Source organism: Molothrus aeneus, chromosome 30, assembly GCF_037042795.1.
Source record: "Molothrus aeneus isolate 106 chromosome 30, BPBGC_Maene_1.0, whole genome shotgun sequence".
Lineage (NCBI taxonomy): Eukaryota > Metazoa > Chordata > Aves > Passeriformes > Icteridae > Molothrus > Molothrus aeneus.
In genome coordinates, this window is record NC_089675.1 from 1,931,985 (window position 1) to 1,999,756 (window position 67,772).

At 61.2% G+C, this 67,772-nt stretch overlaps 3 protein-coding genes across 5 annotated transcripts; 2 read left to right on the top strand and 1 right to left on the bottom strand.

Moving 5' to 3' along the window:
- The first annotated feature begins 1,952 nt into the window (after positions 1 to 1,952).
- Positions 1,953 to 24,262, top strand: NXPH4 (neurexophilin 4). Of its 2 annotated transcripts, XM_066567650.1 has the most exons (3): positions 1,953 to 2,060; positions 21,631 to 22,350; positions 22,503 to 24,262. In XM_066567650.1, exons 1-3 carry the CDS (start codon positions 2,010 to 2,012, stop codon positions 22,776 to 22,778), a joined length of 1,047 nt encoding a protein of 348 aa, XP_066423747.1. In that variant the 5' UTR covers positions 1,953 to 2,009; the 3' UTR covers positions 22,779 to 24,262. The 2 variants fall into 2 exon arrangements, with proteins under 2 accessions (XP_066423747.1, XP_066423748.1); XM_066567651.1 differs by having other exon boundaries at positions 21,631 to 22,620.
- A 1,855-nt stretch (positions 24,263 to 26,117) lies between these two features.
- Positions 26,118 to 40,386, top strand: SHMT2 (serine hydroxymethyltransferase 2). Of its 2 annotated transcripts, XM_066567600.1 has the most exons (12): positions 26,118 to 26,216; positions 29,287 to 29,484; positions 30,069 to 30,148; positions 32,115 to 32,315; positions 33,724 to 33,805; positions 34,590 to 34,712; positions 35,408 to 35,547; positions 36,447 to 36,612; positions 36,803 to 36,902; positions 37,464 to 37,619; positions 38,792 to 38,899; positions 39,681 to 40,386. In XM_066567600.1, the coding sequence occupies exons 1-12, from the start codon at positions 26,193 to 26,195 to the stop codon at positions 39,806 to 39,808; spliced, it is 1,506 nt and encodes a 501-aa protein (XP_066423697.1). In that variant the 5' UTR covers positions 26,118 to 26,192; the 3' UTR covers positions 39,809 to 40,386. The 2 variants fall into 2 exon arrangements, with proteins under 2 accessions (XP_066423697.1, XP_066423696.1); XM_066567599.1 differs by lacking the exons at positions 26,118 to 26,216; positions 29,287 to 29,484; positions 30,069 to 30,148; positions 32,115 to 32,315 and adding an exon at positions 32,675 to 32,749.
- Positions 40,387 to 43,211: 2,825 nt separating this feature from the next.
- NDUFA4L2 (NDUFA4 mitochondrial complex associated like 2) lies at positions 43,212 to 49,961 on the bottom strand. Its single transcript, XM_066567750.1, has 4 exons — positions 49,841 to 49,961; positions 46,646 to 46,734; positions 45,295 to 45,355; positions 43,212 to 43,339 (listed from the first exon to the last, which is right to left on the bottom strand). The coding sequence occupies exons 1-4, from the start codon at positions 49,895 to 49,897 to the stop codon at positions 43,283 to 43,285; spliced, it is 264 nt and encodes an 87-aa protein (XP_066423847.1). The 5' UTR covers positions 49,898 to 49,961; the 3' UTR covers positions 43,212 to 43,282.
- Between the last annotated feature and the right edge of the window lie 17,811 nt (positions 49,962 to 67,772).

A 67,772-nucleotide genomic window follows, 5' to 3' on the forward strand; every position in this document is an offset into this window, starting at 1 on the left:
GGCTCTGGGGGGATCGGGGGGCTCAGGAAGGATCGGGCGGCTCAGGAAGGATCGGGGGGCTCTGGGGGGATCGGGGGGCTCAGGAAGGATCGGGGGGCTCAGGGAGGTTCGGGGGGTTCAGGGAGGATCGGGGGGCTCTGGGGGGATCGGGGGGCTCAGGAAGGATCGGGGGGTTCAGGGAGAATCGGGGGCTCTGGGGTCTCACACCCAGCGGGGCAGCAGCAGCCGCAGGGATGGGATCGGGGGGTCCCCCTCAAGCGGGGGTCGCTCCTCTGACCCCCCCACATACCCAGGACCCCCATGAGGGCGGTCCGGGGCTGGTTGGGACCCCCGTGATGGCAGCAGCAGCTCCGGACCCCCCGCTCCTCGTGGCTCTGCGCTCTCCTCTCTCTCTCCCTCACTCCTCACCCTCTCCTTTCCCTTTTCCCCGTTTCTCCTGTTCTAATTCCGTCTCCGCGCGTCCACGCGGTTCCGCAGCGCCCCCCCCGCCCCTGCGTGCCCCCCACCACCCCCGAGTGCCCCCAAATCCCCCCCCTAAACCCCCCCCGAGTGTCCCCAAACCCCCCCCGAACGTCCCCAGCGCCGCCGATCCCCTCAGCTCCCCGCGCTAATCACAGCGATAACAGCAATTAACGATCAATTAACGGCCTGGGGGGGGCACAACCCCTCGAGGACCCCTGGGAGAGGGGCTGGGGGCCGGGGCATGAGCACACGCGTGTCCATTTGCACACACGTGTCCATGTGCACACACGTGTCCGTTTGCACACACGTGTCCATTTGCACACACGTGTCCGTGCAGGTGACGCGGGTGGGGGGGGCAGGATAAGGGGGGGGGGGTCCCCAGGGTGCCCCCACCCCTTCCTGAGGGAGTTTTGGGGGGGTTCAAGCAGGAGGGGCAGCGCCGCCCGTGCCTCCGGTGGGGTCTCCGGAAATGGGGCGGGGGTCGCAGCAACGGGGGGGTCCCGGATGGGGAGGGGGGGCACCTCGGGGTGTCCTGGATCGGGGGCAGGAGCGGGGTGTCCTGGGGTGGCTCCGAGAAAGGGGGGCCCTGGATCGGGGGTACCTCGAGGTGATGGAGGAGAGTTGGGGGGAGGAACCAGGGGCACCTCACGGTGATGGAGAAGAGGGGGGAGCATCAGGGGCACCCGGGATGCTGAAGGAGGCGAGGGGGGGACCGGGGGCACCCCGAGGTGGTGGAGAAAAGGGGGGGCACCAGGAGCACCCCCCGAGGTGATGAAGGAAGCGGGGGGGGCACCAGGGGCACCCCGAGGTGATGGAGAAGAGGGGGGAGAGCACCCCAAGGTGATGAAGAAGAGGGGCAGCACCAGGAGCACCCCGAGGTGATGAAGAAAAGGGGGGGCACCCGGGGCACCCCGAGGTGGTGAAGAAGAGGATGGGGGCAGCACCAGGGGCACCCCGGGATGCTGAAGGAGGCGGGGGGCAGCACCAGGGGCACCCCGAGGTGGTGGAGAAAAGGGGGAGCACCAGGAACACCCCGAGGTGGTGGAGAAGAGGGGGGGCACAGCTGGGGGCACCCCGAGGTGATGAAGAAGAGGATGGGGACAGGACCGGCGACACCCCGGGATGATGAAGAGGTGATGAAGAAGAGGGGGGGGAGCACCAGGAGCACCCCTCGAGGTGGTGGAGAAAAGGGGGCAGCACCAGGGGTACCCCGAGGTGATGGAAAAGAAGGGGGGGGGTCCCCCAAGCTGCCGGCCGGGGGGGGGGGGGTCGCGGGCACCTCGGCCTCGCCCCTCGCCCTTCGCCCCTCGCCCCCGTCCCCGCTCCGTGGCGGAGCCTCCGCTGCTCGCGGGGCCGGTGCGGGGTCCCGGAGCCGCCTCCCCCCGGTTCCCCCCACCCCCGGTCCCCGCCGCCGGTCGGGATTGGCGGCGCCGCCGAGGCACCGCCCGGCCCCGCAAGTCTCCAACTTTCTTCCCGCCGCCCCTCATCATCATCATCATCATCATCCTCATCATCACCGGGGCCGCCGGTTCTCCCGGAGCCCCGCGATGCTCCGCCGCCGCCTGCCCCTGCTCGGGCCCGGGCTGCTGCTGCTGCAGGTACCGGGGGGGGCTCCGGGACCACCGGGACCACCGGGACCATTGGGGGTGCGCGGTTACCGGGCAGGGGCGGAAATTGAGGGGGGGTCGTGCATTATTGGGGGGTGCAGGAGAAATCCGGGGGGTCCTGGCGAGGAGGGGTCGTGGAGATTTTTTGGGGGGGGTCATGCATTGGGGGGGTCGTGCAGTTATTGGGGGGTGTAGGAGAAATCCAGAGGGTCCTGGCGAGGGGGGGGGGCGTGGAGATTTTTGGGGGGGTCGTGCAGATTTAGGGGTCCGGTTTTGGGGGGGTCGTGGCAGTCACGGAAAGAACGGAGGTTTGGGGGGGGGGGGGTCAAGCGTGACTTGGGGGGTGCAGGAGAAATCCGGGGGTCCTGGCGAGGAGGGGGAGGTTCGTGCAGGTTTTTGGGGGGGCGTCGTGCATTGAGGGGGGGCTGTGGCAGTCACGGAATGAGCGGAGATTTGGGGGGGGGGTCCAGCAGACACTGGGGGGGGGTGAATGTGAGAGTTTTATGGGGGGGTCCTGCACCCCCCTCCCCTCACCCCAAGCTGGAGGGGGACGCGGGGCTGTCCCGGAGTTGTGGTGTCGGGGGGGGGTCCCATGGGGGTGAAGCCCCCCAGTTTTGTTTTCCTGCCCCCCCCCCATTGCAGAGCGCGGGAGGCGCCGTCTGGCAGGTGCGGGGGGGGGGGGCAGCGAGACGGAGTCTGGGGCGGCCACGGATTTGGGGGGGGCCGGGGGGGGTCGGAGCCGCTGCCCCCCCTGCCCGAGGGGGGCTCTGGGGACCCCTTGTCCCGCACCCCGCACCTGCAGCAGACCTGGGAATGGGGGGGGGGGAGCAGCAGGGGGACCCCCCCACCGTGCTGGGGACCCCATGCAGGATTTGGGGCGGGGGGGTCCCCAGCTGTTCTGTGTGCGAACCCCAAAATCACCTGCGGAGGTGACGCCTCATCCCCGTCCCGACTCCTGCACGGATTTGGGGGGGGTTGGGGGGGGCTTCTCCCACCTCACCCAGAGCCCCCCAACCATGGGGAGAACTCACGGGGGTCTGTGGGGTGGGGGGGGGGGTTTGGGGGACCCCCCCCCCTTTTGCTGCTCGGTGGGAGCTGAGGAGCGGCTGCAGCCGCAGAGACCCCGACTCCCCCCCCCCCAGCGATGTCCCCCCGTCCCCAATCGTGTCCCCCCCACATCCTGGAATGGGGGGGGGGGGCTGTGATGGTCAGGAGTGGAGGGGAGGGGGTGTCGGGTGGGAGGGGGTCGCGCTCATCCCCCGGCAGAGCAGATCAGATTTCCCGACGCTCCATTTTTTTTTTTTTTACTTTCTGTGTTTCATGAATAAAATCAAACGAGTCAATTCCCTCTCGGGAATTGGATGCACATCAGGGACCGACCCCCCCCCGCCCTCCTCTCTCCCCTCCCTCACCCTCCTCCTCCTCTCTGCACCACGCGACCCCCCCAAGGCAAAGCCTCCTGTAACTTGTCCGTCTGTCTGTCTGTCCGTCCGTCTGTCCCTGGAGGGGGGGGGGGCGGGACGTGTGCCCGAGTGCGGGGGCGGCTCGGCGTGACCCCCCCCCCCTCACCCTCCTCCTTTCCCCGTGTCCATCCATTGCGGAGCATCTGTCGGTGCTGGAGCTGCTTCAAGATAAATGGGTTTGTTTTGATCAAATCCGGAGCGGGGCGCTGCCCTGGCCCCCCCCCCCCCGGCCCCTGCCCCACCCACACGAGCAGCGGTGCTGAGGGGGGGGGGGGGGGCTCCAATTTGGGGAGGGGGGCACGGATGTGGCTCGGGGCATGGGGTGGGCGTGAGGGGCGCAGGAAGCTCCAGGAAGATGCTTTGATTCGTTTGGGGTGAGGGTCCAGGACCCCCTGACCCGTTTGGGGTGAGGGTCCAGGACCCCCTGACCCGTTTGGGGTGCGGGGGCCGGGGTCTGCCCAGCCCGGTGCCCACCGAGTGCCAGGGAGGGGCACCGGAGCCATTCGTGCCCCGGGCTCTTCGGGACTCTTGGGGAGAAACTTTGCCGGGGTCTTTTGGGGGTCAGGAGGGAACTGGGTGGGTGGGGGGACCCCAGGGTGTGGGGAACCCCGAGGTGTGGGACCCTCGAGATGTGGGACCCCCAGGGTGTGGAGACCCCCGAGGTGTGGGACCCCAAAGGTGTGGGACCCCAGGATGTGGGAATCCCCAGCATGTGGAGACCCTCAGGGTGTGGGGGAGACCCCCAGGGTGTGTGAGACCCTCAGAGTGTGGGACCCCCAGGGTATGAGACCCCCAAGGTGTGGGACCCCAAAAGTGTGGGACCCCCGAGGTGTGGAACCCCAGGATGTGGGGACCCCCGTGCAGAGACCCCCGGTGTGGGGACCCCCGAGTTGTGGGACCCCCAGCATGTGGAGACCCTCAGGGTGTGGGGGAGACCCCCCAGGTGTGTGAGACCCCCAAGGTGTGAGACCCCCGAGGTGAGACCCCTGAAGTGTGGGGACCCCCGAGGTGTGAGACCCCCGAGGTTTGGGACTCCCAGCCTGTGGAGACCCCAGGGTGTGGGGACCCCCGAGTGTGGGACCCCCGTGGTGTGGGGACCCCCGGGATGTCACCCCCGTGCCCTGGCTCTGCTGGCGGTGCCACCTGGGTGCCATTGGCATTTTGGGCTCGACCCAAAACCGGACGGACGAACCCCCCCAGCCCACTGCTCCCACTCTGGAGGTCCCCCCCAGGCCCCCCACCCTTGCTGGCAGAGGCACGACCCCCCCTCTGATCGCCCCCTCCCTCCCCAGCCTTATTTCCATCCATTCCATTCTTTTCTATTCATACAAAATTAAATTTTGGGCTCCCTCGGGGTGCAGCCGAGGGGTTCATCCCCCCCAGGACCCCCCCAGGCCCCCCAGGCCCCCGGGCTGTGCCTCGGGCTCGTTCTCTGAGCAGCCCCCGGTGCCACCCTGGGTGCCCCTGGCATGGGGTGACCCCACCCGGGCCTGGGCAGGACTCGGCGGAGGAGGAATTGGGCAAGATCGGGCAGGATCGGGCAAAACGGGCGGGATTGAGGCGCGGCGGGATGGCTGAGCGCCTCGGCAGGACGGACACGGCGATGTCCGTCTGTCCTTCCTCACCCCGCTCCATGCCGGGATGGGCCTGGCCACACCCCGTGCCTCAGTTTCCCTCTGTGACACCTGAGCGTTGCTGGCAGCTTTTTCCTTCCCAAATTAACCCTTTGCAGGCAGATCCGGCTGGCTGAGAAGCACCTGAGCGTTGCTGGCAGCTTTTCCCTTCCCGGATTAACCCTTTGCAGGCCAATCCTGCCTCGCTCTGCCGTGTGGGTGGCCTGCGACGCCAAACTCATCCACTTTGTCCCTTGCTGTCACCCCGGAGGTGCCTCCTGGGCTGCCGACAGATGGTTTCTCTCTCGGCAGCTGCTGCCAGCCCGTTCCGCACAAGGACACCCCAATTCCGCCTCCCCAGCTCCCGGTTTTGGGGAGAATTCACCCGAAATTCGGGCTCGGAGGTGTGCAGCACGTTTGGGGCCAGGGGAGGGAGGATGTGGGGTTTGTGTGGGGTCGGGGGTGCCTGGGGGTGCTGAGCTCTGGGTGCTGGCTGAACCCCCGGTGCCCCCGGTACCGGGATGGGCTCCGGGCGTGTCCCGGTACCGGGATGGGCTCTGTGAATGCCCCGGGGCCGGGATGGGCTCCGGGCATGTCCCGGTACCGGGATGGGCTCTGTGAATGCCCCGGGGCCGGGATGGGCTCCGGGCATGTCCCGGTACCGGGATGGGCCCCGGGCAACCCCTGGGGCTGGGATGGGCCCCGTGCATGCCCATAAGGCCGGGATGGGCTCTGTGAATCCCCCCGGTGCCCACAAGGCTGGGATGGGCCCCGTGCACCCCTTGGTACCGGGATGGGCCCCGTGCATCCCCATAAGGCCGGGATGGGCCCCAGGCAACCCCTGGGGCCAGGATGGGTTCCGTGCATCCCCCGGGGCCGTTCCTGTGCCCACCAGGCCGGGATGGGCTCGGTGCCTCCCCCAGTACCGGGATGGGCTCCGCGCACCCCCGGGACCAGGATGGGCTCTGTGAATCCCCCGGTGCCCCCGGTGCCGGGATGGGCCCCGTGCATCCCCCGGTGCCATGATGGGCCCCATGCACCCCCCAGTACCGGGATGGGCTCTGTGCAACCCCCAGGGTCGGGATGGGCCCCATGCACCCCCTGGTACCGGGATGGGCCCCGTGCACCCCCCGGTACCGGGATGGGCCCCGTGCACCCCCCGGTGCCGTTCCTGCAGCTCCCCGAGCCGGGGCCGCCGTTGCGGCGGGTGCCGTGTGTGCTCAGCATGGCTGAGCTAATCTATCGCCAAACAAACACACAGTGTTATTCCGAAAGAAGGTTTCCAAGCGACTCATTTCCCTTTTTTTAATAACTCTTCCCTCTGGTGCCCTTTGCACCCCAAGCTGGGAGATTCAATAAGGCTGGAGCCTGGAGCGTGGCTGGCGCAGCCTCGGCGAGGGGGGGGAGCAGCGGCTGGGGAAGGGGGGGCACCCCTGGGTGCCCCCCAGCCAGACCCACCCACCCCTGCTCTCCCCGGTGCCGATCTGGTCCGCTTTTATTGCTTTTCCCTATTTTTAATTGCCATTTTTCCTCTGGGGATTGGCAGAGGTGGCCAGGATGGGGAGGAGGTGGGGGGGGGGGGACAGCACAGCTGAGCCCCCACCGCCAATCATCACACCCTTGCCAATTAACACTCCCTCATTAATGACTTTGCCCGCCCTTTCTGCATCCTCTCAAGGAGCCCCCGCAGCCGGTGACCCAAATGTGGGGGTGACACCGAGCTGAGCCCCCCCCAGCCCCCAGCCTGGCCCAGCTCCAGCCTCGCCGCGGTGCCTGGCTCAGCTTTGGAGGTAAATGGCCCAGGAAAGATGAAGCTTCCTCTGCCGCCGCTTGGATTGCTGCTGAAGGAATAATCACATCCCTGGGCCCCCCTCCCTCCCCTCCCCGCTTTTTTTTTTTTTCCCTGTTGCAAAAGGAAAGTCATTGTGGAGGAACAGAGCAGGGAATCCATCCCAAATCAATCCTAAACCAATCCCAAATTAGTCCCAAATCAATCCCGAATCAATCCCGAATAAATCCCAAATCAATCACAAATCAATTCCAAATCAAACCCAAATCAATCCCAAATCAGTCCTGAAAGAATCCTGAATGAATCCATAATCAAACCCAAATAAATCCCAAATCAATTCCAAATCAAACCCAAATAATCCCAAATCAATTCCAAATCAATTCCAAATCAATTCCAAATCAACCCCAAATCAGTGCCAAATCAGTCCTGAATCAATCCTGAATGAATCCCGAATTAGTCCCAAATCAATCCCAAATCAATTCCAAATCAAACCCAAATCAACCCCAAACCAACCCCAAATCAATCCCAAATCAATTCTAAATCATCCCAAATCAATCCCAAAAAAATCCCAGATCAATCCCAAATCAACCCCAAATCAATCCCAAATCAATCCCAAATCAATTCTAAATCATCCCAAATCAATCCCAAAAAAATCCCAGATCAATCCCAAATCAACCCCAAATCAGTCCCAAATCAATCCCAAATCAATTCTAAATCATCCCAAATCAATCCCAAATCAGTCCCAAATCAGTCCCAAATCAGTCCCAAATCAATCCCAAATAATCCCAAATCAATCCCCAGATCCCCTGTGCCACCCAGAGTTGGTGTCACACCGGGGGTGCCCCTCTCGTTGTCCCCATTGTCCCCTCGGGGCAGAGGAGCTGCAGCCAAACCTCACCTGGCACCTGTGCGAGGAAAACGGGGCTGAGTCCAACCCTGGGGGTGCCAGGGGGTGCCAGGGGGTGCCAGGGGGTGCAGGGACACTCTGTGCCCTGCTCCTGGTGGCCGCCGGCCCCTGATTGGGGTCAGGGTCCTTGTGACCCCAGAGGGTCCCCAGTGCTCCTGGTGGGGTTTCTTGGAGGGTTTTAATCAAAGTTTGATGTGGGGTGAAAATGGGGGTGAATTCAGCTCTGGGGGGCACCAGGAGGGTGCCAGGGGGGTGCCAGGGGGGATCAGGGACACTCTGTGCCCTGCTCCACGTGGCTGGGGTGGGTCACGCTCCTTGTGATCCCAGAGGGTCCCCAGTGCTCCTGGTGGGGTTTCTTGGAGGGTTTTAATCCAAATCCACTGTGGGGTGAAAAAGGGGCTGAAAATCCAACCCTGGGGGGCACCAGGAGGGTGCCAGGGGGATGCCAGGAGGGTGCCAGGGGGGATCAGGGACACTCTGTGCCCTGCTCCACGTGGCTGGGGTGGGTCACGCTCCTTGTGACCCCAGAGGGTCCCCAGTGCTCCTGGTGGGGTCTCTTGGAGGGTTTTAATCCAAATCCACTGTGGGGTGAAAATGGGGCTGAATCCAAACCTGGGGGGCACCAGGGGGGTGCCAGGGGGGTCCCAGGTGGGTCCTGGTGGCACCCAGCACCTGGCTGAGGTGGGTCATGGTCCTTGTGACCCCAGAGCGTCCCCAGTGCTCCTGAGGGGTCTCTTGGAGGGTTTTAATCAAAGTTTGCTGTGGGGTGAAAATGGGGCTGAATTCAGCTCTGGGGGGCACCAGGAGGGTGCCAGGGGGGTGCCAGGGGGGTCTTGGGGGGGGTCCTGGTGGCAGCCAGCACCTGGCTGAGGTGGGTCACGCTCCTTGTGACCCCAAAGGGTCCCCAGTGCTCCTGGTGGGGTTTCTTGAAGGGTCTCTTGGAGGGTTTTAGTCAAAGTTTGATGTGGGGTGAAAACGGGGCTGAATCCAAACCTGGGGGGCACCAGGAGGGTCCCAGGGGGTGCCAGGGAGGTCTCAGGGGGGGTCTCAGTTGGTCCTGGTGCCTCCAGCACCTGGCTGGGGTGGGTCATGGTCCTTGTGACCCCAGAGGGTCCCCAGCACTCCTGAGGGATCTCTTGGAGGGTTTTAATCCAAATCCACCATGGGGTGAAAACGGGGCTGAGTCCAACCCTGGGGGGCACCAGAGGGGTGCCAGGGGGTGCAGGGACACTCTGTGCCCTGCTCCTGGTGGCCGCCAGCCCCTGGTCACTCCTTGTGACCCCTCAATGCTCCTGAGGGCTTCTCTTGGAGGGTTTTAACCAAAATCCACCGTGGGGTGAAAACGGGGCTGAAAATCCAAACCTGGGGGGCACCAGGAGGGCACCAGGGGGGTCCTGGTGGCACCCAGCCCCTGGCCGAGGTGGGTCATGGTCCTTATGACCCCCCCAGCACTCCTGAGGGGTCTCTTGGAGGGTTTTAATCAAAATTTACTTTGGGGACTTTGCTGGTGCCCCCCGATTCCTGTGGGGGCACAGATCCCAGCTGGCACTGGGGATGTCAGGAGGGTCTGCAGGTGACACCCAGGGGACAACCTGGCATTTTCCCCCCCCTCTGGTGACCTTCTCAGTGGCCCTGCCTCATCCAGGGAGGTTGTGGGGGGGCTGGGATTGGGATTTATGATCCCTCCTGATACGATCTTATAAAATTTCCCGGGCACACTGGAAATTACATTTCCATAGCTCGGGAGCAGCGATCTCTGCGAGCGCCAATACCTGCCACTTTTATGGCTACATTTATTGCAATAATAAAGTGAAACGCTGAGGGAAGGGCTGAGGGGTGCCTGGGGGGGGGGGCAGGAGGTGGGGGATGAGTTACTGAGGGTTTGGGGTGCCCCGATTTTGGGGGGGATTCGGGTGAAGCTGCTGCGTTTCTGCTGAAGAGCTGGGAGAGGGGTAGAGGGATCTGGTTCTGCTGGGGGGGAACTGAGGCAGGAGCATCCTGAGGCCCATCCCTGGTGCTGGGGATGTGGGAATGACGTGGAACCCATCCCTGCTGGCTGTTTGTCCCCACACCATGAGCTCCCTGTGTCCCCCATATTTTGGGGGATTCGGGTGAAGCTGCTCCCTCTCTGCTGTCACCATGGAAGAGGGGTAGAGAAATCTTGTTCTGTTTGGGGGAAACTGAGGCAGGAGCATCCTGTGGGGCCATCCCTGATGCTGGAGATGTGGGAGGGATGTGGGACCTGGCTGTACTCCCTTGTCCCCACACGCCATCCCCATGAGCTCCCCCTGTCCCCCCAATTTTGGGGGATTCAGGTGAAGCTGCTCCCTCTCTGCTGTCACCATGGAAGAGACGTAGAGGGATCTTGTTCTGCTGGGGGGAAACTGAGGCAGGAGCATCCTGGGGGCCATCCCTGGTGCTGGGGATGTGGGAATGACGTGGAACCCATCCCTGCTGGCTGTTTGTCCCCACACCATGAGCTCCCTGTGTCCCCCATATTTTGGGGGGATTCAGGTGAAGCTGCTGCCTCTCTGTTGTCATCATGGGAGAGACGTAGAGGGATCTTGTTCTGCTTGGGGGAAACTGAGGCAGGAGCATCCTGGGGCCCATCCCTGGTGCTGGGGATGTGGGAATGACGTGGGACCCATCCCTGCTGGCTGCATTTCCTCCTCCCCACGCCATCCCCTTGAGCTGCCCCTGTCCCCACGTCCTCCTCAGGGGGGTGACCATGAGGACCCCCCCCCCCCCCCCCCCACCAGGGACCCCCACAAGGAGCTGGGCGCCCCCCAGATTCAACCAGGGCTGTTCCAGGCCTGTTGTTCAGCTCAGGGAGCTGCTGGGTGACAGCCACCAATGTCCCCGTCCCCTGCCACCCCCGTGTCCCCTCTCTGCCGGCTGCTGCCCCCCTCCCACACCCCCTCTCCCCCTCCCTCTCCGTTTATCTCCTGTTTTCCCATTCATTCCCTTTTCTCCTCCAGCCCAATGAGTCACACAAGCCCCGAATCCTTTGCCTGCCGCCGTCTCCTCCCTTCTATTATATTTTTTTCCTTTGCTCTTAACAGCACTTTTCCCTTTTTCACCCGTGGGGGGAGAAACTCGGCTTGTACATTTATTTATTTTATTTTTTTTTTCCCCAGCTCCTACCTCACCACGAAGCCCTTAAAAGTAATAAATAAATAAAACAAACGGCTGAGGAAAAGAAAAGGCAGGAAACGAGTGACAGGGAAAAGGAACCGAAACAAAAAAAAAGAAGGAGGAGGGAGAGAAAAAAAAAGTCCTACTCGGGCTATGAAATATTTATTAGCCAGCGCGTGCCGAGCCCGTTAATAAAGCTCCAACATTTGCATATTTATTTTTTTTTCCTGTCAGCGAGGAGCAAGGTGAATGTTTGGGGAGTGAGGGCACAGCTGATCCAAAGCTGATCCCCCCTGGCCCCCTGAGGGCCCTGGTCCTGCTCCAGGTGACACCGGGGCTTGGGCACGACGCTGTCACCGGGAGTGGGACCCCAGCACGGGGCTGGAAGGACCCCGGGGTGGGTTTGGTTGGAGTTTGGTTGGATTTGGTAGATTTGGTTGGAGTTGGTGGGTTTGGTGGGTTTGGTTGATTTGGTTGGATTTGGTGGGTTTGGTTGGATTTGGTGGGTTTGGTGGGTTTGGTGGGTTTGGTTGGATTTGGTGGATTTGGGTGGATTTGGGTGGATTTGGTTGATTTGGTTGGATTTGGTTGATTTGGTTGATTTGGTTGGATTTGGTGGGTTTGGTTGATGTGGTGGGTTTGGTTGGAGTTGGTTGGATTTGGGTGGCTTTGGTGAATTTGATTGTATTTGGTTGGATTTGGTGGATTTGGTTGTATTTGGGTGGATTTGGTTGTATTTGGGTGGATTTGGTTGGATTTGGGTGGATTTGGTGAATTTGGTTGTATTTGGGTGAATTTGGTGGGTTTGGTTGGATTTGGTGAATTTGGTGGGTTTGTTTGGGTTTGGTTGGATTTGGTTGGATTTGGTTGGATTTGGTTGATTTGGTTGATTTGGTTGATTTGGTGGATTTGTTTGGGTTTGGTTGGATTTGGTGAATTTGGTGGGTTTGGTGAATTTGGTGAATTTGGTGGATTTGGCTTTGGTGAGCTCATCCAGACTCCTCTGGCTGAGGAGGTGCTGGAGTCAGATTCACCTGTTCTGGTGCTGGGGGTGCCCATCCCAATATTGGGGTGCCCATCCTGGTGTTCAGGGTGCCCATCCCAATATTGGGGTGCCCATCCTGGTGTTCAGGGTGCCCATCCCAATAGTGGGGCACCCCTTCTCTGTGCTGGAGTTGCCTATTCTGGATTTGGGGTGCCCATTCTGGTTCTGGGGTGCCCATCCTGGTGCAGGGGTGCCCATCTTGGTGTTTGGGGTGCCCATGCCAATATTGGGGTGTCCCTTCTCTGCGCTGGGGTTGCCTATTCTGGTATTTGGGGTGCCCATCCTGGTGTTTGGGATGCCTGGCCAATGTTAGGGGTTCCCATCCCAATATTGGGGTGTCCCTTCTCTGTGTGTGTCACCATGTGTGCGTGTCACTGTGTGTGTGTCACCGTGCATGTCACCATGTGCGTGTCACCGTGTGCGTGTCACTACATGTGTGTCACCATTGTGTGTGTCACTGTGTGTGTGTCACCGTGCATGTCACCATGTGTGTGTCACCATGTGCGTGTCACTACATGTGTGTCACTGCGTGTGTACACACGAGAGATCTCTGAAGCCAGGGTGTGCAATTTGGGGTTCATTGCAAAGGGCCGAGTGCAGGGACCCTGCTGGGAGCTGCCAGGCACAGCTGGAGCAGGAATGAGAGGAGAGAGGGGTAGAGAGGGTGAGAGGGTCAGAGAGTAATGGAGTAAAAAGGTAAGAGAGTAAAAGGGTAAGAGAGGTAAGAGCGTGAGGTTCCCGTTACAACACAATAAATCTTCTTCTGTGCTGAATATTCTAATTCTCAGTCACCAATCTAGTCCAAGATACAAATCCTACAGCATTTGCACACAGCCTGTAAGAATCATTACATCACCACACTGGGTTACATTTTAAACCCTAAAAACTCCTCTTTGGGCCCCTTCTGCCAAGCCAGCAGGGTCTGCTCTGCCCCTTGGAGCTGCCTGCAAGCAGAGGGTGTTGTTCCATCAAAAGGGGATCACCTTCAGCCAGCCACACCATTGCTTTCCAGTTGTTCAGTAACTGAGGGATCTCAAAGCTTGCTTTCATTTCAATCTCTCTTATAGTTTCCATATTCTCAGAATCAATCATATTTATAAGGCTTTCCTGTTTCATCTCCCCCAACACTCCACCTGTCTGTCTGTGTGTCTGTCCGTCCTGGCTCACCTAAACTTGCTTTCACTTCAATCTCGCTTAAAATTTCCATAATCTCACAATCTTTTGCCAATCATATTTACAAGGCTTTCCTGTTTCATCTCCCCCAACACTTCACCTGTCTGTCTGTCTGTCTGTGACCCCCCGGCTCACCTAAACTTGCTTTCCTTTCAATCTCAATATAGTTTCCATTATAAGTCTATAGTCCATTATCTCCCCCATCATCCTCACCCGTCTGTCTGTGTGTCTGTCTGTCTGTGATCCCCCTCCGGTTGCTTTCATTTCAATCTCACTTATAATTTCCATAATCGCAAAAATCTTTTGCCAGACAATCGTATTTACAAGGCTTTCCTGTTTCATCTCCCCTGTCTGTCTGTGTGTCTGTCTGTGTGTCCGTCCATCCGTGATCCATCCTGGCTCACCTAAACTTGCTTTCACTTCAATCTCATTTATCATTTCCATATTCTCAAAATGTTTTGCCAGACAATTATATTTATGAGGCTTTCCTGTTTCATCTCCCCCAACATCTTCACCTCTCTGTCTGTGTGTCTGTGTGTCTGTCTGTGTGTCCGTCCATCCATGATCCATCCTGGCTCACCTAAACTTGCTTTCACTTCAATCTCGTTTATCATTTCCATATCCTCAAAATGTTTTGCCAGACAATTATATTTATGAGGCTTTCCTGTTTCATCTCCCCCAACATCCTCACCTGTCTGTCTGTCTGTGTGTCTGTCCATCCTGGCTCACCTAAACTTTCATTTCAATCTCGTTTATAATTTCCATATTCTCCAAATCTTTTGCCAGGCTTTCCTATTTATAAATTTTTCCTGTTTCATCTCCCCCAACACTCCACCTGTCCATCTGCGTGTCCGTCCGTCCGTGACCACCCTGCCTCACCTAAACTCGCTTTCCTTTCAATCTCTCTTATCATTTCCATAATCTCACAAACCTTTTGCCTGACAATCCTACATTTAAGTCCTTCCTGTTTCATCTCCCCCATCATCCTCACCCTCCCGGCCACGCCTGGGCTCGCCGGGCGGCTCCCGCAGCCCCGCGGAGCCGCAGCAGCAGCGGGAGATGAATGGGAGCTGTCAGAGGCACCTTGTTTGCTGCTAACCTTTGGAAATGCCACGGCGCCCCGGGCCGAGGCTGCCGGGGGGAGCGGCCCCGCGGGAATTGTCGCTCTGCACCTCCAATTAATCTCCTGGTGCTAACGAAGGCGGCGGGGTGACAGGGGAGAGGATGGGATGAGCCCGCGGCCGTGGGGAGAGAGGGAGAACCACGAGAAGGGGAGAGGGGGAGGATGACAGGGAATGGGGACAGGGAATGGGGAAAGGGGATGGGGACAGGGTGGGGACAGGGTGGGGACAGGATGAGAAAGAGGATGGGGACAGAGTGGGAAAGGGGATGGGGACAGGGAATGGGGAAAGGGGATGGGGACAGGGTGGGGACAGGGTGGGGACAGGGATGGGGACAGGGAATGGGGACAGGGAATGGGGAAAGGGGATGGGGACAGGGTGGGGACAGGGTGGGGACAGGATGGGGACAGGATGAGAAAGAGGATGGGGACAGAGTGGGAAAGGGGATGGGGACAGGGAATGGGGAAAGGGGATGGGGACAGCGTGGGGACAGGGTGGGGACAGGGATGGGGACAGGGATGGGGACAGGGTGGGGACAGGATGGGAAAGGGGATGGGGACAGGATGGGTAATAATGGGGACAGGGTGATGGTATTAATGGGGACAGGGATGGGGACAGGATAATGGTAATAATTGGGACAGGGTGGTGATATTAATGGGGACAGGGTGGTAATAATGGGGACAGGGTGGTGGCAAAAATGGGGGCAGGGTGGTGGTGGGACAGGGACAGGCTGATGGTACTAGTGGGGACAGGGTGGTGGTGGGGATGGGGACAGGGTAGGGACAGGGACAGGCTGGTGGCAATAATGGGTAGGACAGGATGGGGGCAGTAGGGACAGGGACAGGCTGGTGGTATGAATGGGGACAGGCTGGTGGGATTCATGGGGACAGGGTGACGGGATTAATGGGGACAGGATGATGGTAGGGATAGGGACAGGGTGGTGGCAATAATGGGGACAGGGTGGGAAAGGGGATGGGGACAGGGTGGTGGCAATAATGGGGACAGGGTGGGAAACGGGATGGGGACAGGGTGGTGGTAATAATGGGGACAGGGTGGGAAACGGGATGGGGACAGGGTGGTGGTAATAATGGGGACAGGATGATGGTAGGGATGGGGACAGGGTGGTGGCAACAATGGGGACAGGCTGACGGCATTGATGGGGACAGGGTGGTGGTAGGGACAGGGCCAGGCTGGTGGCATTAATGGGGACAGAGTAGTGGTAGGGACAGGGAGAGTGTGGTGGCATTAATGGGGACAGGCTGATGGTATGAATGGGAACAGGATGGTGACATTACTGGGGACAGGGTGGTGGTATTAAGGGGGACAGGATGGTGGTAGGGACAGGAACACACTGATGGCATTAATGGGGACAGAGTGGTGGTAGGGACAGGGACAGTATGGTGGCATTAATGGGGACAGGATGGTGGTAGGGATAGGGACAGGCTGGTGGCATTAATGGGGACAGAGTGGTGGCATTAATGGGGACAGGATGGTGACATTACTGGGGACAGGGTGGTGGTATTAAGGGGGACAGGGTGGTGGTAGGGACAGGAACACACTGATGGCATTATTGGGGACAGGGTGGTGGCATTAATGGGGACAAGGTAGTGGTAATAACGGGGACAGGGTGGTGCTAGGAGCAGAAACAGGCTGATGGTGGGCATGGAGACAGACTGGCCATGGGGACAGGCACAGGCTGGCTGCAGGAATGGAAACAGGTTGGCAATAGAGATGGGGACAAGGCTGGCGCAGGGACAGGCGGTGGCGGTGGCAATGAGGCCTTTGCTGGGGCTCTTGTGGGGCTCCGCTCCCCCCAGCGCTGCTGGGGCTGTTCTGCCATCACTCCCAGCCCCTGTCTCGGGGTGCTGCAGCTCATCCCAACCCCCAGCAGCCCATCCGAGCCCCCCTGTCCCCCCCTTGCTGCTCCCCTCCCCTCCACCAAGGTGACCGAGGCTCTCGGGGGAGCGGCTGCCGGCGCTTGGCCCCGGCAGCAAATGGGATGTGAGCGGCCGTCAGCGCCGGGCCTGCCAGACCAAATTGATGCCGAAGGCACCGAGAGCCTTCCCCGGGCCCTCCGCAGCTGCCGCCGGCCCTGCCCGCATCCCCTGGGCTGCCGCACGGGGCCTGCGGGCACGCGGGGCTGGAGAGCAGCCGAGCCATGGATTGGTGCTGGGGGGTGAGGATGAGGATGAGAGGGGGTGAGGATGAGGAGAGGGGTGAGGAGGGGGCAAGGATGACGATGAGGATGAGGATGAGGGTGAGGATGAGGATGAGGATGAGGAGAGGGGTGAGGAGGGGGTGAGGATGAGGATGAGGATGAGGATGAGGATGAGGATGAGGATGAGGATGAGGATGAGGATGAGGAGGGGGTGAGGATGAGGATGAGGAGGGGGTGAGGATGAGCAAGGGGTGAGGATGTGGATGGGGGGTGAGGATGAGGAGGGGGGTGAAGATGAGGATGAGGAGGGGGGTGAGGATGAGGATGAGCAGAGGGTGAGGATGAGGATGAGGATGAGGGTGAGGATGAGGATGAGGATGAGGATGAGCAGAGGGTGAGGATGAGAATGAGGGTGAGGATGAGGATGAGGATGAGGATGAGCAGAGGGTGAGGATGAGGATGAGATGAGGATGAGGATGAGCAGAGGGTGAGGATGAGGGTGAGGATGAGGATGAGGATGAGGATGAGCAGGGGGTGAGGATGAGCAGGGGGTGAGGATGAGGATGAGGATGAGGATGAGGGTGAGGATGAGGGTGAGGATGAGGATGAGGATGAGCAGGGGGTGAGGATGAGGATGAGGATGAGGATGAGGATGAGGATGAGGAGGGGCTGTGCAGGTGCAGCCGTGCGTGTGACAGTGAATAGCAGCATCCCAGGTGACCCGTGCGGCAGCAGAGCCCCTCACTGGGCAATGCTGAGAACAGAGTGGGAGGGGCTGGCACTGAGACCCCCCCGAGGCGCGTCCAGGAGGGTCGGGGACACTGGGGACAGGGGATGGGGACAGGAATGGGGACAGGGATGGGGACAGGGGATGGGGACAGGGATGGGGACAGGAATGGGGACAGGGATGGGGACAGGGATGGGGATGGGGACAGGGATGGGGACAGGGATGGGGACAGGGTGGGGACAGGGAATGGGACAGGGATGGGGACAGGAATGGGGATGGGGATGGGGACAGGGGATGGGGACAGGGATGGGGACAGGGATGGGGATGGGGATGGGGACAGGGAATGGGGACAGGGATGGGGACAGGGATGGGGACAGGGGATGGGACAGGGATGGGGACAGGATGATGGTAATAATGGGGACAGGATGGGAAAGGGGATGTGTCCAGAGGGTTTGGGGGCACTGAGATCCCCGCAAGGCGTGTCCAGGAGGTTCGGGGGCACTGGGGACAGGGATGGGGACAGGGATGGGGACAGGGGATGGGGACAGGCGTGTCCAGGAGGTTCAGGGGCACTGAGATCCCCCCAAGGCGTGTCCAGGAGGTTCAGGGACACTGAGACCCCCCCAGGCGTGTCCAGGAGGTTCAGGGGCACTGAGTTCCCCCCCAGGCGTGTCCAGGAGGTTCAGGGGCACTGAGACCCCCCCCAAGGCGTGTCCAGGAGGTTCAGGGACACTGAGTTCCGCCCCAGGCGTGTCCAGGAGGTTCAGGGACACTGAGATCCCCCCCAGGCGTGTCCAGGAGGTTCGGGGGCACGTCTGCCCCCCGCCAGGAGGCACCGAGCAGGAGCACGAACACGAATATTATGAATATTTAACGCGAGGTGTTGGGCACCTGCCCTAAATGCCGACAGGGGGGTGACCTTGGCTCCCCTGAAACCTCCCCGTTCGTGCTCATCCCCGCAGGCTCCGGGCCCCCCCAGCCCCCCAGGGCTGGGCGGGGGCTGCGGGGGTCGCCCCGCGCTGCCGGTGCCGCAATCGATGGCTCCCGGCTGCAGCGCTGCTCTGCAATTCCCTTTCATCCATCCCCCAGCAGCTCCTGGGGAGGGCTTGGGGGGATTGGGGGGATGCCAAGCTGGCCCCGAGCCCGCAGGGGTTGGGGCGCCGCTGTTACTGCAGGGATGGGGGGGGTTTGGTCTATCCGTGCCACCCCCCCCAGCCCCTGGCGCTGTCGCACAGCGAGTGTCTGTCTGTCCGTCTGTCTGTCTGTCTGTGCCCCTGTGCTGCCGCTGCCTGACCATCCCTGTCCCATCCCTGTCCCTCCCTGTCCCATCCCTGTCCCTCCCTATCCCTTTTCTCTCCCATCCCTGCCCTTCCCTGTCCCGTCCCTGTCCCTTCCCTGTCCCCTCCCTGTCCCATCCCTGTCCCTTTTCTCTCCCATCCCTGTCCCTCCCTATCCCATCCCTGTCCCCTCCCTGTCCCCTCCCTGTCCCTTTTCTCTCCCATCCCTGTCCCATCCCTGTCCCATCCCTGTCCCCTCCCTGTCCCATCCCTGTCCCCATCCCTGTCCCCTCCCTGTCCCTTTTCTCTCCCATCCCTGTCCCCTCCCTGTCCCCTCCCTGTCCCATCCCTGTCCCTTTTCTCTCCCTTCCCTGTCCCTCCCTATCCCATCCCTGTCCCATCCCTGTCCCCTCCCTGTCCCTTTTCTCTCCCATCCCTGTCCCTTCCCTGTCCCTCCCTGTCCCTCCCTGTCCCTTCCCATCCATTCCCATCTCAGCCTCTTCCAACCCAACCCCATCACCCCCCCCCCTCCCCTCACCCCGCACGGACGGGATTGAAAAGGGAAACTGAGGCAGGGGAGGAAGGGCAGAGGCACCTGCGGCACTGCCGGGGACCGGCCTTGGCTGCCAGCCCTGGCTGAGATGGAAATTCAGCTCAGAAACCTCCAGAAACCCTTCCCGGAGGTGGGGGCTCGGCAGGATGAGCTGCCGTGCCCGATCCCCGTGGGCTGCAGCCCCCAGACCCTCGCTGGGGGTGTGTGGGAGGATTTGGGGGGCTCCCAGTGGGGTGTGAGGGTCCCGGGGGCAGAGATGGGGTGCAGAGCCCACCCCTCTCAGCTTGGGGGTGCCCCCTCTCGCTCTGCCCTCGTTCTTTCCCCGTCCCGGTCCTGGCCCTCCCTCTCCGGCTGGCGAGGGCGCCCGGCTTTGAAGCTGCGTTGAAAAATAGATAAGGGAGAAATGAGCGGCGAGCTGGGAGAGAGCCGGGGGCAGCGGGGGTGCGGGGATGGGGGTGCGGGGATGGGGGTGAGGGGATGGGGGTGAGGGGATGGGGGTGCGGGGATGGAGGGGCGGGAATGGGGGTGAGGGGATGGGGGGGCAGGATGGGGGTGCGGGAATGGGGGTGCAGGGATGGGGGTGAAGGGATGGGGGTGAGAGGATGGGGGGGCAGGGATGGGGGTGAAGGGATGGGGGTGCGGGGATGGGGGGGCAGGATGGGGGTGAAGGGATGGCGGGGAGGGGATGGGGGTGCGGGAATGGGGGGGCAGGATGGGGGGGCAGGATGGGGGTGCGGGAATGGGGGTGCAGGGATGGGGGTGAAGGGATGGGGGTGCGGGGATGGGGGTGCGGGTTAGGGTTAATAAAATATTTTATTTTATAAATTAATATTTTATTTTTCTAAAATTAATATTTTTGTTACATTCTTTTAATTCGATTTATTTTTCTTATCTTTAAAACCGATATTAAACCAAATATTTGATATTATACAATATTTTATATAATATTTTATATTATAAAATTTAATTTTATTGAGAGCCATCCTGTGGGGTGAGCGATGCCAGCATCACCCCCAGCCGTGTCAGGAGCCATTCCCTGAGCCTGCCTCGATTTCCCACGTTCCCCCCCCCCCCCCAGCCCCTCCAGCTGCTGCCTCTGCTCATCTCCCCCTCCCCACTCCCCCTCCGGGGCTCCAGGTGACCCCGGGCAGCTCAGGGTGACAGTGATTGACGAGCCCGGGGCTGCCACAGCAGCTGGCAGGGCAGGAGGGCACGGCGGGCACCCCGCGAGGATGAGGATGGGGGCGCGGGGGTGAGGGACAGGGTGGGGTCCCAGGTTGGGGCTGGCAGCTGGATCTGCTTGGGGAGGGGAGCTCGGGGAGGGGATGGGGGGGGCTCAGCCCAGCTGGTGCAGGAGGGAGGAGGAGGAGGGAGGAGCAGGGAGAGGATGAAGAGGGTGTGGGAAAGAGGATGAGGAGGGACGAGGTGGGAGAGGATGAGGAGGGTGCAGGCAGAGGGATGAGGAGGGAGGTGTAGGTAAGAGGATGAGGAGGGTGCAGGAAGGAGGATGAGGAAGGGGCTGTAGGTAGGAGAACGAGGAGGATGCAGAAAAGAGGATGAGGAGGGAAGAGTAGGAAGAGGATGAGGAGGGTGCAGGAAAGAGGATGAGGAGGGAGGAGGTGGGAGAGGATGAGAAGGGTGCAAGTGAGAGGATGAGGAGAGAGGAGCAGGGGAGGGAGGGTGAGGAGAGTGCAGGCAGAGGGGTGAGGAGGGAGGAGTAGGTAGGAGGATGAGGAGGATGCAGGAAAGAGGATGAGGAAGGGGCTGTAGGTAGGAGGATGAGGAGGGTGCAGGCAGAGGGGTGAGCAGGAGAATGAGGAGGGTTCAGGTGCATGAGCAGGTGCATGCAGGAGGATGAGGAGGGAGGGGTAGGTAGAGGATGAGGAGGGTGCACGTGGAGGAATGAGGGGGGTGCAGGAAGGAGGATGAGCAGGGTTCATGCAGGAGGATGAGGAGGGTGCAGGCAGAGGGCAAAGGACGGTTCAGGTGGGAGAATGAGGAGCGGGCTGTAGGTAAGAGGATGAGGAGGGTTCAGGTGGAAAGATGAGGAAGGAGGAGTAGGTAAGAGGATTAGGAGGATGCAGGAAAGAGGATGAGGAGGGTGCAGAAGGGAGGAGGAGGAGGGAGGAGTACGTAGAGGATGAGGAGGGAGCAGGCAGAGGGATGAGGAGGGTTCAGGTGAGACGATGAGGAGGGAGAAGTAGGCAGGAGGATGAGGAGGGTGCAGGAGAGGATGAGGAGAGTGCAGGCAGAGTGACGAGGAAAGGGCTGTAGGTAGGAGGATGAGGAGGGTGCAGACAGAAGGACAAGGAGGGTTCAGGTGGGAGGATGAGGAGGGAGGAGTACGTAGAGGATGAGGAAGGTGCAGACAGAAGGATGAGGAAGGGGCTGTAGGGAGAGGATGAGGAGGGTGCAGACAGAAGGATGAGGAAGGGGCTGTAGAGGATGAGGAGGGAGGAGTACGTAGAGGATGAGGAAGGTGCAGACAGAAGGATGAGGAAGGGGCTGTAGAGGATGAGGCTGTAGAGGATGAGGAGGGTGCAGACAGAGGGATGAGGAAGGCCACGAGCACAGCTCACACGCTCTCCCCTCTCCCCCAGACCGTGTGCGCCGGCGGCCACATCCCCAAAGCCTTGGGCTACCTGGAGATGGGCGCCTCGGGCCTCCTCAAGGACGTCCCCTACGGCGCCCTGAACCCCCCGGCGCTCAACCCCGGGCACCTGATCCCGGCAGAGCCGCCCAGGGTGGGCACGGGCACCGCGGCGGGCGCCTCCCACAGCCCCTGGCGCTGGCAGAAGAACCAAACGTCCCTGGAAGCCCCGAAGCCCCGCGGGCACCGCAAGCCCAGCCTCAAATCCAGCCGCGCCAAGAAGATTTTCGGCTGGGGCGACTTCTACTTCAACATCAAAACGCTCAAATTCAGCCTCCTGGTGACGGGCAAGATCGTCGACCACATCAACGGCACCTTCAGCGTCTACTTCCGACACAACTCCTCCAGCTTGGGCAACGTCTCCGTCAGCATCGTGCCGCCCTCCAAGGCCGTGGGCTTCGAGGTGGTGGTGCCAGCGCTGCCGGGCCCGGCTCCGCGTGCCCAGCAGAGCACCCTGCCCGAGGGGCGCCCGGCCAAGGCGCTCAATTGCCACGTGGAGTACGAGAAAACCAACAGGGCCAGGAAGAACAAGCCGTGCCTCTACGACCCCTCCAAGGTTTGCTTCACCGAGCACACGCAGAGCCACGCGGCCTGGCTCTGCTCCAAGCCCTTCAAGGTCATCTGCATCTTCATCTCCTTCCTCAGCATCGACTACAAGCTGGTGCAGAAGGTCTGTCCCGACTACAACTTCCAGCAGGATAATCCCTATTTTGGCTGATGGCAGGAGGGGTTTTGGTGGCACCCACAGGAGCCTCCTCTTCATCACTGTGACCTTCAAGGTCATCGGCATCTTCATCTCCTTCCTCAGCATCGATGGTGCAGGTCCCAACTACAACTTCCAGCAGGAAAATCCCCATTTTCAGCAAGAAAATCCCAATTTTCAGCAAGAAAATCCCCATTTTGGCTGATGGCAGCGGGGCAGGAGGGGTGTTGGTGTCATTTGGGGGTCCCTGTCACCGCCACTGCAGCCTCCTCTTCATCACTGTGACCTTCAAGGTCTTCTGCATCTTCATCTCCTTCCTCAGCATCGACTACAAGCTGGTGCAGAAGGTCTGTCCCGACTACAACTTCCAGCAGGATAATCCCTATTTTGGCTGATGGCAGGAGGGGTTTTGGTGGCACCCACAGGAGCCTCCTCTTCATCACTGTGACCTTCAAGGTCATCGGCATCTTCATCTCCTCCCTCAGCATCGATGGTGCAGAAGGTCCCCACTACAACTTCCAGCAGGAAAATCCCCATTTTCAGCAAGAAAACCCCCATTTTCAGCAAGAAAATCCCTATTTTTGCTGATGGGAGCAGGACAGGAGGGGTTTGGTGGCACCCACAGGAGCCTCCTCTTCCTCACTCTGACCTTCAAGGTCTCCTGCATCTTCATCTCCTTCCTCAGCATCGATGGTGCAGAAGGTCCCAACTACAACTTCCAGCAGGAAAATCCCAATTTTCAGCAGGAAAATCCCCATTTTCAGCAGGAAAATCCCCATTTTGGCTGATGGCAGCGGGACAGGGGGATAAGGGGGGTTCTGGTGGCATTTGGGGGTCCCTGTCACCCCCACAGGAGCCTCCTCTTCATCAGTCCATGCTGGCTTGTGGGGCAGGCGGTGCTGGGGGTCCTGGACCCCACCCAATGCTGTCCCAACATTGGGGTTCAGTTGGGGCTGGGGGTTGCGGGTTCCACCCCAAAATTACATCCCACCCCTGCAGCATCACGGGGTACAGGCAGTTCCGGGGGTCCCACCCGTCCCTCAGCCCCCCATTTTGGGGTACAGGCAGTTCTGGGGGTCCCATCCATCCCTCAGCCCCCCATTTTGGGGTACAGGCAGTTCCGGGGGTCCCACCCGTCCCTCAGCCCCCCATTTTGGGGTACAGGCAGTTCCGGGGGTCCCACCCGTCCCTCAGCCCCCCATTTTGGGGTACAGGCAGTTCCGGGGGTCCCATCCATCCCTCAGCCCCCCATTTTGGGGTACAGGCAGTTCTGGGGGTCCCATCCCTCAGCCCCCCATTTTGGGGTACAGGCAGTTCTGGGGGTCCCTCCATCCCCTGAGACCCATAACTGGGGTACACCTGTTCTGGGGGTCCCCATTGAGACCCCATCATTGGGGTACAGGCAGTTCTGGGGGTCCCCTCCACTTCCTGAGACCCATTCCTGCAGCCCCCCATTTTGGGGTACACCTTGTTTTTTGGGGTCCCTTCCACCCCTGAGACCCCATCATTGGGGTACCCCTGTCCTGAGGGTCCTCCATTGAGACCCCATCACTGCAGCCCCCCATTTTGGGGTACACCTTGTTTTTTGGGGTCCCTTCCACCCCTGAGACCCCATCATTGGGGTACCCCTGTCCTGAGGGTCCTCCATTGAGACCCCATCACTGCAGCCCCCCCATTTTGGGGTACACCTTGTTTTTTGGGGGTCACCTCCAACCCCTGAGACGTCATCATTGGGGTACACCCGTTTTTGGGGTCCCCCATTGAGACCCCATCATTGGGGTACACCCGTTTTTGGGGGTCCCAGGCCCTCCTCCACTGACACCCCATCACTGCAGCACTGGGAATCCCGAACCCCCAAAACCCCTTGAGACCCCCCCCTACCCCCCCAAAACCCCTTGCGACCCCCCCCACCCCCCCAAAACTCCACCCCTGCCCCTCCCCATTGGGTACAACTGGTGCTGGGGGTCCCGACCCCCCCCTCCCCACCCATCGAGACCCCTCCCCACCCACCGAGACCCCTCCCCACCCATCGAGACCCTTCCCCACCCACCGAGACCCCTCCCCACCCACCGAGACCCCTCCCCACCCCATCGAGACCCCTCCCCATTCACCGAGACCCCTCCCCACCCATCAAGACCCCTCCCCAACCCATTCAGACCTCTCCCCACCCATTGAGACCCCTCCCCACCCATCGAGACCCCTCCCCACCCATCGAGACCCCTCCCCATCCACTGAGACCCCTCCCCATTCACCGAGACCCCTCCCCACCCATCGAGACCCCTCCCCATCCACCGAGACCCCTCCCCATTCACCGAGACCCCTTCCCACCCCATCGAGACCCCTCCCCACCCACCGAGACCCCTCCCCATTCACCGAGACCCCTCCCCATCCATCGAGACCCCTCCCCACCCATCAAGACCCCTCCCCACCCACCGAGACCCCCCCAAATGCAGCTGGGGGAGGGGGGGGGGTCCATGCAGGACCCCCAATATTGGGGGGGCACTGGGGGGGCGATGCCAACTCTGGGTTTGGCACAATGGGGGCACATTTGGGTGCTTTTTTTTGGGGGGGGAGGGGGTCTCAGCCCTTCTGCCCCCTCCTCTCGGGGGGGGGAGGGGCTTCTTCTGCATCTTTTTGGGGTTTTTTTGGGTTTTTTTTTTTTTGTAAAGAAAATGAAAATGGAAAAAAAAAAAAAAGTGGAAAATAAAGGAAAAAAAAAAAGCCTGGGAAAATCCAAAGGATTTTGTTGGTCCAGCCACGAGTGGGGGTGCGGGGGGACCCCCGGAATTTGGGATGGGAGGTGTAAGGATTGGGGAACCCCAAAATTCGGGATGGGGAATGCAGGGACCCCAAATAGGGATGGGGGGAAGTGGGACCCTAAAATTTGGGATGGGGGGGTACAGGGATAGGAGAGCAAAATTAGGGATAGGGGGGTGGAAGGAAGGGGGACCCCAAAATTAGGGATGGGGGACCCTAAAATTAAGGATGGGGGATCCTAAAATTAAGGATGGGGGGGGTGCAAGGATGGGGGATCCCGAAATTAGGGATGGGGGTGCAGGGATCGAGGACCCCAAAATTAGGGATAGAAGTGCAGGGATCGGGGACCAAAATTCGGGATGGGGGACCCTAAAATTAGGGATGGGGGGGTGCAAGGACCCCAAAATTAGGAATGAGGGGGTGGAATGATGGGAGACCCCAAAATTCGGGATGGGGGACACCAAAACTGGGGATCGAGGACCCCAAAATTGGGGATGGGGGATCCCAAAATTCGGGGTGGGGGTGCAGGGATAGGGGACCAAAATTAAGGATGGGGGACCCCAAAATTGGGGATGGGGGACCCCAAAATTTGGAATGGGGTTGCAGGGACCCCAAAATTCGGAAGACCCCAAAATTAAGGATGGGGGAACCCCAAAATTCGGGATGGAGGGTTCAGGGATCGGGGAACCCCAAAACTGGGGATGGGGGACCCCAAAATTGGGGATGGGGGTGCAGGGATCGGGACCCCAGGATTGGGGATGGGAGTGTCAGGACCCCAAAATTGGGGATGGAAGACCCCAAAATTAAGGATGGGGGATCCCAAATTGGGGATAGGGGACCCCAGAATTGGGGATGGGGGTGCAGGGACCGGGCTGACCCCGCTGGGGGGGGTGGGGAGGTCTCGCTCCCCCAGTTTCCCGTCGGCCCCCGCGGCTCCGGTGGCTCCGCCCTCTCGGCAGCGCGCGCGTGGGGGCGGGGCCAGGCGGGGGCCGGGACCGGGACCGGGGCCGGGAACCGGGACCCGGCCGGACCCACGTGCGGAGCAGGGCGAGATGTGGCCGCTCCGGCTGGGCACGGTGAGAACCGGGGCTGGGACGGGGACCGGGGTGCATGGGGGGGGCCCGGTTCCGGTAAGGATCCCCGGTAGGGATCCCGGTAAGGATCCCGGTAAGGATACCCGGTAGGGATCCCCGGTAAGGATCCCAGGTTCCCAGTAAGGGTTCCCGGTTCGGATCCCCGGTTCCCGGTAAGGTCTCCGGTTCGGATCCCGGGTCCTCGGTGGGGATCCCCGGTTCGAATCCCCGGTTCCCGGTGAGGATCCCCGGTTCGGATCCAGGGTCCCCGGTTATGATCCTCGGTCCCCGGTAAGGGTTCCCGGTAGGGATCCCCGGTTCGGATCCCCAGTTCCCGCATCCCCCGGTGGCTCCCGGTGCACAGAAAGTTCCGGTGACCGGAGGGAGAGTCCCGGACCCCAAACGGGTCCTGGGTCCCGTTCCCGGTGGCTCTCGGTGCTCACAGGGCTCCCGGTACATGGGGGGACGGTCCCGGTACCCGGTAAGGGGGGGGGGGACACCCACCGGGACCCCCCGTGCACGGGCAGCCCCAGACCCCACACGGGTCCCGTTCCCGGTGGCTCCCGGTGCTCACAGGGGTCCCGGTGTCGCAGCAATCCCGGTTCCCGCTCTGGGGGGGTCCCGCTCCCCGTTACTGGCTGGGGGGATGTCCCGGTACCTCCGTTCCCCCCCCGTGTCCCCCTTTATCCCGGGGGGGGGGGGTCTCAATTCCATCCCGCTCCTCCTCCTCCCCCTCTGCGCACCGGGACCCCAATCCCGGTACCGTGTGCTCCTCCCTATCCCGGTACCGTGTGCTCCTCTCTATCCCGGTACCGTGTCCTCCCATCCCGGTACCGTGTGCCCCCCCCCATCCCGGTACCGTGTGCCCCCCCCCATCCCGGTACCGTGTGCTCCTCTCTATCCCGGTACCGTGTGCTGCCCCTATCCCGGTACCGTGTGCTCCCATCCCGGTACCGTGTGCTCCCATCCCGGTACCGTGTGCTCCTCCCTATCCCGGTACCGTGTGCCCCCCCCATCCCGGTACCGTGTGCCCCTATCCCGGTACCGTGTCCCCCCCCCATCCCGGTACCGTGTGCCCCTATCCCGGTACCGTGTGCCCCCCCCTATCCCGGTACCGTGTGCCCCTATCCCGGTACCGTGTGCTCCCATCCCGGTACCGTGTGCCCCTATCCCGGTACCGTGTGCCCCCCCCATCCCGGTACCGTGTGCCCGCCCTATCCCGGTACCGTGTGCTGCCCCTATCCCGGTACCGTGTGCCCCCCCCCCCCATCCCGGTACCGTGTGCTCCCCCCCTATCCCGGTACCGTGTGCCCCCCCCCCCCCCATCCCGGTACCGTGTGCTCCTCCCTATCCCGGTACCGTGTGCTGCCCCCCCTATCCCGGTACCGTGTGCTGCCCCCCCTATCCCGGTACCGTGTGCCCCCCCCCCCATCCCGGTACCGTGTGCCCCCCCCCCCATCCCGCGGACTTTGTGTCGGTCCCAAAGTCCCCGGGGCCGGTCCCGACCCCGCCACCACCGGCCTTGGCCCCTGCCCGGTGCCCGCGGCCCCGCGGGTGATGCAATGGGGCGGCCGCGGTTACATCACCCGGGCACCGGGGGCATCCCGGGCACCGGGGGTGGGCACCGGGAGGGGGCACGGGGGGGATCCCCTCACAGCCACAATGAGGGTGGGGGGGGGGGTCCCGGTTACCGGGGGTGGGCACCGGGGGGATCCCCCCAAAGCCACAATGAGGGGGGGGTCCCGTGGATGCAAATCCAGCTGGGCACCAGAGCTTGGGGGGGTCCCCGTGGGGTTTTGGGGGTTGTTGTGGGGTTTTTGGGGAATTTTAAGGGGGTTTTGTGTGCTCTGGGGGGTCTTTGGAGATCCCCATGTGCTTTTTTGGGGGCCCTTGGGGGGGATCCCCAGGTGTCTTTGGGGGTCCTTGTGAGGACTTTGAGGGGCCCCCAAGTACCCTTGGCAGGATCCCCGTGTGGTCTGTGGGGTCCCCAGGTACTTTTGGGGGGACCATGGAGGAGTCTCCGTGGGCCCCTTGGGGTCCCCATACACCCTGTGAGGAGCTTGGGGGGGTCCCCATGTGTGCTGTGGGGTCCTTGAGGTCCCCATGTGCGCTTTGGGGTCCCCATGTGCCCTGTAGGGTCCTTGGGGTCCCCATGTGCCCTGTGGGGTCCCCATGCACCCTTTGTGGATCTTGGGGGGGGTCCCCATGTTCCCTGTAGGATCCTTGGGGTCCCCATGTGCCACGTAGGGTCCTTGGGGTCCCTGTGTGGATCTTGGGGGATCCTCATGTTCCCTGTAGGGTCCATGGGGTCCCCATGTGCCACGTAGGGTCCTTGGGGTCCCTGTGGGGTCCTTGGGGTCCCCATGCACCCTGTGGGGTCCCCATGTGTCCCTTGGGGTGCCCATACCTTGCAGGGTGCCTGGGGACAGATCCTGGGGGTGTCACCCCTGCTGCTGTCCCCTCTATGTCCTGTCAGGGGCTGGGGGGGGTCTCACACCTTGTGTCCCCCTCCCTATTCCCATACAGGGGGGGTCTCACTCCTTGTGTCCCCATTTCCATGCAGACCCTGCAGCGCCGGGGGGTCTCCAGGGGGGTCTCACATCTTGGGGGGCTCCAGTGGGGTCTCACACCTTGTGTCCCCCTCCCCATTCCCATACAGGGGGGGTCTCACTCCTTGTGTCCCCATTCTCATACAGGGGGGGTCTCACACCTTGTGTCCCCATTCCCATACAGGGGGGGTCTCACACCTTCTGTCCCCCTCCCCATTCTCATACAGGGGGGGTCTCACACCTTGTGTCCCCATTTCCATACAGGGGGGGTCTCACTCCTTGTGTCCCCATTTCCATGCAGGGGGGGTCTCACACCTTGTGTCCCCATTCTCATACAGGGGGGGGTCTCACTCCTTGTGTCCCCATTCCCATACAGGGGGGGGTCTCACTCCTTGTGTCCCCATTCCCATGCAGGGGGGGTCTCACTCCTTGTGTCCCCATTCCCATACAGGGGGGGTCTCACTCCTTGTGTCCCCATTCCCATACAGGGGGGTCTCACTCCTTGTGTCCCCATTTCCGTGCAGACCCTGCAGCGCTGGGGCTCCCGCCTGGGCACGGGCACCCTCCGGGCCCAGCACGGCGCCGCTGCCGCCGCTGCCCCCGGGCACTGCCCGGGCTGGACGGGCCAGGAGAGCCTGGCCCAGAGCGACCCCGAGCTCTGGAGCCTCCTGCAGAAGGAGAAGGATCGGCAGTGCCGGGGGCTGGAGCTGATCGCATCCGAGGTGGGGCTGGGGGCGTGGGAAGGGGTGGGGCCGGGTTTGGGGGGATGGAAAGGGGTGGGGTTGGGACTTGGGGGGCTTTGGAAGGGGTGGGGTCGGGACTGGAGGGGTTGGGGAAAGGGTTGGGCAGGGGTGGGTTTGGGTTTGGGGGGCTTGGGAAGGGTTGGGGGTGGGGTTTAGGGGGGTTGGGCAGGGGTGGGGTTGAGCCTGGGGGGGTTGGGAAGGGTTGGGGTGGGGGTTGGGGTACCCCCTGTTTAGGGGGGTTTGGCTGCTCCAATTCCCATCCATGTCCCCGTCCCCATTGGGGGGGTCCTGGTGCCCCCTCTGTACCTTTTCTCCCACCTCCATCATCCCTGGGGGTCTCAGTTCCATCCCATCCTCCTCCTCACCCCTGGCTGATCACCAGGACCCCCATCCTGGTGTTGTGTGTCCCCCCCTGACCCCCCTGCCCACCCAAAGTCCCCAGCGCTGGCACAGCCACCACCACCAGCCTTGGTCCCTGCACAGGGTGGGCTCAGGCTTGGGGTACCCCCTGTTTAGGGGGGTTTGGCTGCTCTGATTCCCATCCACTTTTTCCTCCCTCCCAGAATTTCTGCAGCCGGGCAGCGCTGGAGGCCCTGGGCTCCTGCCTGAACAATAAATACTCAGAGGGGTATCCTGGGAAGAGGTAAAGTGGGGAGTGGGCTTGGGGGGGGTTCAGCTGCAGGAGACCCCAGCCAGGGATGGACTGGGGGCTCCCCGGTGGTGATGCCTTGTGAGGGTTGATCTAGGACAGAGATTGGAGTTAAATAATGAATAGGGATGGATTAGGGGGCCTCAATGGATCCGCCCTGGGCTGCACAAGAGCCCAGCCAGGGCTACAGCCAAGGTGAGCCCAGAATGGTCACAAAATGAACCCAAAATCGTCACAAAATTAACCCCAAATGGTCACAAAATGAACCCAAGGTAAACCCAAAATGGTCACAGAATGAACCTGAGATGAACCCAAAATGAACCCAAAATGGTCACAAAATGAACCCAAGATGAACCCAAAATAGTCACAAAATGAACCCAAAGTGGTCACAAAATGAACCCAAAATGGTCACAAAATGAACCCAAAATGAACCCAAAGTGGTCACAAAATGAACCCAAAATGGTCACAAAATGAACCCCAAATGAACCCAAGGTAAACCCAAAATGGTCACAAAATGAACCCAAGATGAACCCAAATGGCACAAAATGAACCCAAAATGGTCACAAAATGGTCACAAAATGAACCCAGAATGGTCACAAAATGAACCCAAGATGAACCCAAAGTGGTCACAAAATGAACCCAAAATGGTCACAAAATGAACCCAAAATGAACCCAAAGTGGTCACAAAATGAACCCCAAATGAACCCAAAATGGTCACAAAATGAACCCCAAATGAACCCAAGGTAAACCCAAAATGGTCACAAAATGAACCCAAGATGAACCCAAATGGCACAAAATGAACCCAAAATGGTCACAAAATGAACCCAAAATGGTCACAAAATGAACCCAGAATGGTCACAAAATGAACCCCAAATGAACCCAAGGTAAACCCTAAATGGTCACAAGATGAACCCAAATGGCACAAAATGAACCCAAAATGGTCACAAAATGAGCCCAAAATGAACCCAAAATGGGGCGCAGAGGTGGTGGATCAGGTCACTCCTATAGGGTCAGAATAGCTCTGGTGACCCCCTGGTGTCCCCAGGTACTACGGGGGTGCCGAGGTGATGGACCAGATCACTCCTATGGGGTGAGAATGGCACTGGTGACCCCCTGGTGTCCCCCTGGTGTCCCCAGGTACTATGGGGGTGCCGAGGTGGTGGATCAGGTCACTCCTATGGGGTCAGAATGGCTCTGGTGACCCCCTGGTGTCCCCAGGTACTATGGGGATGCCAATGTGATGGATCAGATCACTCCCATGGGGTCAGGCTGTCTCTGGTGACCCCCTGGTGTCCCCCTGGTGTCCCCAGGTACTATGGGGGTGCTGAGGTGGTGGATCAGATCACTCCCATGGGGTCAGGATGGCTCTGGTGACCCCCTGGTGTCCCCAGGTACTATGGGAGTGGATCAGGTCATTCCCATGGGGTCAGGCTGTCTCTGGTGACCCCTTGGTGTCCCCCTGGTGTCCCCAGGTACTACGGGGGTGCAGAGGTGATGGACCAGATCACTCCTATAGGGTCAGAATGGCACTGGGGACCCCCTGGTGTCCCCAGGTACTATGGGAGTGCCAATGTGATGGATCAGGTCACTCCCATGGGGTCAGGCTGGCTCTGGTGACCCCCTGGTGTCCCCTGGTGTCCCCAGGTACTATGGGGGTGCTGAGGTGGTGGATCAAGTCACCCCTATAGGGTCAGGCTGGCACTGGTGTCCCCTGGTGTCCCCTGGTACTATGGGAGTGGATCAGGTCACTCCCATGGGGTCAGGATGGTGACCCCCTGGTGTCCCCTGGTGTCCCCAGGTACTATGGGGGTGCCAAGGTGGTGGATCAGGTCACTCCTATGGGGTCAGAATGGCACTGGTGACCCCTTGGTGTCCCCAGGTACTATGGGAGTGGATCAGATCACTCCCATGGGGTCAGGCTGGCTCTGGTGACCCCCTGGTGTCCCCCTGGTGTCCCCAGGTACTACGGCGGTGCCGAGGTGGTGGATCAGATCGAGCTGCTGTGCGAGCAGAGGGCTCTGGAGGCGTTTGACCTGGACCCTGCCCGCTGGGGTGTCAATGTCCAGCCCTACTCGGGCTCCCCGGCCAACCTGGCCGCCTACACGGCCCTGCTGCAGCCCCACGAGCGCCTGATGGGGCTGGACCTGCCCGACGGGGGCCAGTAAGGGGGGAATTGGGGGATTGGGGTTGGGGGATTGGGGGAATTGAGGGTTTGGGATTGGGGGAATTGAGGGTTTGGGATTGGGGGAATTGGGAGTTGGGGGAATTGGGGGCTGGGGATTGGGGGATTGGGAGTTTAGGGGCTGGGAATTGGGGGAATTGGGGCTGACCATTGGGGGTTTAGGGTTGGGGATTGGGGGATTGGACCTGCCCAACAGGGGCCAGTGTGTGGGGAATGGGGATTAGGGAATTGGGGATTGGGAGTTGGTATATAGGGCCAGTACATGGGGATTGGGAATTGGGGGATTGGGAGTTGGGAGTTGGGAATTGGGAATTGGGGATTGCGGGATTGGACCTGCCCAACCTGGCCGCCTACACGGCCCTGCTGCAGCCCCACGAGCGCCTGATGGGGCTGGACCTGCCCGACGGGGGCCAGTAAGGGGGGAATTGGGGGATTGGGGTTGGGGGATTGGGGGAATTGGGGTTTGGGCGCTGGGGATTGGGGAATTGAGGGTTTGGGATTGGGGGAATTGGGGAATTGAGGGTTTGGGATTGGGGGTTGGGGGAATTGGGGGCTGGGGATTGGGGGATTGGGGGTTTAGGGGCTGGGAATTGGGGGAATTGGGGCTGACCATTGGGGGTTTAGGGTTGGGGATTGGGGGATTGGACCTGCCCAACCTGGCCGCCTACACGGCCCTGCTGCAGCCCCACGAGCGCCTGATGGGGCTGGACCTGCCCAACGGGGGCCAGTAAGGGGGGAACGGGGGGATTGGGGGAATTGGGGTTTGGGGGCTGGGGACTGGGGGGATTGGGGGTTTGGGATTGGGGGAATTGGGGAATTGAGGGTTTGGGATTGGGGGAATTGGGGGTTTGGGGGCTGGGGATTGGGGGAATTGGGGTTTGGGCGCTGGGGATTGGGGAAGTGAGGGTTTGGGATTGGGGGTTTGGGGGCTGGGGATTGGGGGAATTGGGGGTTTGGGGGCTGGGGGTTGGGGGAATTGGGGGTTTGGGGGATTGGGGATTGGGGGATTGGACGTGCCTGATTGGGGGCCAGTGTGTGGGGAATGGGGATTGGGAATTGGGGGAATTGGGGATTGGGAGTTGGTATATAGGGCCAGTACATGGGGATTGGGAATTGGGGGATTGGGATGTAGGGCCAGTGCATGGGGAGTGGAGGCTTTGGGGGTTGGGGATTGGGGGAATTGGGGGAACATCTTCCCAGGGCCTACCCTAATATTTTCCCAGGCCCAACCTTTCTTTCCAACTCCCCTGAAAATCCCATGATTTTATCCCCATTTCATCCCCATTTTTCCCCATTTTATCCCAAATTTTTCCCCATTTTTTCCCCTATTTTTTCCCCATTTTTTCCCAAATATTTTATCCCCATTTTCTCCCCGTTCCATCCCCAGCCTCACCCACGGTTACATGACGGACACCAAGCGGATCTCGGCCACCTCCATCTTCTTCGAGTCCATGCCCTACAAGCTGGATGTGAGCTGGGGGGAGCCCCAGGGTGTCCCCAGGGTGACCTGTCTGTCTGTCCATCCCTGGGTTGACTGACCTGTCTGTCTGTCTGTCTGTCCATCCCTGGGTTGACTGACCTGTCTGTCTGTCTGTCTGCCCATCCCTGGGTTGACTGACCTGTCTGTCTGTCCGTCCCTGAACTGACTGACCTCTCTGCCCATCTCTGGGATGACTGACTTGTCCATCTGTCTGTCTGTCCCTGGACTGACCAATTTGTCTCTGTCTGTCTGTCCCTGGGCTGACCAATCTGTCCATCCATCCCTGGGCTGACCAGTCTGTCTGTCTGTCTGTCTGTCCATGGACTGACTGACCTGTCTGCCTGTCCCTGGACTGACTCACCAATCTGTCTGTCTGTCTGCCTGTCCCTGGTCTGTCTGACCTGCCTGCCTGTGTGTCTGCCTGTCCCTGGTCTGTCTGGCCTGTCTGTCTGTCCCTGGTCTGCCTGACCTGTCTGTCTGTCTGTCCCTGGTCTGTCTGACCCGCCTGTCCGTCCGTCTGTCCCTGGTCTGTCTGACCTGTCTGTCTGTCCCTGGTCTGCCTGTCTGTCTGTCCCTGGTCTGCCTGACCTGTCTGTCTGTCTGTCCCTGGTCTGTCTGACCTTCCTGTCTGTCTGCCTGTCCCTGGTCTGTCTGGCCTGTCTGTCTGTCCCTGGTCTGCCTGACCTGTCTGTCTGTCTGTCCCTAGTCTGTCTGACCTGTCTGTCTGTCCCTGGTCTGTCTGACCCGCCTGTCCGTCCGTCTGTCCCTCCCAGCCCGCCACAGGCCTCATTGACTACGCCCAGCTGGAGGTGACCGCGCGTCTCTTCCGTCCCTGCCTGATCATCGCGGGCACCAGCGCCTACGCCCGCCTCATCGACTACGCCCGCATCAGGAGGGTGAGGAGGGCTCCTGGGGGGCACTGGGGACAGCAGGTGACCCCTGTGGGTGTCCCCAGGTGGGTGTCCCAGGTGGGTGTCCCCAGGTAGGTGACCCCAGGTGGGTGTCCCTGATGGTTGTCCCCAGTGGGTATCCCCAGGTGGGTGTCCCCTGATGGGTGTCCCCAGTGGGTGTCCCTGCTGGGTGTCCCTGGTGGGTGACCCCAGGTGGGTATCCCCAGGTGGGTATCCCCAGGTGGGTGTCCCCAGGTGGGTATTAGTGGTGGGTGTCCCAGGTGAGTGTCCCCAGTGGGTGTCCCCTGATGGGTGTCCCCAGATCAGTGTTCCTGATGAGTGTCCCCAGTGGGTGTCCCCAGTGGGTGTCCCTGCTGGGTGTCCCTGCTGGGTGTCCCTGGTCAGTGTCCCTGATGGGTGTCCCTGATGGGTGTCCCCAGGTGGGTGTCCCTGCTGGGTGTCCCTGATGGGTGTCCCTGGTCAGTGTCCCAGGTGGGTGTCCCTGCTGGGTGTCCCAGGTGGGTGTCCCTTGTGGGTGTCCCTGATGGGTGTCCCCAGGTGGGTGTCCCTCATGGGTGTCCCTCGTGGGTGTCCCTGGTGGGTGTCCCCCGCCTCATCGACTACACCCGCATCAGGAGGGTACCTGGGGGGTCCTGGGGGTCTCTGGGGACAGCAGGTGACCCCGGGGGGTGTCCCCACAGGTGTGTGACGAGGTCAAGGCCTACCTGCTGGCAGACATGGCCCACATCAGCGGGCTGGTGGCCGCCAAGGTGATCCCGTCCCCCTTCGAGCACGCGGACGTCGTCACCAGCACCACGCACAAGACCCTGAGGGGGGCCAGGTGGGACCCCCATGGGGGGGTGGGAGTGAGGGATTCAGGGAGCTCCTGGGGGGGGCTGGGAATGAAGGAGCCATTTGGGGGGCTGGGAATGAGGGAACCCCAGTGTGGGGCTGGGACCAGGGAGCTCCTTGTGGGGCTGGGACCCTGTGACCCCCTTGGGGGCCTGGGAATGAGGGACCCCCTTGTGGGGCTGGGATTGAGGGACCTCCTTGTGGGGCTGGGACCAGGGAGCTCCTTGGGGGTCAGGGAATGAGGGAACCCCCTGGGGGCCTGGGATTGAGGGAGCTCCTTGTGGGGCTGGGACCCTGTGAGCCCCATAGGGAGCTGGGACTGAGGGAGCTCAAATGAGGGGCTGGGACCCAGGGACCCCCATGGGGGGCTGGGAATGAGGGACCCCCTTGAAGGGCTGGGATTCAGGGAGCCCCTTGGGGAACTGGGACCCTGTGAGATCCTTGGGAGGCTGGGAATGAGGGAGATTCTGGGGGAACTGGGAATGAAGGAGCCCCAGTGAGGGGCTGGGACCCTGTGAGCCCTTTGGGGGGCTGGGACCCGGGGAATCCCTTTGGGGGGCTGGGACCCGGGGAATCCCTTTGGGGGGCTGGGACCCAGGGAATCCCTTTGGGGGGCTGGGACCCTGTGAGCCCTTTGGGGGGCTGGGACCCGGGGAATCCCTTTGGGGGGCTGGGACCCAGGGAATCCCTTTGGGGGGCTGGGACAGAGGAAGCCCCAGTGAGGGGCTGAGACCCAGTGAGTTCCTTGGGGTCTGGGAATGAGGGACCCTCTTGTGGGTGCACCCCAAGGGGACCCCAGGGTGCCTCAGGCTGGCAATGAGGGACCCCCTTGTGCCCCTTGAGTGTCCCCCCCGGGCAGGACAGGTGACAGTGTCCCTTTGCCACCAGGTCAGGGCTGATCTTCTACCGCAAGGGCGTGCGCTCGGTGGACAAAAGGACGGGCAAGGAGACGCTCTACGACCTGGAGGACAGGATCAACTTCTCCGTGTTCCCCTCGCTGCAGGGGGGACCCCACAACCACGCCATTGCTGCCGTGGCCGTGGCCCTCAAACAGGTCTGTGCTGGCTGGGGGGCTGGGGAGGGGGTGTCCTGTGTCCCCCCTGTGCTCTGGGGTGTGCCCTGTACTTATGGGGTGTCCCCCTGTGCTATGGTGTGTCCCCCCTGTGCCATGGGGTGTCCCCTGTGCCATGGGGTGTCCCCTGCCCCGTTGGGGTCCCCCGTGCCGATGGTGTCCCTGTCTCCAGGCCAGCTCCCCGGCCTTCAGGCAGTACTGCCAGCAGGTGCTGAGGAACGCCAAGGCCATGGCACAGGCGCTGCTGCAGAGGGGCTACACCCTGGTGTCAGGTGAGTCTGTCTGTCTGTCTGTCTGTCTGTCCCAGGTACACCCTGGTGTCAGGTGAGTCTGTCTGTCTGTCTGTCTGTCTGTCCTGCTGCTACACCCTGGTGTCAGGTGAGTCTGTCTGTCTGTCTGTCTGTCTGTCCTAGGTACCCCCTGGTGTCAGGTGAGGCTCTGTCCCTGCTCTTGTGGGGTCAGGGAGGGAGGAGCCATGATGAGGACAGGGCTGAGCCATGGTGGGGACAAGAATGAGCCATGATGGGGACAAGGCTGAGCCATGCTGGGGACAAGAGTGACCATGCTGGGGACAAGAGTGACCATGCTGGGGACAAGGCTGAGCCATGGTGGGGACAAGAATGAGCCATGTTGGGGACAGTGCTGAGCCATGTTGGGGACAGGGCTGAGCCATGCTGGGGCCGGGTGGCTCTGCCCAGTCTCAGGCCAGCACTGGGGACGTGCAGCAGGACTGGGGGGCAGAGCCAGCACCACCAGCCCTGCAGAGCACACAAGGCCCAGCAGAGCGGTCTGGGGGTGCTCAGGACCCCTCACCCCTGTCCTTCCCTCCCCAGGGGGCACCGACAACCACCTGGTGCTGGTGGACCTGCGGCCCAAGGGCATGGACGGGGCGCGGGCAGAGCGGGTGCTGGAGCTGGTGTCCATCACTGCCAACAAGAACACGTGCCCAGGGGACAGGAGTGCCCTGACCCCCGGGGGGCTGCGCCTGGGTGAGGGGCACCCCCTGCCCTGGGGCCTGGGGGGCATCACCCCACAGCAGCCCCGCTGCTTCTCCTCTTTCTGAGTGGGAATTTGGGGGTGGGTTTGGGTGGGGAAGGGCGGAGGACCTTGTGGGGACGAGAATTTGGGGACCTCTTGGACCTCTTGGTCCCCAAATTTGGGGAGGCGCAGTGAGGGGTCTGGGGCCAGGGAGCCCCTTGGGGATCTGGGACCCTGTGAGCTTCTTGTGGAGCTGGGAATGAAGGAGCCCCACCGTGCCCAGGGGGGCCTCAGCCCCGCTGCTTCTCCCCTCTCTGAGTGGGAATTTGGGGATGGTTTTGGGAGGGAAAGGGGCAGAAGGATTTGGGGACATCTTGGTCCCCAAATTTGGGGAGGTGCAGTGAGGGGTCTGGGGCTGGGGAGCTCCTTGTGGGGCTGGAAATGAGGGATTCAGGGAGTCCTTTGGGGGTCTGGGACCCTGTGAGCCCCTTGGAGGGCTGGGACCCAGGGACCCCCTTGAGGGGCTGGGAATGAGGGAGCTTCTTGGGGGTCTGGGACCCTGTGAGCCCCTTGGGGGTCTGGGACTGAGGGAGCCCCTCATGGGGCTGGTGCCCCTGCAGTGCTGCTGTCCCCACTGTCCCTGCTGGGCTCTGTCCCTGACGGGCTCTGTCCCCGCTGTCCCTGCTGTCCCCGCTGTCCCTGCTGGGCTCTGTCCCTGCTGTCCCTGACGAGCTCTGTCCCCGCTCTCCCTGCTGTCCCCGCTGTCCCTGACAGGCTCTGTCCCCACTGTCCCTGCTGTCCCCACTGTCCCCGCTGTCTCTGCTGGGCTCTGTCCCTGCTCTCCCTGCTGTCCCCACTGTCCCTGCTGTCCCCGCTGTCCCTGACAGGCTCTGTCCCCACTGTCCCCGCTGTCCCTGACAGGCTCTGTCCCCACTGTCCCCGCTGTCCCTGACAGGCTCTGTCCCTGCTCTCCCTGCTGTCCCCACTGTCCCTGACAGGCTCTGTCCCCACTGTCCCTGCTGTCCCCGCTGTCCCCGACAGGCTCTGTCCCTGCTGTCCCTGCTGTCCCTGCTGGGCTCTGTCCCTGCTGTCCCTGCTCTCCCTCCTGTCCCCGCTGTCCCCGACAGGCTCTGTCCCTGCTGTCCCCGCTGTCCCTGACAGGCTCTGTCCCCGCTGTCCCCAGGTGCCCCTGCCCTGACCTCGCGCCAGTTCCGTGAGGAGGATTTCCAGAAGGTCGTGGAGTTCATCGACGAGGGCATCGCCCTGGCCTTGGACGTCAAGAGCAAAACCAGTGAGCCCTGGGGACCCCCATTTCCCCCAGTTCTCCCCATGTCCCCCTTCCTTGCTGCCCCTCAGCTCCTTCTGGTGCCCACCCTGGTCCCCAAAAACCACGTGGCAAAACCCATGAGCCATGGGGGGCCACCATTTATTCCCCCCCATTTCTTTCCTCCCATTTCTTTTCCCCATTTCTTTCCCCCAATTCCTTTCCCCCCATTCCTTTCCTCCCATTTATTTCCCCATCATTTCTTCCCCCCATTTATTTCCCTCCATTTATTTCCCCCATTTCTTTCCCTCATTTCTTTCCCCCCCATTTCTTTCCCCCATCTATTTCCCTCCATTTATTTCCCCCATTTCTTTCCCCCCATTTCTTTCCTCCCATTTCCTTCCCCTCAATTCCTTCCCCCCATTTATTTCCCTCCATTTATTTCCCCCCGTTTATTTTCCCCATTTCTTTCCCCCATTTCTTTCCATTCCTTTCCCCCAATTCCTTTCCCCCAATTCCATTCCCCCCCATTTCTTTCCCCCCATTCCTTTCCCCCCATTTCTTTTCCCCCATTTATTTCCCTCCATTTATTTCCCCCATTTATTTCTCCCATCTCTTTCCCCCATTTCTTTCCCCCATTTCTTTCCTCCATTTCTTTCCCCCCATTTCCCCCCATTCTCCCTTCCTGCCTGCCCCTCTCCCCTTTGTAATACCACCCCTTCACCCCATCCCGATGCCAGCCCAGCTGTGGGTACCTGTGGCAGGGCTGGAGCTGCCCTGGTGCTCACCTGTGCCCTCCCCACGCCAGGTAAGCTCCAGGATTTCAGGAATTTCCTGCTCCAGGACCCAGGGACGCAGCAGCGCCTGCAGGAGCTGCGGGGGCGCGTGGAGACCTTCGCCCGTGCCTTCCCCATGCCCGGCTTCAGCGACCACTGAGGGGGGCACGGCCCTGCTGCCAGCCTGGGGGCGCTGGGGAGGGGGCACTGAGACCCTCAGAGCCTTTCCCCCTGCCCTTGTCCCCCGTTGTCACCCTTGGGTGCTGCATCCCTGGGGTGGGGGCGCATCCTTTTCTCAGTGTTAGAACCTTCCTGGGCTTGCTGCAGCCTCATCTTGCACTTTTCTATGGGGAGGGGTCGCTAATAAAATTGGGGGCAGAGCTTTGGTGCTGTGCTGGATGTTGGGGAGGGGTCCCTGGAGCCCCTCAGTGCCAGGGACTCTGGGGGTCTCATTGAGACCTTGGCCCATGCCTGCCCCATGCCCGGCTTTGGGCACCACTGAGGGGGGCACGGCCCTGCTGCCAGCCTGGGGGCGCTGGGGAGGGGGCACTGAGACCCTCAGAGCCACCCTCTGCCTGTCCTCCCCCTCCTTTTGTCCCCCGTTGTCACCCTTGGGTGCTGCATCCCTGGGGTGGGGACTGCATCCTTCTCTCAGTGTTAGAACCTTCCTGGGCTTGCTGCAGCCTCATCTTGCACTTTTCTATGGGGAGGGGTCGCTAATAAAATTGGGGGCAGAGATTTGGAGGTGTTTGGGCTGTGCTGGATGTTGGGGAGGGGTCCCCCAAGTGCCAGGATCCACGAGGTTCTTGTTGAGACCTTCCCCATGCCCGGCTTCGGGTGCCACTGAGGGGGGCACGGCCCTGCTGCCAGCCTGGGGGCGCTGGGGAGGGGGCACTGACACCCTCAGACCCTTTCCCCCTCCCCTTTTTTCCCGTTGTCACCCTTGGGTGCTGCATCCCTGGGGTGGGGGCACATCCTGCTCTCAGTGTTAGGGTACAGAGACCCCCCAGATCCTGCATTTGGGTGGGGGGCACTGCTTGCTGCAGCCTCATCTTGCACTTTTCTATGGGGAGGGGTCGCTAATAAAGTGGGGGCAGAGATTTGGAGGTGTTTGGGCCGTGCTGGATGTTGGGGAGGGGTCCCTGGAGCCCCTCAGTGCCCTGCCAGGAGCCCCTCAGGCTCTCGTGCCTCAGTTTCCCCAGCCTGGTGGGGCTCTGAGGGCAGGGGGTGGTGCTGAGCCCGGGGACATTTGGGGTGCGGTGGGGGGGACACCCTGGGGACCCGACCCGACCCGACTGGACCGGACCCTCCCCTTTTCCTGGCGCCCTGCCGGGCTCTGTCCGGATCTGTCCCGGCTCTGTCCTGGCTCTGTCCCATGTCCGTCCCGTCTCTGTCCCGTGTCTGTCCCGTGTCTGTCCCGTGTCTATCCCGGCTCTCTCCCGTGTCTGTCCCGTGTCTGTCCCGGCTCTGTTCCGTGTCTGTCCCGTGTCTTGTGTCTGTCCCGTCTCTGTCCCGTGTCCTGTGTCTATCCCATCTCTGTCCCGTGTCTATCCTGTGTCTGTCCCATGTCTATCCCGTGTCCTGTGTCCATCCCGTCTCTGTCCCTGTCCCGTCCCCCAGCGGCTCCAGCCCGTCCCTCCCCGTGTCTGTCCTGTGTCCCAGGCTCTGTCCCGTTTCTGTCCCGTGTCCCGTGTCTATCCCATGTCCCAGGTTCTGTCCCGTGTCTGTCCCGTGTCTGTCCCGTCTCCCGTGTCCTGTGTCCATCCCGTCTCTGTCCCGTGTCCATCCCGTGTCCATCCCGTCTCTGTCCCGTGTCCCGTCTCTGTCCCGTGTCCATCCCGTGTCCATCCCGTGTCCATCCCGTCTCTGTCCCGTGTCCATCCCGTGTCCATCCCGTCTCTGTCCCGTGTCCATCCCGTGTCCATCCCGTCTCTGTCCCGGCTCTGTCCTGTGTCTGTCCATGTCCATCCCGTCTCTGTCCCGTGTCCGTCCCGTGTCCATCCCGTCTCTGTCCCGTGTCCATCCCGTGTCCATCCCGTCTCTGTCCCGTGTCCATCCCGTGTCCATCCCGTCTCTGTCCCGTCTCTGTCCCGTGTCCCGTCTCTGTCCCGTGTCCCGTCTCTGTCCCGTGTCCATCCCGTGTCCATCCCGTGTCCATCCCGTCTCTGTCCCTGTCCCGTCCCCCAGCGGCTCCCGCCCGTCCCTCCCCGTGTCTCCCCCCCCCCCCCGCCCCTCCCAGCCCCTTCCCCTCCCGGGGGTCCCTGGGCCGTGGGAGCGGAAGCGGCTCCGGGGTCCCGAGGGGTTCCTGGGGCTGCCGGGGCATGGGAGCGTCCCCGGGGGGGTCACACGAGCACCGCCGTGCTCGGGGCTCTGGGAAAGCATCGAGGATCCAGGGCTGGGCCCCTCCACGCCCTGGGAAACCAGAAAAGTCTCAATGTGCTGCTCCCAGGATCTGGGAAACCCTAAAGGATTCAATTCGCTGCCCCCAAACTCTGGGAAACCCTAAAGGATTCAATTTGCTACTCCTGGGCTCTGGGAAACCCTAATGGATTCAATTTTCTGCCCCCATCCCACCCCAGGCTCTGGAAAACCATAAACAATTCAGTTTGCTGCCCCCAAGTTCTGAGATTCCATAAAGGATCCAGTGCTGACCCCCCTCAGGCTCTGGAAAACCCCAAAGGATCCAATTTGCTGCCCCCAAACTCTGGGAAACCCTAAAGGATCCAGGTTGCTGTCCCCAAACTCTGGGAAACCCTAAAGGATTCAATTTGCTGCTCCCAAGTTTTGGGAAACCCTAAAGGATCCAGTTTGCTGCCCCCACTCCACCCCAGGCTCTGGGAAACCATAAAAGTTTCCATTTGCTGCTCCCAGGATCTGGGAAACCCTAAAGAATCCAATTTGTTGCCCCCAAACTCTGGGAAACCCTAAAGGACCCGGTTTGCTGCCCCCTTCCAGGTTTTGGGAGACCATAAAGGATCCAGTGCTGTCCCCAGGTTTTAGGAAACCATAAAGGATCCAGTTTGCTACTCCTGGGCTCTGGGAAACCCTAAAGGATCCAATTTGCTGCTCCCAAGTTTTGGGAAACCCTAAAGAATCCAATTTGCTGCCCCTGGGCTCTGGAAAACCCCAAAGGACCCAGTTTGGTGCCCCCCAAACTCTGGGAAACCCTAAAGGATTGAATTTGCTGTCCCTCCCTCCCAGGTTTTGGGAAACCATAAAGGATCCAATTTGCTGCCCCCAAACTCTGGGAAACCCTAAAGGGTCCAGTGCTGTCCCCCCCAGGCTCTGGGAAAGCCCAAAGGACCCAGTTTGGTGCCCCCCAAACTCTGGGAAAGCCCAAAGGACCCACTTGGCTGCCCCCACCCCACAATTCCTCCCCGTGCTGGGTTCAATGCAGGAGCTGAGGGTGAGGGGGCGCCCCCAGGGCTGGGCTTTATTGGGGGGTGGGTTTGGGGGGGCTGGGGGTTCTTGGGGGGTTTTGGGGGGGGTTGGGGGGTTTTGGGGTTCTTTGGGGGATTTTGGGGGGTTTTGGGGGGGTTTTGGGGATTTTTGGGGGGGTTTTGGGGGTTTTTGGGGGGTTTTTGGGGGGGTTTTGGGGGGCTCCTCCCGCAGCCCAGCCTGTCCCAGGGCTGGCTCAGAAGCTCGGCCGCTCCTTCTTGAGGTTCTTGTAGTCAGTGGAAACTGCCAGAAACTGCAGGAGGGAGGGAGGGAGGGGGGTCAGGGGGGTCAGGGGGGGTCACTGCAGCCCCCCCAATGTCCCTGCAGCCCCCCCAATGTCCCTGCAGCCCCCTCAGTGTCCCTGCACCCCCCCAATGTCCCTGCAGCCCCCCCAATGTCACTGCAGCCCCCTCAGTGTCTCTCAATGTCCCTGCAGCCCCCTCAGTGTCCCTGCAGCCCCCTCAGTGTCCCTGCAGCCCCCCAATGTCCCTCAATGTCACTGCAGCCCCCCCAATGTCCCTCAATGTCACTGCAGCCCCCCCAATGTCCCTGCAGCCCCCTCAATGTCCCTCAATGTCCCTGCACCCCCCCAGTGTCCCTGCAGCCCCCCAATGTCCCTGCAGCCCCCTCAATGTCCCTCAATGTCCCTGCAGCCCCCCCCAATGTCCCTGCAGCCCCCCAATGTCCCTGCACCCCCTCAGTGTCCCTGCAGCCCCCCAATGTCCCTGCAGCCCCCTCAGTGTCACTGCAGCCCCCCCAATGTCCCTCAATGTCCCTGCAGCCCCCTCAGTGTCACTGCAGCCCCCCCAATGTCACTGCAGCCCCCCCAATGTCCCTCAATGTCCCTGCAGCCCCCTCAGTGTCACTGCAGCCCCTCAGTGTCACTGCACCCCCCCAATGTCCCTGCAGCCCCCCCAATGTCCCTGCAGCCCCCTCAGTGTCACTGCAGCCCCCCAATGTCCCTGCAGCCCCCCCAATGTCCCTGCAGCCCCCCAATGTCCCTCAATGTCACTGCAGCCCCCTCAGTGTCACTGCAGCCCCCCCAATGTCCCTGCAGCCCCCTCAGTGTCACTGCAGCCCCCCAATGTCCCTGCAGCCCCCCAATGTCCCTCAATGTCACTGCAGCCCCCCAATGTCCCTGCAGCCTTGGTGTCACCCAGTGCCCCCTCCCCAAATTCGAGCACAAACATGAGGAAAATTCAGGGTTTTACCCTAAAAATGCCCTAAAAGTGACTCCCTCCTGCCCCACATTGCCTCTGGGAAACCCTAAAAGATCCATTTTTATTACCCCCCCCATAACCAGTGTCACTGAAGCCTTGGTGGCCTTGGTGGCCTTGGTGTCCCCTCCCCAAATTTGAGCACAAACATGAGGAAAACTCAGGGTTTTACCCTAAAAATGCCCTAAAAGTGGCTCCCTCCTGCCCCACACATTGCCTCTGGGAAACCCTAAAGTGTCCCCCCAGTGTCACTGCAGCCTTGGTGGCCTTGGTGCCCCCTCCCCAAATTCAAGCACAAACATTTGGAGCTCTCTGCTCCAGGCCTGATCCCCTTTTTTTCCCCTTCCTGAGTGTTTTTACCCTAAATGTGCCCTAAAAGTGGCTGAATCTCCCCCAAAATTGCCTCTGGGAAACCCTAAAGTGTCCCCCCAGTGTCACTGCAGCCTTGGTGGCCTTGGTGACACAAATTTGAGCACAAGGATTTGGGGGTCTCTGCTCCAGGGCTGATCCCCCTTTGCCCTTCCTGAATGTTTTACCCTAAAAGTGCCCTAAAAGTGGCTCCCCCTGCCCCACATTGCCTCTGGGAAACCCTAAAAGATCCCATTTGTTACCCTCCCCCCCATAACCAGTGTCACTGCATCCTGGCCTTGGTGGCCTTGGTGGCCTTGGTGCCCCCTCCCCAAATTTGAGCACAAACATGAGGAAAACTCAGGGTTTTACCCTAAAAATGCCCTAAAAGTGGCTCCCTCCTGCCCCACACATTGCCTCTGGGAAACCCTAAAGTGTCCCCCCAGTGTCACTGCAGCCTTGGTGGCCTTGGTGGCCTTGGTGCCCCCTCCCCAAATTCAAGCACAAACATTTGGAGCTCTCTGCTCCAGGCCTGATCCCCTTTTTTTCCCCTTCCTGAGTGTTTTTTACCCTAAAAGTGCCCTAAAAGAGCCTCCCCCCCCGCCGCCCAACTTCCAGCCCTCCCAGTTCCCCCAGTGCTCACTTTGTACTGGTCTGTGGGGCTCAGCTTGTTCCAGGGTTCCGGATTGTTCTTCCTGTCCCAGCTGGGAGGGGGTGACAGAGGGGGGACATCAGCACCTCAAGGATTGGGGGAGAGACCCCCCCCCACCACCACCCCCCCCACCCCATGGGACCCCCCCAAAGCGCCCCCAACCCCATTGGAGCCCCCCCAAAGCGCCCCCAGCCCCATTGGAGCCCCCCCAAAGCGCCCCCAGCACCGTCCCTGTTCTACTGGAGCCGAACTGGTCACGTCCTGTGCTGTCCCTGAGGGGCTGGGGGGGCCAGCAGGGCCGTGGGAGGGGTCCCTGGGGAGAGCAGCTCGTGCTGCCCCCCCCTTTTTTCCATCCCCCACCCCCTTTTTTCCATCCCCCACCCCCTTTTTTCCATCCCCCACCCCCTTTTTCCGCCCTCCCAGTTCCGCTGGTGCTGCCAAGAGCAGAATTTTCCATCTGGGAAGTTTTTCTTTGTGTGTGGATTTCCCACCCTGGAGCTGGGTCTGGCCATGGGCTGAGCCCCCCCACCCCAGGTGTGCCCCAGGTGTGCCCAGGGCACCTCAAGGTGTACCTGGAGTTTGGGCTGTGCGGTGCCAGCCACACTGGGGCACCTCTGGCTCCCACATTTCCCCACTCTGGGGGTGTGGGGTGAGCCCCAGGTGTACCCAGATGTGCCCAGGTGTTCCCCAAATGTGCCCCAGGGGTACGCAGGGGTGCCCCAGGTGTGCCAAGCTGTACCAAGCCATACCTGGCATCAGGGCTGTGCAGTGCCAGCCACACTGGGCACCTCTAGCCCCACATTTCCCCACTCTGGGAGTATGGAGTGAGCCCCAGGTGTATCCAGGTGTTCCCCAAATGTGCCCCAGGTGCGCCCAGGGGTGCCCCAGCTGTGCCCCAGGTGTGCCCAGCCATACCTGGCATCAGGGCTGTGCAGTGCCAACCATTCCAGGTGCCTCCTGGGCACCTCTGGCCCCACATTTCCCCACTCTGGGAGTGCAGGGTGAACCCCAGGTGTGCCCCAGGTGTGCCCAGGGCACCTCAAAGCGTACCTGGAGTTTGGGCTGTGCAGTGCCAGCCACACTGGGCACCTCTGGCTCCCACTCTGGGGGTGTGGGGTGACCCCCAGGTGTGCCCAGGGGTGCCCCAGGTGTTCCCCAAATGTGCCCCAGGTGTGCCCCAGGTGTGCCCAGCCATACCTGACATCAGGGCTGTGCAGTGCCAACCATTCCAGGTGCCTCCTGGGCACTTCTGGCCCCACATTTCCCCACTCTGGGAATGCGGGGTGAACCCCAGGTGTTCCCCAGGTGTTCCCCAGGTGTGCCCAGCTGTGCCCAGCCATACCTGACATCAGGGCTGTACAGTGCCAGCCTCACCAGGTACAGCACGGCGCTGCCCAGTCCCACGCTGATGAAGCCAATGAGAGGAACGAGCTGAAAAAAAAAAAAAAAAAAAAAAGAGAGAAAGGGAAAAAAAATAAACCAAAAAAAAAACCCAGAAAGAAAATTGAAAAATGCCCCAATAAAATGAATATTTATCAGGCAGAGCGAAAGGCAGAGCTGACACCCGGGAGATTTACAGGGGAGAGGTGGCCCAGCAATGCTGAGCTACAGCTGGAGCTGTCAGCCCGGGTGACTGAATGAAAGCAGAGAGGAGGAAAAATCGCCTCGTGCTGGAGAGGAATTGGGTGGGGAATGAGAAATTGGATCCTCTCAGCCCCGGGCTGCCCGGGGCTGGCGCTGCTGAGGACATGGGGGAGGCATTCCCGGTGTTCCCAGTCAATCCCAGTGCTCCCAGTCAGGGCCGAGCCGCGGTTTGGGGCTCCTCCCTGAAGGATTTGGGGCTGGGGACCCCATTCCCAGTGCTCCCAGTGCTCCCAGTCAGAGCCAACCTCGGTTTGTGGCTCCTCCTTAAAGCTTTTGGGGCTCAACACCCCATTCCCAGTGACTCCAGTCAGGAGTGGCACCTCCATGAAGGATTTGGGGCTGGGCACCCCATTTCCAAGCATTCCCAGTGCCCCTGGTCAGAGCAAACCCCTATTTATGCTTCTTCCCTGAAGGATTTGGGGCTGAACCCCCCATTCCCAGCATTCCCAGTGCTCCCAGTCAGAGCTGAGCCTCAGTTTGTGGCTCCTCCCTGAAGGATTTGGGGCTGAACCCCCCATTTTCAGCGTTCCCAGTGCTCCCAGTGCTCCCGGTCAGAGCAAACCTTGGTTTATGGTTCTTCCCTCAATTATTTAGTCCTGGGCACCCCATTCCCAGCATTCCCAGTGCTCCCAGTGTTCCCAGTGTTCCCAGTGACTCTGCTCAGGGTTGAATGTCACTTTATGGCTCCTTTCTAAAAGATTTGGGGCTGAACCCCCCATTTCCAGTGCTCCCAGTGCTCCCAGTCAGAGCAAACCTCGGTTTATGGTTCTTCCCTGAAGGATTTGGGGCTGAACCCCCCATTTCCAGCATTCCCAGTGCTCCCAGTCAAAGCAAACCTTGGTTTGTGGCTCCTCTGTGAAGGATTTGGGGCTGAACCCCCCATTCCCAGTGTTCCCAGTGTTCCCAGTGCTCCCAGTCAGGGCTGAGCCTCGGTTTGCGGCCCCTCCCTGGAGGATTTGGGGCTGGGGGGGATCTGGGGGGATCTCGGGGGCTCTGGGAGGGCCTGAGGGGATCTCGGGGCTCCTTCCCCCAGCCCAGCTGGGACACCCCAACCTTTACCCACCCCCCAAAAGGTGAGGGGACCCTCCCCGTGTCCCCCCCCCCCGTGTGGGGACATTTTTGTCAGGGGGGGTGGGAATGAAGCCCCCTCCCCATTCACCCCAGCAGAGCCGGCCCTGCCACCCCTCAAAACATCAAATTCAGGGATTTGGGTAAAAAATGCCCCAAAGCCGAGGCTGGGCACTGCCAGGGGGTGCCAGCACGGGGGGCACGGGGGGGTTGGCACCCCCAGGGCGCTTCCCACGTCCTCGGGTGAGGCCCCCGCGTCATCCTCGCTGCAAAATGGGGAAATTCGGGGCGTTTCTGTTCCTGCCTTTCCCCTGAGGGATTTGGGGGGGCACAAAGGAGACCCCAAATCTGAGGTGTAAAAAGCACAGAGGGTCCGGGGTGTTTGTAATTGCTGTGGTGCCGTCCGTCCGTCTGTCCGTCCGCACCACACCTCCCGCTCCGCTCGGGCTCCACCGCTGGCACCTGCGCCTTGGCAGCCTCTAATTGTCCTGCCGCTAATTACTGCCAGGCGTTAATTACCCAGACGGCGGCGGCAGCAGATGGCGAGAGAGCCCCGAACGGGCTCCGGGAGCCGCGTCAGCTCCCGGGGCCAGGGGTGGTGCCAGGGGTGGTGCCATTGTGCCAGGATTGTACCAGGGATGGTGCCAGGGACGGTGAGAGGAATGGACCCAGGGACGGTGCCAGGGACGATGCCAGGGGTGGTGCCAGCATCCAGCATTCCAGCCTGGTTTGGGCACTGCTGGGTGGGAAGTGGGCCGTACTGGGAGCACTGGGAATGCTGGAAATGGGGTCCCCAGGACCGAAACTTATAGGGAGGAGCCACCAACCGAGGCTCAGCCCTGACTGGGAGCACTGGGAATGGAAATGAGGGGTTCAGCACTGAATCCTTTAGAGAAGAACCACAAATAGGAGTTCACTCTGACCAGGGGCACTGGGAATGCTGGGAATGGGGGATTCAGCCCCAAATCCTTCATGGAAAAACCCTAAACCGAGGTTTGCTGTGACTGGGAGCACTGGGAGCACTGGGAATGCTGGGAATGGGGGGTTCAGCCCCAAATCCTTTAGGGAGGAGCCATAAATTGGGGTTTGCTCTGACTGGGAGCACTGGGAGCACTGGGAATGGAGTGCTCAGCCCCGAGTCCTTCATGGAAAAACCCTAAACCGAGGGAACAGAAGCTCCCAGCGTGTCCCAGTCCATCCCAGTAAAAGGGAACAGAAGCTCCCAGCGTGTCCCAGTCCATCCCAGTAAAAGGGAACAGAAGCTCCCAGCGTGTCCCAGTCCATCCCAGTAAAAGGGAACAGAAGCTCCCAGCGTGTCCCAGTCCATCCCAGTAAAAGGAACAGAAGCTCCCAGCGTGTCCCAGTCCATCCCAGTAAAAGGAACAGAAGCTCCCAGTGTGTCCCAGAGGGCTGGGGGTCCCTGGGAGGAGGAGGATGAGGAGGAGGAAGAGGAGGCTGAGGAAGGTCACAGAGCAGCAGGAATGGGGCTGGGGGGTCCCTGGGAGGATGAGGAGGATGAGAGGGTCCCTGGGAGGAGGAAAAGGAGGATGAGGAGGATGAGGAGGATGAGGAGGATGAGGAGGATGAGGGGTCCCTGGGAGGAGGAAAAGGAGGATGAGGAGGGGTCCCTGGAGGAAGGATGAGGATGATGATGATGAGGGGGTCCCTGGGAGGAGGAAAAGGAGGATGAGGGGGTCCCTGGGAGGAGGATGAGGAGGATGAGGAGGATGAGGAGGATGAGGGGTCCCTGGGAGGAGGATGAGGAGGATGAGGAGGATGAGGATGATGATGATGATGAGGGGGCCCTGGAGGAAGGCTGACTCACTCCGGGGTGCCGTTTGACGTGGCGGGAGAAGATCCCTCCGCGCAGGGGACCCTTCATGGCCACGCTGGGGTCGCTCCGGCCGCTGCCGAGCTCCGAGCGAGGCTGGACCGGGGCTGGGCAGGAGGGGAGGGAGGGCAGGGAGGGGAGGGGACAGGGCCAGAAGGGAGGAAGAGGAAGGCCGGACACCAGATCCCGCTCCCGGCCGTCATCCGGCCTCAATCCCGGTGTCTGGAGGGGCTGGGCAGGGACCCCCGATGTGCCCACCCCAAAATCCAGGAGTTATGGGGAGGGTCTGGGAGGCTGGATAGGATTTCACTACAGAGTTTAGGGGTCTGGGGGGACCCCTCACCCCAAAATTCAGGAGTTCAGGGGAGGGTCTGGGGGTCTGGGTAGATCCTGAGTACAAAATTCAGGGATCCAGGGGGGCACCCAGGGACTTGGGGGGACCCTCACCCCAAAATCCAGGAGTTTAAGGGAGGGTCTGGGGGTCTGGGTAGAATTTCACTATAAAATTCAGGGGTCTGGGGGTACCCTAAGGGTCTGGGGGGACCCTGGCCCCACAATCCAGGAGTTATTGGGGGGTTCTGGGTAGAATTTCACTAAAAAATTCAGGGGTCTGGGGGGACCCTGCCCCCAAAATCCAGGATTTATTGGGGGGTTCTGGGTAGACCTGCACTAAAAAATTCAGGGGTCTGGGGGTACGCAGGGGTCTGGGGGGACCCTGGCCCCACAATCCAGGAGTTATTGGGGGGTTCTGGGTAGAATTTCACTATAAAATTCAGGGGTCTGGGGGTACGCAGGGGTCTGGGGGGACCCTGCCCCCAAAATCCAGGGGTTATGGGGGGGTTCTGGGTAGAATTTCACTATAAAATTCAGGGGTCTGGGGGTACCCTAAGGGTCTGGGGGGACCCTGGCCCCAAAATCCAGGGGTTATTGGGGGGTTCTGGGCAGATCTTGACTACAAAATTCAGGGATCCAGGGGGGCTGTGGGAGCCGGGGGGGGCTCGGGGATGCGGGGGGGTTTCGGTTCGGCAGCCGCAGCAGGGCTGGGTTATTTTCCAAGCGCTCGGCAAATATTATTCAAGATGAAGGAGAATCACGGCTGCCGCTGCCGGCAGCGAGCCGGGGCCGTCGCTGGGAATTTATCACCGGGAATTGGGGGCCCCCCCGCGCTCCCCCCGCGGCGCGCAGCGGTGATGAAGTGCTTCATTAATGGGAGATGCTGCGGCTCGGCACGGACGTGCCCGCACCTGAGCGCTCGCTGCTGCCTGCCAGGGGTTGGGGCTCCCCCCGCGGCTCCACAGAGAGCCCTGGATCGCTCCTGAGTGGCGAATTCAGAGAGAAAAAGCCACGGAGCCCCCGCGGATCCACAGAGCCCCCCTGGATCCGTAAATCCAATGGGAAAAGAGCCCCCCCAGATCCATAAATCCAATGGGGAAAATTCACAGAGCCCCCCCAGATTCATAAATCCAATGGGAAAAATCCACAGAGCCCCTCTGGATCCACAGAGCCCCCCATGATCCATAAATCCAATGGGAAAAGAGCCCCCCCAGATCCATAAATCCAATGGGGAAAATTCACAGAGCCCCACCCGGATCCACAGAGCCCCCCTGGATCCGTAAATCCAACGGGAAAAGAGCCCCCCCAGATCCATAAATCCAATGGGGAAAATTCACAGAGCCCCACCCGGATCCACAGAGCCCCCCATGATCCATAAATCCAACGGGAAAAGAGCCCCCCCAGATCCACAAATCCAATGGGGAAAATTCACAGAGCCCCACCTGGATTCATCCAGGTCCATAAATCCAATGGGAAAAATCCACAGAGCTCCCCATGATCCATAAATCCAATGGGGAAAATCCACAGAGGCCCCTTGGATCCATAAATCCAATGGGAAAAGAGCCCCCCCAGATCCATAAATCCAATGGGAAAAATTCACAGAGCCCCCCTTGGATCCACAAATCCAAATGGGAAAAATTCACAGAGTCCCCCCTGGATTCATCCAGGTCCACAAATCCAATGGGAAAAATCCACAGAGCCCCCCCAGATCCACAGAGCCTCCCCAGATCCACAGATCCAATGGGAAAAATTCACAGAGCTCCCCATGATCCATAAATCCAATGGGAAAAATCCACAGAGGCCCCCCTGGATCCATAAACCAGATGGGAAAAATTCACAGAGCCCCCCCTGGATCCATAAATCCAATGGGAAAAATCCACAGAGCCCCCCTGGATCCACAGAGCCCCCCATGATCCATAAATCCAATGGGGAAAATTCACAGAGCCCCCCCCTGGACCCGTAAATCCAATGGGGAAAATTCACAGAGGCCCCTTGGATCCATAAATCCAATGGGAAAAGAGCCCCCCCAGATTCATAAATCCAATGGGGAAAATTCACAGAGCCCCCCTTGGATCCATAAGTCAAATGGGGAAAATTCAGAGTCCCCCTGGATCCATAAACCAAATGGGAAAAATTCACAGAGGCCCCCTGGATTTATCCAGGTCCACAAATCCAATGGGGAAAATCCACAGAGCCCCCCCTGCATCCACAGAGCCCCCCTGGATCCACAGATCCAATGGGAAAAATTCACAGAGCCTCCCCCAATTCCCTCTTGATTCACAAATCCAACGGGAAAAGTCCACAGAGCCCCTTCAGGTGCTTCCAGATTGCCACAGGCAATGGATCGAATCCACAGATCCCCCCAGACCCACAAATCCCACGGAAAAAATTCACAGAATCCTCCAGATCCTTCCAGATCCACACAACCCTTGGCTCAAGCTCCTGCCCTTCCAAATCCCTCCCAGTCCCCACGGAACGGCCCCGAGTCCCCCCTGTCCCCATCCCATGGGACAGGATGGAAGTTCAGAGCTGCTCCAGACCTTTCCAGATCCACGAAACCCTTGGGTGAAATCCCAGCTCCTCCAGACCCCTCTGGATCCACAGCACCTTTGGGTCACATTCCTGCCCTTCCAAACCTCTCCTGATGATCCACACAACCTTTGGGTGAAATTCCAGCTCCTCCAGACCTCCCAGATCCACAGAACCTTGGAGTGAAATTCCAGCTCCTCCAGACCTTTCCAGATCCACAAAACCCTTGGGTGGAATCCCAGCTCCCCCAGACCCCTCTGGATCCCCATGGAACGGCTCCGAGTCCCCCCGGTCCCCATCCCATGGGACAAAGCCACAACCCCCCCAGAGCCCTCCCAACCCTACAATTGTAGGGAACCCTACAACCCCAGGGAACCCTACAATTGTAGATAATTCTACAACCCCAGGGAATCCTACAATCCCAGGGAACCCTAAATTGTAGGGAACCCTACAACCCCAGAGAATCATACAACCCTAGGGAATCCTACAATCCCAGGAAACCCTACAACCCCAGGGAACCCTACAAAGGTAGGAAATCCTACAACCCCAGGGAATCCTACAACCCCAGGGCCCTACAATCCCAGGGAACCCTACAATTGTAGGGAACCCTACAGCCCCAGGCAATCCTAAAATTCCCAGGCAATCCCACAACCCCAGGGAATCCTACAATTGTAGGAAATCCTACAACCCCAGGGAACCCTACAATTGTAGGGAACCCCACAATCCCAGGGAATTCCTACAATCCCAGGGAATCCTACAACCCCAGGGGATTTTGTCTTGGCACGATGGAAAGCGCCATAAAAAATTCATCCCGAGGAAAACAAACAAACAAACAAACAAACAAAGGAACAAACAAACAAAGGAACAAACAGGAAACGAAGAGCCGGGAATTCAGTGGGGAATTAACGGGTAATTAACGGGATGGATTAATTGTGTAACCTCATAGGATCAGCCCCGGAGCAATCCCGGCCATCCCGAGGGGCACCGATGGGCGTCACACCGCAGCACTATCGCGACATGTGGCGATTTGCACGGCCCGATAACGAGGGAGCAGCCGCGGCTCTGCCAGCGTGATGTCACACCTGCCTCCTGACGTCATCGCTGCCCATGACGTCACGGCCCCCTCCTCACTCCTGTCCCGATCGCGACACGGCCCCGATCGCGACACGGCCGCGATGGCGCCCACGCAGGCCCGGCAGCATCCATCACCATCGGGCTGGCAGCGGCACTGAGGAGTCATTAACGGCCTAATTGCCCTCATTAATCAGCGAGAGAGCGGCACCGGGACAGCCCCGAGCCGAGACACGGAGCGGGGTGCGGGGGGGACCCCGGATCCGGACAGCCCCAAACATTGACACCCCCAAACACCGATACCCCCACACCCCAAAACCCCCGGACCTTGACACCCCCAAACACCGATACCCCCGCACCCCAAAACCCCCAAACACCGATACCCCCACACCCCAAAACCCCCGGACCCTGACACCCCCAAACTCTGACACCCCTGGACCGTGACAGCCCCAGATCCGGACAACCTCAAACCCCGAAACCCCGAGAATCTGCATCCTCCGGACCCTGATACCCCAAAACACCGACACCCCCAAATCCTGAAACCCCCGGAACTTGGTACCCCCAAACACTGACATCCCAGACCCCTGACACCCCCAAACACCGACACCCCCAGATCCGGACACCCCCAAACCCTGAAACCCCGAGAATCTGCATCCTCTGGACCTGACACCCCTGGACCCTGACACCCCCAGATCCTGACACCCCCATACCCTGAAATCCCCGAACACTGACACCCCTGGACATTGATATCTCCAAACCCTGATACCCCCAAACCCTGACACCCCCAGATCCTGACACCCCCAAAACCCTTGACAGCCCCAAACCCTGACATCCCCAGATCCTGACACCCCCAAAACCCTGACACCCCCAGACCCTGATATCTCCAAACCCTGACACCCCCAGATCTGGACACCTCCAGTGTTGCTGCAAAAGCCTCCCCCCAGCTGCCGAGGGGGTTTTGGGGAGCCAGGAAAGATCTTGGGGGGCTGGGGGTGATCCTGGGGAGTTTGGGGTGGTCCTGGGAATCCAGGGAAGATCCTGGGGAACTGGGGGTGCTCCTGGGGAGTTGTGGGTGCTCTTGGGGATCTGGGGGTGATCCTGGGGGGCTGGGGGCAATCCTGGGGAGTTTGAGGTCCTCCTGGGGAGCTGGGGGTGCTCCTGGGGAACCGGGAGTGATCCTGAGGATCTGGGGGTGCTCCTGGGGAGCCGAGGGGTTCAGCTCGGCCGTGGCAGTGAAGCCATTCCCGGAGCTGACCCCACAATGCCCCAGCCCGCGCTATCGAGTCTCTTTTCCATCATTGTCCTCAGCCGCGTCCCCGCCCGCGCCGTCAATAACCGGGGCCGTAACCGGGGCCGAAACCGGGGCTGTAACCGGGGCTTCACCGGGGCCGTAACAGGGGCTGTAACCGGGGCCGTAACCGGGGCTGTAACCGGGGCTGTAACCGGGGCCGTAACCGGGGCTGTAACCGGGGCCGTCACCGGGGCCGTAACCGGGGCTGTAACCGGGGCTGTAACCGGGGCCGTCACCGGGGCCGTAACCGGGGCTGTAACCGGGGCCGTCACCGGGGCCGTAACCGGGGCTGTCACCGGGGCAGCGGCTGCGAGCGCTGAGCCGCGATTCAATCAACACAACGGCCCCGTCCTTGGTCTGCCAGACACAGCGGGGGATGAGAGCACACGGCTGGGACACGGCTGGGACACGGATACACATGGCAGGGACATGGCTGGGACACGGATACACAGGGCTGGGACAGGGATACACAGAGCTGGGACAGGACACACATGGCAGGGACAGGGATACATGGCTGGGACATGGCTGAGACAGGGATACACAGAGCTGGGACATGGCAGGGACATGAACACATATGGGTGGGACATGGCTGGGACACACGTCTGGCACGTGGTTGGGACAGGGATACACATGGCAGGGACATGGACACATGGCTGGGACACACACACAGCTGGGACACGGATACACAGGGCTGGGACATGGCCGGGACATGTCTGGGACATGGACATACATGTCTGGGACATGGACACATGGCTGGGACACACACACAGCTGGGACAGGGACACACGGCTGGGATAAATGGCTGGGACACGGCTGGGACACGGACACGTGCTTAGGACACGCACACACACATGGCTGGGACACGTGTGAACACATCGGACACGCCTGCACAGAGGTGAGACACCTGCACACGTTCAGACACGCGTGCACAGGCAGGGACACACGGACAGAGGGGACACACGGACACCTGCATCAGACACACGGACGGCGGGGACACACGGACACCTGCATCAGACACACGGACGGCACGGACACCCCTGTGCAGGGCGGGGCCGCTCCCGCGGGGTCCCGGCCCGGTCCCTCCCGCTCCCTCCCGGTCCCTCCCGGTCCCTCCCGGTCCCTCCCGGTCTCTCCCGGGCCAGCGGGAGGCCTGCGGTGCCCTCTGGTGGCGGCGGCGAGGCTCGGCCCGGGGGCACCGTGCGGGCACCGGGAAGGGGCTGCGGGGGCACCCGGCAGGACGGGGCACGGCTGGGCCCTGCACTCCGCAGAACCCGAATCCTTCTCCTCCTCCTTCTCCTTCTCCTCCTCCTTCTCCTTCTCCTTTTCCTCCTTCTTCTTCCTTTCTCCATCTCCTTCTCTTCCCCTTCTCCTTCCCTTTCTCCTCCTTCTTTCTCCTAATTTTCCTCCTTCTCCTCCTTTTCCTCCTTCTCCTTCCTTTCTCCATCTCCTCCTCCTCCTCCTCTTCCCCTTCTCCTTTTCCTCCTTCTCCTCCCTTTCCTCCTTCTCCTTCCCTTCTCCTTCTTCAATCCATCTCTTTATTCTCCTCCTGCTCCTGCATCTGGCACAGGAACGAGCAACTTCCAGCAGCCACAGCCCCCCCTCCACGACCAATCTGGTCCCACTCAGACCCCCAGCACCAGGGCAGGGACCCCAACACCAAAGCGACCTCTGTGTCCCCCCCCTGTCCCCATGTCACCCCCAGCCCAGCGTGGGGACACCACTGGGAGCAGAACTGGGGGGTTCCCATCTCCCACATCCTCTCCAGCCCCCCCGGTTCCCCCTCCCCAGCCCCGCTGACTGATTCCAGAGCCTCCAAAATCAATTCCCATCCCCGCCAGGACACGCCGAGAAGGCAACAAATCACAAATCACGGCGGCGGCGGCGGCTCCGCAGCCCCAGCGCCTCATTTTTCTTCCTGAACTCCATAATAAGAAATCAATGGCAGACGCTGAGTTCCCGGTGCAGCTCCCCCGGGATGGGCGACACCGAGTCCTCCCCCAGCCCCAAATCCCGGGTTCAACCACCCCCAAATCCCGGGTGCCCCCAGCCCCAAATCCCGGCTTCCCCCAGCCCCAAATCCCGGGTTCAACCACCCCCAAATCCCGGGTTCAGCACCCCGAAATCCCGGCTTCCCCCAGCCCCAAATCCCGGGTTCAACCACCCCCAAATTCCGGCTTCCCCCAGCCTCAAATCCCGGGTGCCCCCAGCCCCAAATCCCGGATTCCCCCAGCCTCAAATCCCGGGTGCCCCCAGCCCCAAATCCCGGATTCCCCCAGCCTCAAATCCCGGGTTCAACCACCCCCAATCTCGGATTCCCCATCCCTAAATCCCGGGTTCCCCCACCCCCAAATCCCGGCTTCCCCCAACCTTAAATCCCGGCTTCCCCCAGCCCCAAATCCCGGGTTTACCCCAGCCTTAAATTTTGGATTCCCCCACCTCTAAATCCCAGATTCCCCCACCCCCAAAATCCCAGGTTCCCCCAGTCCCAAATCCCCGATTTTCCCACCCCCAAATCCTGGTTCTCCCACCCCCAAATTCCAGATTCTCCCACCTCCAAATTCCGGGTGCCCCCAGCCCCAAATCCCGGCTTCCCCCAGCCCCAAATTCCGGGTGCCCCCACCCCCAAATCCCGGATTCCCCCAGCCCCCAAGTCCTGGCTTCCCTCTCCCCCAAATCCCAGCTTCAAGCACCCCCAAATCCCGGCTTCCCCCAGCCCCAAATCTGGGGGCACTGGGGAGCCCCAAAAGATCCCTGAGAAATCGGGGCAGGGGGATCCAAGGCCACCATGGAGCAGGGGACAGAGCCCAGTGGGGATTTCTGCCAGCGAGATCAGAAGGGTGGGGAAGGTGGGGTCGGAGGAGGGGGAGGATCCAGGGACAGGTGGGATCCAGGGAATGGGTTGGGTCTGGGGTACAGGGAGTGGGATCCAGGGGTAGGTGGGATCCAGGGACCAGATTGGATCTGGGGTACAGGGAGTGGGATCCAGGCACCAGATGGGATCCAGGGAATGGGTTGGATCTGGGGCACAGGGGGTGAAATCCAGGGACAAGATGGGATCCAGGAGGAGAGTGGAATCCAGGGACAGGTGGGATCCAGGGACCAGATGGGATCCAGGGAATGGGTTGGATCTGGGGTACAGGGGATGGGATCCAGGGACGGGTGGGATCCAGGGAATGGGTTGGATCTGGGGTACAGGGGATGGGATCCAGGGCCCAGATGGGATCCAGGGGATGATTTGGACCTGGGGTACAGGTGGGCTCCGGGGAAGATGGAATCCAGGGGCAAGTGGGATCCAGGAGGGAAAGTGGGGTCCAGGGGGACAGCTGGATCCGGGAGCTGGGTTGGATCCAAGGGGCAGGCGGGCTCCAGGAAGAGCTGGATCAAGGAGTGGAATCCAGGGGATGGGTTAGACCTGGGATCCAGGGGGAAGATGGAATCCAAGGGACAGGAGGGATCCGGGAGGGTGGGGTTCAGGGGGAGAGTTCAGGGATCCAGGGACCAGGTGGCCTCCAGGGGATGGGTTGGATCCAGGGAACAGGTGGGGTCCAAGGAATGGATTGGATTCGGGGTGCAGGTGGGATCCAAGGAATGGATTGGATTCGGGGTGCAGGTGGGCTCCAGCAGGAAGATGGAACCCAAGGGACAGGTGGAACCCATGGAGAGGCTTGGATTTGGGATACGGGTGGGGTCCAGGGGATGGGTTGGATCCAGGGAAGATGGAAACCATGGAGAGGGTTGGATCTGGGGCCAGGTGGCTCCAGGGGATGGTTTAGATCTGGGCTACAGGTGGGATCCATGGAGAGGGTTGGATCCAGGCTACAGGTGGGATCCAGGGATGATGGAAACCATGGAGAGGGTTGAATCTCGGGCCAGGTGTCTCCAGGGGATGGGTTGGATCAGGGGAAGATGGAACCCATGGAGAGGGTGGGATCCAAGGCCAGGTGTCTCCAGGGCATGGTTTGGATCCAGGGGCAGGGGGAATTCAGGAAGAGCTGGACCCAAGGGGTGGATGGAATTCAGGGGTCCAAGGGGTGATCCAGGGGATGGGTTGGATCCGGGACCAGCTGGGATCCATGGAGAAGGTTGAATCCAAGGCCAGGTGTCTCCAGGGGATGGTTTGGATCCAGGGGCAGAGGGGATTTGGGAAGAGCTGGATCCAAGGGGTGGGTGGAATTCAGGGGTACACGTGTGATCCAGGGGATGGTTTGGATCCAGGGAAGATGGAACCCATGGAGAGGGTTGGATCCAAGGCCAGGTGTGATCCAGGAGATGGTTTGGATCCAGGACCAGCTGGGATCCATGGAGAGGGTTGGATCCAAGGCCAGGTGTGATCCAGGGGATGGGTTGCATCCAGGACCAGCTGGGATCCACAGGGAAGGTTGGATCCAAGGCCAGGTGTGATCCAGGGGATGGTTTGGATCCGGGACCAGCTGGGATCCATGGAGAGGGTTGGATCCAAGGCCAGGGGTCTCCAGGGGATGGTTTGGATCCAGGGAAGATGGAACCCATGGAGAGGGTGGGATCTGGGTCCAGGTGTCTCCAGGGGATGGTTTGGATCCAGGACCAGCTGGGATCCATGGAGAGGGTTGGATCCAAGGCCAGGTGTGATCCAGGGGATGTTTTGCATCCAGGACCAGCTGGGATCCATGGAGAGGGTTGGATCCAAGGCCAGGTGTCTCCAGGGGATGGTTTGGATCCAGGACCAGCTGGGATCCACAGGGAAGGTTGGATCCAAGGCCAGGTGTCTCCAGGGGATGGTTTGGATCCGGGACCAGCTGGGATCCACGGAGAGGGTTGGATCCGAGGCCAGGTGTCTCCAGGGGATGGTTTGCATCCGGGACCAGCTGGGATCCACGGAGAGGGTTGGATCCAAGGCCAGGTGTCTCCAGGCATCCCGCAGGCTCCGTTTGGGGGGGGGGAGCCCCGGGGCCGCTGTCAGGCGGCAGCAGCAGCAGCTGCCGAGGGCTCCGGGCTGGGATTGCTGCTCCAATTAGCCGCAATCGCGCTTCCCCGCCGCGCCTGACACCGAAAATCCGAAATAATTACCCGGCAGCGACAGGCGAGGCAGGAGCGGCTCCCGCTTAATTGAGTGTTTACAGCCTGGAAAGAGCCCCCAGACAGGCAAAACCCCCCCGCAGCCACGGGAAACGGGGGGGAAAACAGCTTCATCCCCCTCCTCATCCTCACGGAGAGGAGAGGAGAGGAGAGGAGAGGAGAGGAGAGGAGAGGAGAGGAGAGGAGAGGAGAGGAGAGGAGAGGAGAGGAGAGGAGAGGAGAGGAGAGGAGAGGAGCTGCCAGATGTGCCCGGGGATGGGGATGGGGCACAGGGGACACGGCCAGATGTGGCCCTGAGATGATGATGATGATGGGGACACACACAGCCAGATGTGACCCGAGGCGGTGATAGGGTGGGGGGATGTGGCCAGATGTGCCCCGAGATGGGGATGGGGCAAAGGGACCCCAAACCCCACTCTGGGACCCCTCAAAACCCCAACAAGTGACCCCAAACCCCACAAACTGACCCCAAACCAACCCCAAACTACACAGTGAGCCCAAAACTCCTAAAGTGACCCCAAAACAGGAAAGCCAAACCCCTAAAGTGACCCCAAACCCCACACTGGGACCCCCAAAACCCCAAAGCGACCCCAAACTGGGACCCCCCCAAAACACCGAAAACCCCAAACTGCGACCCCCCAAAACCCCACACAGGGACCCCAAACCCCAAATTGAGACCCCCAAAACCCTAAAGCGACCCCAAACTGGGACCCCCCAAAACACCAAAAAACCCAAAGCCCCACACAGGGACCCCAAAACCCAAACTGGGACCCCCCAAACACCAAAGTGACCCCAAAACCCCACAAAGTGACCCCCCAAATCCCAAAGTGACCCCAGACTCTGCCAGTTCCTGCCGTGCCCGACTGGAATCTTTAATTCCAACAAAGCCGAGCCAGGCTCATTTGCATTTCCCTATGCAAATCAGCGCTAATTAGGATGGATTGAGTTCACCTCGCGGGGGCTGCGGGGACACGGGCGCTGCCCCAGCCGGGCTTTGGGGGCTTTGGGGGCTTCCTCAAGGATTTGGGGGCGTGGATCCCGCAGATGGGGGGGGGCAGGAGTGGGGAGGGGAGGCAGAAGGAGAAGGTGGGGGAGATCCAGGTGCTCTGAGCACCCCCAGGAGCCTCCAGGTGTCCCCAGGAGTCACTGAGGGGACAGCAGGGATGGGTCCAGGTGCTCTGAGCACCCCCAGGAGCCTCCAGGTGTCCCCAGGAGTCACTGAGGGGACGCCAGGGCTGGATCCAGGTGCTCTGAGCACCCCCAGGAACCTCCAGGTGTCCCCTCTGTCCCCAGGAAGGGACAGCAGCGATGGGTCCAGGTGCTCTGAGCATCTTCAGGAGCCTCCAGGTGTCCCCAGGAGTCACTGGGGGGAGGCCAGGGCTGGATCCAGGAGCTCTGTGCACCCCAGGACCCTCCCAGGTGTCCCCCCAGGTCCCCAAGAAAGGGCATCAGGGATGGGTCCAGATCCTCTGTCCCTCTCCAGGACCCTCCAGGTGTCCCCAGGAGTCACTGAGGGGAGGCCAGGGCTGGATCCAGGTGCTCTGAGCATCTTCAGGACCCTCCAGGTGTCCCCTCTGTCCCCAGGAAGGGACAGCAGGGGTGGATCCAGATCCTCTGAGCACCCCCAGGACCCTCCCAGGTGTCCCCTAGGTCCCCAAGAAGGGGCAGCGGGGACAGGTCCAGGTGCTCTGTGCACCCCTAGAATCCCCCAGGTGTCCCCAGGAGTAACTGAGGGGCCACCAGGGCTGGATCCAGGTGCTCTGAGCACCCCCAGGACCTTCCCAGGTGTCCCCCAGGTCCCCAAGAAGGGACAGCAAGAGAGCAGGGATGGATCCAGATGCTCTGTCCATCCCCAGGTGTCCCCGCTGGTCCCCAGGAGTCACTGAGGGGACACCAGGGATGGACCCGGGGGCTCTGTGCACCCCCAGGATCTGTGAGGGGCTGGGGGCACAGGGGTATGGGGGGTTGGGGGGGGCTGTGGGGGGCCCTGAGGAGCTGGGGGGGATTGTGGGGGTCTTTGAGGGGTAGTGGGGGGGATTGGGGGAATCTCTGAGGAGCTGAGGGGGATTGGGGGGATCTGGGAGGGACTGGGAGGGGCTTGGGGGGTCCTTGAGGGGTTGTGGGGGGCTCTGAGGAGGGGATTGGGGGGCTCTGAAGAGCTTGGGGGGATTGGGGGGATCCTTGAGGGGTTGGGGGGGCTCTGAGGAGCTGGGGGGGGGATCTGGGGGGGCTGTGGGGGGGATTGGGGGGGTCTTTGAAGGGCTGGGAGAAGCTGTGGGGAATCTGTGGGGGTCTCCGAGGATTCTCGGGGGGCTCTGAGGATTCTTGGGGGACTCTGGGGATTCTCGGGGCTCTCTGAGGATTCTCGGGGGGGCTCTGGGGATCCGTGGGGGCTGTGGGGATTCTCGGGGGTCTCTGGGGATTCTCGGGGGTCTCTGAGGATTCTCGGGGGGCTCTGAGGATTCTCGGGGGGCTCTGGGGATCCATGGGGACTCTGAGGATTCTCGGGGGCTCTGAGGATCCGTGGGGCTCTGAGGATTCTTGGGGGTCTCTGAGGATTCTCAGGGGTCTCTGGGGATTCTCGGGGGGGCTCTGGGGATTCTCAGGGGTCTCTGGGGATTCTTGGGGGACTCTGGGGATTCTCGGGGGTCTCTGAGGATTCTTGGGGGGCTCTGAGGATCCATGGGGACTCTGAGGATTCTCGGGGGACTCTGAGGATTCTCGGGTGTCTCTGGGGATTCTCGGGGGCTCTGAGGATCGGTGGGGCTCTGGGGATTCTCGGGGGTCTCTGGGGATTCTCGGGGGGCTCTGAGGATTCTCAGGGGTCTCTGGGGATTCTCGGGTGTCTCTGAGGATTCTCAGGGGTCTCTGGGGATTCTTGGGGGTCTCTGGGGATTCTCAGGGGTCTCTGGGGATTCTTGGGGGACTCTGGGGATTCTCGGGGGTCTCTGAGGATTCTCGGGGGGCTCTGGGGATTCTCAGGGGACTCTGAGGATCCGTGGGGCTCTGAGGATCCGTGGGGCTCTGGGGATTCTCGGGGGGCTCTGCCGGACTCGCTGCCGTGCCCGCCGCCCCCGGCGGTGCCGATGCGCCCGCGGCTGCGGCTGCTCCTGCCCTCATTAAATCGCCCTTAACGAGCTCGGAGCCCCGGGGCCCGGCAGGCCCGGGGTCATTAGGGCTGACAGGGACCTGTCACAGCCATGGAAGGGACATTTGTGTCCCCAGACACGGCGCAGCCCGGGGGGGGCACGGCTGTGTCCCCACAGCAGCAGCCCCGAGGGTCGCGATGGGAGCCGGGGGGGTCTGGGGGGGTCCCGGCAGCGATGGAGGAGAGGAAGAGGAAGGAGAGGGGGAAATGAACAGAAAAGAAAGGGGAAAAGGGGGAAAAATGGGGAAAAAAAACGGGGGGAAAAGGGGAGGGGGGTGGGACAGGAGAGCGGCCGGGGCTCGGCCCCAGCTCGGAGATGCTCGGGCAGGAGCGGGGGGGGCCGAGAGGGGAGGAGGAGGAGGATGAAGAGCAGAACCCCCCCCATTCCCCTCAGGAAGGTGATGAAGAGCAGAATCCCCCAATTTTCCCTCAGGAGGAAGATGAGGAGAGGATCAGAGCCCTCCCCATCCTCTCAGGAAGGTGATGAAGAGCAGAACCCTCCCATGCCCCCTCAGGAGGAGGATGAGGAGAGGATCTGAGCCCTCCCCACCCCCTCAGGAGCAGAATGAAGATCAGAACACGCCCTACACCCTCAGGAGGAGGATGAAGAGCAGAACCCCCCCATTCCCCCTCCAGCCCCTCAGGAAGGTGATGAAGAGCAGAATCCCCCAATTTTCCCTCAGGAGGAGGATGAGGAGAGGATCCCACCCCCTCAGGAAGGGGATGAAGGGCAGAATCCCCCCATTCTCCCTCAGAAGGAGGATGCAGAGCAGAACCCCCCCCTATTCCCCCTCAGGAGGATGAGGAGAGGGTCCCACCCTTGCCCATCCCCTCAGGAAGGTGATGAAGAGCAGAACCCCCCATTCCCCCTCAGGAGGAGGATGAGGAGAGGGTCCCACCCCCTCAGGAGGAGGATGAAGAGCAGAACCCCCCATTCTCCCCAGAAGGAGGATGAGGAGAGGATCCCACCCCCTCAGGAGGAGGATGAAGAGCAGAACCTCCCATTCCCCCTCAGGAGGAGGATGAGGAGAGGATCCCACCCCTCAGGAAGGTGATGAAGAGCAGAACCCCCCATTCTCCCTCACGAGGATGAGGAGAGGATCCCACCCCTCAGGAAGGTGATGAAGAGCAGAACCCCCCATTCTCCCTCAGGAGGAGGATGAGGAGAGGATCCCACCCCCTCAGGAGGAGGATGAAGAGCAGAACCCCCTCATGCCACCCTCAGGAGGAGGATGAGGAGAGGATCTGACCCCTCAGGAAGGTGATGAAGAGCAGAACCCCCCATTCCCCCTTAGGAGGAGGATGAGGAGAGGATCTGACCCCTCAGGAAGGTGATGAAGAGCAGAACCCCCCCCTCCCATCCCATTCCCCCTCCCGGGGACCCCCAGCCTCGCTCGAGGAGCCCCCGGTGCTCCCCGGGCGCGTTTAATCGGGGCCAGGGCAGTTATTGGATAAATCCCATGAATATGGAAATTGCGTTTATGTTGATTTACGGCCCGGGGGGGGCAGCGTAGACGATTTTTAGTTGATTTTAATTCATTTATTTCCCTGCCTGGAGATGGAGAAGGAGCTCGGAGCGCTGCATCTGCCGCTGCTCCCTGTGGGCCCAAAAATGTTCATTTTGGGATGTGGATTTTGGGATGGGAATTTTGGGGATTTATTATTTACCCCGAAATTCACATCCCAAAATTCACCCCCAAAATTAATCTCAAAATTAATCCTAAAATTCACACCCCAAAATTCTGCGACCCCAAACCCCACACTGGGACCCCCTCAAAATCCCAAAGTGACCCCAAAACCCCCAAAATTAATTCCAAAATTCACATCCCAAAATTCACATCCCAAATTTAATACCCCAAAATTCACACCCCAAAATTCTGAGACCCCCAAACTGACCCCAAACCCCACACTGGGACCCCTCAAAACCCCAAAGTGACCCCAAAAACTCCAAAATTCACCCCAAAATTCCCATCCCACCCTGGCGTCCCAGCAGCAGGGGCCTGGGCAGGGTGTGAGGCTGATCGGAGCCGTTTTCCCCAATTTTCCAGCTGACTCTAATTAAGTTGTTCTCATCATCAGCTGTTCAATTACCCGAAGCCCTCCCCCCCCCCCCTTTTTTTCCCCTCCCCACCCCTCAAATGCGGCGAATCAGCCGCTCCCCCCCTCCCGCAGGGCTCGGTAAATAAATAAACGGAGAATCCCGGGAAAATGAACCGAGAGGAGCCGCAAATGAGGCGGAAAATTTTAATGGCTCGGCATTTAAAGCTGTGACAGGAGGGGAAGGGAGGGAGGGAGGTCAGGCACGAGGATTGACACCCCCCCCCGCTCATTTGCATAATTCCAGGAGCGGTCTCCGCTAATTGGGGTGCTGGGAATGAGGGGGAGAGCCCAGTGTGGGGGTCCCACACCTCCACCCCCCCCCGCCCAGGGGTTCCCTGTGCCCCCCACAACCCCCTCAGCACCTCACGGGGACCCCTCCTCCAATTGGGGTGCTGGGAATGGGGGGACACGCCCGATGTGGTGGTCCCACTTTGGCTTCTTCCCCCCGCCCGGGGTTCCCTGTGCCCCCCACAACCCCCTCAGCACCTCACGGACTGGGGGGGGACACGGGGACCCCTCCTCTCCCTCCCCCCAATCCCATCTCCGGTACCCCCCAAAAACCGCCCGCCAGGAGGCGCCGCTGCCTCCCCTCCTCATTTGCATATTTTTGCATATTTTTGCATATCTTGACATGTGGCTCTGCTGCGCCGCGTGCCGACAGCGCCCCCTGGCGGCCGAACCGGGCAAAGCTCGGTCACGCCCACCCCCGCCAATCCACGCCCACCCGCCCCGTTGCCGTGGTTACCGCTGACGTCACGGATGCCGTGACGTCACGGGCGGCCCCGGGCAGCTGCCAAGGTCCCGCCGTGTCCCCGGCACCGGCACCTGGCACTGGCACCTGGCACCCGCCACACCTGCTCGGGCCCCGCGCCAGCGCCCCCACACCTCAACGGGGGGGCCGGGAGCCACCCTGAGCCTCGGAGCGGGCCGGGCACGGGGGAGCCCCGCGGGGGGACAGCGGCACCGCGGAGTGACCGAGAAAGACCCCCAGAGTGACCAGGGAGTGACCAGTGAGTGACCCTCAGAGTGACCAGGGAGTGACCCATTCATTGGGGACAGCGGCACCCAGGAGTGACCGAGAGAGACCCCCAGAGTGACCAGGGAGTGACCAGTGAGTGACCCTCAGAGTGACCAGGGAGTGACCTCTTCACTGGGGACAGTGGCACCCCGGAGTGACCAGTGAGTGACCCCCACAGAGTGACCAGGGAGTGACCAGTGAGTGACCCATTCATTGGGGACAGCGGCACCCAGGAGTGACCGAGAGAGACCCCCAGAGTGACCAGTGAGTGACCTCTTCACTGGGGACAGTGGCACCCTGGAGTGACTGTGAGAGACCCCTACAAAGTGACCAGTGAGTGACCCCTTCATTGGGGACAGCGGCACCGCGGAGTGACCGTGAGAGACCCCCAGAGTGACCAGTGAGTGACCTCCAGAGTGACCCCCACAGAGTGACCAGTGACCCCCCCATTGGGGACAGCGGCACCCCGGAGTGACCAGTGAGTGACCCCCAGAGTGACCAGTGAGTGAGTGACCTCTTCATTGGGGACAGTGGCACCCCGGAGTGACCGTGAGAGACCCCTACAGAGTGACCAGTGAGTGACCTCCAGAGTGACCCCCACAGAGTGACCAGTGAGTGACCTCCAGTGACCAGTGAGGCACCCCCAGAGCGACCCCCACAGAGTGACCAGTGACCCCCCCCCCCATTGGGGACAGCGGCACCCCCAGAGTGACTGTGACCCCCCACAGTGATCCCCAGAGTGACCCCCACAGAGTGACCAGTGACCCCCCCCATTGGGGACAGCAGCACCCCAGAGTGACCGTGAGTGACCCCCACAGTGACCCCTCCATTGGGGCCACCAGCACCCCCAGAGTGACCAGTGAGCCCCCCCATCCCAGTGACCACTGACCCCTCCCCTGGTGACCACCACCACCCCACAGTGACCAGTGCCCCCCCTCCCGCCCCTGTCCCAGTGTGGCTCTGCCACCCCAGCAGTGCCACCCCCCAAGGTGCCACCGGCACCCCCCCAGTGACCACCGAGCCCCCCCCAGCAGTGCCACCCCCCAAGGTGCCACTGGCACCTCCACAGTGCCACCGCCCCCCCGAGCCCCCTCCCCATTAAACCCACACCGAGGGGTGGGTGGGCACAGCCGTGTATTGCCAGCACCGGGGGGCACCGGGGCAGGACCCCCCAGACCCCCCCAGACCCCCAGTGACCCCCCCAGAGCGGTGCCCCCCCCCGAGCCCCCTCCCCATTAAATCCACACCGAGACGGGGGGGGTGGGCACAGCCGTGTATTGCCAGCACCGGGGGCACGGGGGGCACCGGGGCAGGACCCCCCCAGGGACCCCCAGAGACCCCCAGAGACCAGCAGGACTGAGGGTGCCCCCCCCGACCCCAA

Coding starts and splice junctions, on each gene's coding strand:
- SHMT2 (XM_066567600.1), top strand. CDS start 26,193: ATGTGGCCGCTCCGGCTGGGCACG. Junction 29,485..30,068: donor TGGAGCTGATCGCATCCGAG/GTGGGGCTGGGG, acceptor CCTCCCTCCCAG/AATTTCTGCAGCCGGGCAGC. Junction 36,613..36,802: donor TGGCCGTGGCCCTCAAACAG/GTCTGTGCTGGC, acceptor CCCTGTCTCCAG/GCCAGCTCCCCGGCCTTCAG.
- NDUFA4L2 (XM_066567750.1), bottom strand. CDS start 49,897: ATGAAGGGTCCCCTGCGCGGAGGGATCTTCTCCCGCCACGTCAAACGG. Junction 46,735..49,840: donor ACGTCAAACGGCACCCCGGA/GTGAGTCAGCCT, acceptor TTTTTTTTTCAG/CTCGTTCCTCTCATTGGCTT. Junction 43,340..45,294: donor GCCCCACAGACCAGTACAAA/GTGAGCACTGGG, acceptor TCCCTCCTGCAG/TTTCTGGCAGTTTCCACTGA.
- NXPH4 (XM_066567650.1), top strand. CDS start 2,010: ATGCTCCGCCGCCGCCTGCCCCTGCTCGGGCCCGGGCTGCTGCTGCTG. Junction 2,061..21,630: donor CCGGGCTGCTGCTGCTGCAG/GTACCGGGGGGG, acceptor CCTCTCCCCCAG/ACCGTGTGCGCCGGCGGCCA. Junction 22,351..22,502: donor ACTACAAGCTGGTGCAGAAG/GTCTGTCCCGAC, acceptor TCGATGGTGCAG/GTCCCAACTACAACTTCCAG.